Source organism: Marmota flaviventris, chromosome 5 (genome assembly GCF_047511675.1).
Source record: "Marmota flaviventris isolate mMarFla1 chromosome 5, mMarFla1.hap1, whole genome shotgun sequence".
Lineage (NCBI taxonomy): Eukaryota > Metazoa > Chordata > Mammalia > Rodentia > Sciuridae > Marmota > Marmota flaviventris.
Genome location: NC_092502.1, coordinates 22609735 through 22681823, shown reverse-complemented (window position 1 = coordinate 22681823; position 72089 = coordinate 22609735).

Here is a 72089-nt window from a genome sequence, read left to right as displayed (position 1 = left end):
ATTGTGTGGAGTGGGGTACTGGGGATTGAGACTGGGAGTGTTTTGCCTCTGAGCTGCACCCCCAGCCCTTTTGAAATTTTATTTTGAAACACGGTCAGGCTTGAACTTATGATCGTCCTATCTCCGTCTCCGAAGTAGCTGGGCTAGCAGGGGTGCTCCACCATGCATGGCTTCTCAGATTTTTTAAAAAATGATATGCTTTAAATAATTTCAAACTTATAGGAAAATGATAAGTATAATGTAGAGAATATCCAAGTACCATTTATCCAAATTCACTACCTTTTCACATCTTGCCACAGTTGCCTTGCTCTCTCTTGTCCACTCTGAGATTGTGTGTGTGTGTATGTACATAGATAGATAAAATTAATGTTTTAGACATCTGACCATAGGCTGCATGGCTCAGACCCACCCCAGTGCTCAATTCCTGAGAATACAGATGTTCTACTACATAGTTCAGGAGAGCTGTTATATTCAGGAAAGTAAATGATACAATATTTGTATCAACAGTCCATATTATCATTTTGTGAGTTGTCCCAATGATATCTCCTGTAAAAAGTTTTTGCCTACAGTGCAGAATCTAGCTCAGGAGCATGAGGAATGTTATCTTGTCCTATTTTTGTTTGTTTGTTTGTGTTTTTTTTTTTTTTTTTTTTGTGTGTGTGTGTGTTTTGGGTTTGGTTTACTCTGTAATTGTTCCTTAGCCTCTTTCTTTTTCTTTTCTTTTTTTTTACGTCATTGACATTTTGGAGAAATAAAGGTATTTATTTTGTAGCTCTATTTGGGTTTGCCCAATTTTTTCTCTTCCTGGCCAGAACACTACTTGGGTTATGGTGTGTCAGTATATCACAATATATGATAGTTTTACTTATGAAACAATAAAAGGTGCGCCCACAGATTTTTTTTTCAGGGTGGCACCATTACCTGCCAGGTGCTGTGCTAAATTCTTTACCTGCTTTAACGTTGATAATGAACAATGAGGATGATGAAATAATTTGCCAAAAGCTAAGTGGAGCCTCAAACCTACCTGGCTGGCCGTGATTGTTTTTTTATTGCTGTTCTCTAATTTTGTATGTTTTAGTTACTTCTCAATCTTAACCCTTCATAAGAAGTGTGGCCTTGAATATCCCAAAATACACCTTTTTGAGTCTTTAAAATCTCAGCTCTCAGGCCCCTGGACTTCATGTCTTTCTGAAATATCCCTGAGGCAGATATTCCTAAGTAAACGAAATACATACTCCACAGTGAGTCTTCCTGTAAAGTCACACTGGCTGAGACTCAGAAGAGAGTCATCGGGTTGATTTTTCTGAGCAAGAAGTTTCTCTAACAATGACTTAATAACAGATGACAGTACTAATAACACCTCCCTGAACACCTCCCTCCGTGTGAAACCCTGGGTCATACCTTTTTCCTTGGTGAATTTGCTAATCTTTACAATAATCTCATGAGGTATGTGTCATCCCTGGAAGTTTCAATGATAGCGAACATCCTGGAGCCCTCCTGACAGCTGGGCAGGGCTCTGCTTACACATATCTATCAATGTGAGCTCTCCGCTTTGCCAAGCTGACCAGGCCACTTGTGGATTCTCTAATTGCTCACTCTGTGAGGAAGAAGTCACTTAAAATCACTATGAAATTCACCATGGAATTTACTAACTTCCTTTTAACTAAAAGAGTTTGCAATGCTGAAACAATAACAATGCAGACAGCTGCCATTTGTTGAGCGTTTCTGAGAGGCCAGTATTTGTTCTCAGCGTGGTACGGATGTCAGGATGGTCCATCTCACCTCTTACCTGGTGGTTTTAGGACCTAATCTCTCTAGAGAGATGGCAGAAGGCGGGAGAGTGAAGCAGGTCAGTGGGTCACCATAGAAAATGTTCACTTGGAAATAGAGAAAGCAGCTGGCCAAATTCCTTTCCAAAGTGTGTCAGTTTCATATAATATATATGGTTTGGAACAAGAAAAATGTATATTGAAATCTAGTAAACATTAGTTATTATATCAAGAAACCTATTAGCATCTATTGGGCTGGGGATGTGGTTCAATCGGTAGCATGCTCACCTGGCATGCATGGGGCGCTGGGTTCGATCCACATAAAATAAAATAAAGATGTTGTGTCCACTGAAAAATTGAAAAAAATAAATATTAAAAATTTCTCTCTCTCTCTCTCTAAAAAAAAAGAAACTTATTAGCATCTATTGACATTATAGCAGCTTACTATTAAAATGCAATGGTGGAAGTTTACTCTAGAATCTGTTCTACCCATTCCTCTGTTATGGGTTGACTTGGGTGGCCCCAAAAGATATATTGAAGTCCTCATCCTCAGTACCTAATTCCCACCATATCTGGAAATAGAATCTTTGCAGATATAAACAAGTTAAGATGAAGCTTTTTGGGTGGGCCCTAATCTAGTACAACTGGTGTTTTCTCACAACCTTTGTTTTTCTCCTCCTGTTGAAATAATCTTGGTCCTGTGAAAGCAATTTCTCTGTAATGGATACTTTCTGCAGATATAATAAGTAAGTTTGCCTTTAAAAAAATATTCTCGAGAGGATTGGTCTTCTTGACTTTATTCCTTCTTGGGCTGTGTTTGCATACAGCCCTGGTTGGGTGTCAGCCCCCACCCAAGACCAGAGGTTGAGATTTCTCTGTTGTCAAATATGTTGCTTTCTTTGGATGCCACCTTCTGTTTCCGCTTCTGGAAAATCTTTCATTCTTTAATCACAATATTATTAAAACAGGATTAGGGTTTTTGGATTGTATTCTTTAGAAATAACAATGAAGATTATTGTATGGATGTGGTGGGAGCCGATAATCAAATAATTTGTTTTCATGTATTAGGCATTACCATTAAAAAAATTTTGCTGAGATGGAAGTCACATGTAAAATAAAATTAAGCATTTCAAAGTGAACAGTTCTGTGGCCTTAAGGACATTTACATTGTTGTACAACTGCCAATTTTACCTAGTTTTCCATCACTACAAGGTAAATCCTTTCCTCATTAAAATTTCCTTTCTATTCCCCAGCCCTCAGTCCATAGAAAACCACCAATCTGCATTTGGTCACTATGGATTTATCTGTTCTGGAGATTTTATATAAATGGAATCATATAACATTAACATTTCATGTCTGGCTTTCTTCACTCAGCATAATGTTTCAGAGGCTTACCCATGTCATGCCATGTATTAGTACTTCATTACTTTTTATGGTTGTATACTTTTCCATTGTATATTTTTTTATGCATTCACCTATCAATAGTTATTTATGCTGTTTTGTTTTTTGTCCACTATGAATAGTACTGCTACGAACGTGTGTGTATAATTGTTTTAGTGTTATTTTATAAACTGCAACCTTTAAAAATGGAAAGTACCATTTTTCCAGAAAACCTTTATCTATGCAGAAGGTTATTTTGTGGAGGTTGCTCAGTCTTGGGTTATGTTCCCATTTCTGGGCCATTTTTGGAATGAGTATATTGCCATTGTCATTATCTTCTTGATGATGGAAGCTATCATTTGAGGGTCTATTATATGATAGATACTATTTATTATCACTTTTTAACAAATGGGAAAATTAAGGCTTATAAAACTTAAAGCATTTTCCCAAGTTATACACCAATAAAAGCTAGGACTAAAGTGAAGTTTGTGATTCTCAATCCTGAGTTATGTGATAATTACATGCTTAAGTTCCCCTTAGTTCATGAAATTTCTCCCCACTAATTTCACTAGCTAGCTATTGCCTATCTATAAACTATCAGCAAGTCCTGAAATCAGTTTAACTGGTCACAGACCTTATGAAAACCTGCAATGAGATTGGAGAGAAAATGTCATGCAGTGAGAGCATTCATGTGATGTTTCAGTTACCTCTGTGTGTGCATGTGCACATGTGTGTGCATTTGCATTGAGTCATAAGGTCAGATGTATGTCTTATTGTGGGCTGAAGTCAAAGCTTGAAAAACCCTTCTCTGAGCTACTCATGTTTGTTTTTAAGTTTGAACTTTCATGTATTTCAGCAGTTCTAGCTGGTTTCTTCATGCTTGTATGTAAAAATTCTCTTATCCTGAGTTCACAAATCCTAAATTCCCCCAAGTGCAATATTTTCTTTTGCCTTTTCACAAGTGACACTAACTGACCCTACAAGCTTTTTACAAAAATTTGGCTGGTGAGTGCTGGATGTCTTTGAAGTTCTGTTCACCACCCACAAGAACATGGTTTCCCTTAGCTATTAAACTGAAAGTGCTTCAGTGTGGGTGCTTTGGTAGGTGATAGCCCACATTGGTCTCATTCAACACAAACAGACAAGTTGTGCTTCTTTTTTTTTTCACTTACTGACACCCAAATCAGACAGGGAGGCCTGGGGAGGAGAGGAGGAGGAAGACATCTTCCTTGTTAAACATTCTGAGTCCAACCAGAGCTCTGGTCCCCAAGTGGCTCCTGGAAGGGGCCCTGTGGACTGCAGATGATTCCATGTGGTGAATGTTGGGTTTTCTTCACGTCAGTCGCTATCCACAGCAGTTCTCTGGGGATCCTTTCAAAAGTCAGTTTGAAAATTTGTTCCTTAAAACAGATTTTGATTTAATAACGAGAGCATGTTAAAATTGCCAAGTTGTTGGTGGAAAAGCCCCAAAGTGGCCTTTTAACAACCTAGAGTGAATTATAAGCTGAATCTACAAAATAGAATTAGAGCATTCAATTTTTATTTATTTCACACGTAAGAATCGTCCTATTGAAACATTAAAAAAAGGCAGAATACTCAAGGGATATATGTATCTTCATTTTAATTGACAGATATATGTATTTTATATATATCTAAAATATACAATATGATGATTTGATATGCATATACAATGTGGAAGGATTGCTACCCCCATCAAATTAACACCTCCAACAACAACCATGTTCTACATTAGATCCCCAGAATGTGTTCATCTTTAATTTAAAATTGGTATCCCTTGACCAACATCTCTTTTCCTGCATCCCCAACATGGCTAACCACCATCCTTTTCTCTGCTTGTATGTTTGTCTTTTTATAGACTGCACATATCAGGGAGATCATACGGTATTCGTATTTTTGTGTTTGGTTCATTTCACTTAGCATAGTGACCCCTAGGTTCTTCTGTGTTGTTACAAATGGCAGAATTTCTTTCTTTCTAACTGAATAATATTGGTGTGTCTGTCTCTGTTTAGTCTAATGCTTCATATTTTCTTTATTCATTCATCTGTTGATGGACACTTAGGTTATTTCCATATCTTGGCTATTGTGAAAAATATTTCAGTAAACACAGGGTGCAGATATCTCTTTGAGATAATTGATATCATTTCCTCTGGATATACACCCAGAAGTGATTGGTGGATCACATGATATGTCTTTTCAAATTTTTTTGAGGAACCTCCATACTGTGTTCCATAATGGCTGCACCGGTTTATATTTCAACCAACAGTGTACAATAGTTCCCTTTTCTAGGTGGTATTTTATTGGGGTTTTGATTCACATTTCCCTGATGGTCAGTGATGTGGAGCATCTTTCAAATAACACTTGGCTCTTTGTCTTATTTGGAAAAACATCTATTCAGACTCCTTGCCCATTTATTTTATCTAGATTGTACTTATTTGTAGAGTACAGTATGATAATTTGATACCTATATACAATATACAATGACCAAATCAGGGTAATTGACATTTCCATCTTCTTAAAACATTTATTATTTCTTTGGGGAAACTTCATACTCCTTCTAGTTCTTCATCTAGTTCATAACTGTATGATAGTTAACTCTAGTTGTACTGTGCTATAGCTGGCTAGTACTCATTCTTCCTATCTAACTCTACTTCCCCTTATCTCCACATCCTAGCCCACAGTTACCACTATTCTACTTTCTACTTCTATGAAGTCAGTTTTTCTTAGCTTCCATATATAAGTGAGACCATGAGGTATTTGTTTTTCTATGCCTCGCTTATTGCATTTAGCATAATGTTCCATCCATGTTGTTGTTAATGGCAGGACCTCATTCCTTTTTGTGGCTGAATAAAATTTCATTGTGTATATATAATACAATCGATCTATTCTTCCATTGATGGACACTGATACTCAGAATATATAAGGAACTCAAAAAAGACTCTATGAACATGAACATCTTTCCATGGTGGATTCCATACCTTGATTTTTGTGAACAGGGCTGCAAGACATGTGAGAGGCAGTCATCTCTTTGATATGCTGACTTCGCTTCCTTTGGATATATGCCTGGTAGTGTGATAGCTAGATGGTATGGGAGTTCTATTCTTAGTCTTTTGAGGAGTCACCATACTGTTTTCCATAATGGCCCTACCAATTTATATTCCCACGAGCAGTGTAGAAGCATTCCTCTTTCTCTTCATGCTTGCCAGAATTAGTTATTTTTCATCTTTTTGATGATAGTAATTCTAACTGGGGTGAGGTGATATCTCATTGTGGTTTTGATTTGCATTTCTCTTATACTTAGTGATGTTGATCTTTCTCATGCACTTGTTGGACATTTGTATATCTCTTTTGAGAAATGTGTATTCAGATTATTTGCCCATTTGTTAAATTGGATTTGTTTTTGCTGTTGAGTTTTTTGAGTTCCTTATATATTCTGAGTATCAACACCTTGTTTGATGAATGGTTTATAATTTTTTTTTTTCCATTTTGCAGGTTGTATCTTCACCCCATTGATTGAGCTCTTTGCTGTGTAGAGGTTCTTGGTTTGATCCTATTATTCTACCTTTTGGTTTTGTCACTTAAGCTTTTGGGGGTCTCATTCAAAACAATTATTATATATACCAATGTCTTACAGTGTTTCCCCTGTGTTTTCTTGCAGTAGTTTCAGGTCTTACTACAGGCCTTTGAGCCACTTTAAGTCATGTTTTGTATATAGGGAGAGAAAAAGAGTCTAGTTTATATCTTCTGCATAAGAATATTCATTTTTTCCAGTGTCATTTTTTAAAGAAGCCGTCCTTTTATCCAATGTATATTTTTTGCATCTTTGTCAAAGATAAATTGGATGAGGGTACACGGAGTTATTCCTGGGTTCTCTATTCTGTTTTGATAGCATATGTGACAGTTTTTATGCCTGTGTTGTGTGATGTGAATGTTGTAGTGTTGTAGTATATTTTAAGGTCAGACACTGTGAGGACTCCAGCTTTGGTCTGTTTATTCAAGATTGCTTTGGTTAATTGGGGTCTTTCATTGTTCCATATGAATTTTAGGATTTTTTGGTCTATTTTGGGGATAAATGTCATTGGTATTTTGATGGGGACTACACTGAATTTTCAAATTGCTTTCGGTATTGTGGGCACTTTCAAAATATTCTCTCATTCTATGAACATGGATGTCTTTCCAAATTTTTTCATCCTTTTCAATTGGTTTCACTAGTGTTTTCTAGTTTTCATTACAGGAATCATTGACTTTCTTGGTTAAATTTATTCTTAGGTATTTTTTTTGTTGCTACTATGAATGGGATTGCTTTCTTGATTAATTTTTAAATAAATTTGTTCCTGGTATATAAGAATGCAATTGATTTTTGCATATTGATTTTATATTTTGCAACCTTATTGAATTTGTTTTTTCAGTTCTAGCAGCTTTTTGGCAGAATCATTAGTTTTTTCGGTATATATGATCATGTCATCTACAAATGGATAATTTGACTTGCTCTTTTTACTATCTGGATGCCCTTTCTTTCCTTCTCTTGCCTAATTGCCCTTGAAAGACTTCCAGTACTGTAAGAATCAGTGGTGAAAGTGGACATCCTTTTCTTGTTCTGGGTTTTAGAGGACATGATTTCAGCTTTCCCTCCTTCACCATGGTGGTGGCTGTGGGTCGTACATAAAAAGTTTTCAGTGTGCTGAGGTATGTCCCTTCTATACCTAATTGGTTGAGTCTCTTTGCTTTCTTTTTTTTTTCTTTGTCTTTGCTTTCTTTTATCATGAAGGGATGCTGATTCTCATCAAATACTTTTTCTGCATCCGTTGAGATGATTGCATTTTGTGACTGTTAAACGTGTTACCCTTGTTGTTTATGTATGTTGAGCCATCTTTGAATTCCTTGGATAAATATCAATGGAACATTGTGTATAATCTTTTTGATATACTCCTGGATTTGGTTTGCTAATTCTTTGTTGAAAATTTTTGCATCCATCTTTGTTGGGAATATTGATCAGTGTGTGTGTGTGTGTGTGTGTGTGTGTGTGTGTCCTTATCTGATTTTGACTTAGAATAATGTTGGCCTCATAGAATGAATTTTGAAGAATTCTTCCCTTTCAATTTTATAAAGTAGACTTCTCTACTTCATCGTAGTGTTTTTCCTTTAAAAACGTGGTAAAATTCAGCAGTGAATACTTTTGGTTCAGGGCTTTTCATTTTTAGGAGAATTTTAATTACTGATTCAATATTGTCATTCCTCTATTGATATGTTTAGGTTTCCTATGTCTTCATGGTTCAATTTTGATAGATTATATTTGTCCAGAAATTTATCATTTTTTTTTTTAGATTTTCAAGTTCGTTGGTATATAGTTGTTCATACTATTTTCTCCCACTGATTTTGAAGTTGTTTTGTTCTTGCTTTTCTAGTTCCTTGAGCTGAATCATTGAATTGTTTACTTGAGATCTTTTATTTTTTGAATGTAGGCACTTATTGTTATAAACTTCCCTTTTAGTATTGTTTCTGCTGTCTTCCATAGGTCTTGGTATTTTCATTTCATTTCTTTCAAGAAATTTTCAAATTACTCTTTTGATTTCTTTGTTGACCATTGGTTGTTTAAGAACCTGTTATTTAATGTTCATGTATTTGCACAATTTTTAAAGTTCATCTTGTTTGATTCCTACTTTGATTTCACTGTGGTCAGAGAAGATACCTAATAAGATTTTGATTTTTAAAAAAAATTTGTTGAGATTTATTTTGTGGTGTAATGTGTGGTGGGAGTATCCTGGAGAATGTTCCTTGTGCTGATGAGAATGTGTGTTCTATAGCTGCTATATGAATTGTTTTATAAATGTCTGTTAGGACTATTTGTATAGGTTAACACCAATGTTTATTTGTAAAAAAAAAAAAAAAAACAAAGAATTTTTTTTGGTCTGTGTTATCTGTCCATTGATGAAAGTGGGGTTTTAAAGACCCCAGCTATTGTTGAATTGAAGTCTGTCTTTCCCACTAGATCTAATATTGTTTGCTTCATATAATTGAGTGCTCCGGATTTGTATGCATATATAATTATAATTGATATTTTCTTAGAAATTTGCATGGCTCATTTCTTTCTTTCCTCTAAGTCTTTGCTCAAATGAAACCACCTCGATTTTCCCCTTAAAACTGAAAATTCTTTCCATTTCTCCCCATTGGTCCCATTATTTTCTGTAGCACTCATCACCATTAACAATACCACACCATTCATTACTATGTTTATTGTTTACTGTCTGTTTTCCCTGAGTAGCATGTAAACTCCTTGAGAAGAGATGATTTTGTCTGTTTTGTTTGCTGATGTTTCTGTGGCCCCTTAAACCTTGCCTGCACGTAGAAGATGGTCAATAATGATTGCAGAGAGAATCAATGAATCAAAATTATCTAGGCTTCTCATCATTCTTCTCTGATGCTTTACTCATATTTTTTAAGGCTCTTTGCTTGTAGGGGGTAAAAATAGACTCAAAGTGGGGATTTTTCTGGGATCTTAAATAAAATAGTGGATAAAGATAGTTTGGACTCTTTCAGGTGTCTTCATATCAGACCAGAAATACATACACCTTTTGTGCTCACTTTGCATTTTCATGAAAAAAAATGTGGTCTTGCTTGTGTATGATGGAGAGAAAGGGAACTCTCTTACCAAGAATTTTGTATAACTGTGATTCGCCATTGTCCTTGACATTCACGTGTCTGTGGCACTGGTCAAATATAGGATGGGGATGATATTAGAAATATTTAACAGCTTTTACTATAGGCACTACTTGCTCATATCAGCCACCAGCTGTAAACACCTGGTAATGTTCTGTTGGTGTGAATCGCTGATTATCAGCCCTGAACATAAGTATTGAATAGGAACTTTTTCCTTGCCATTTGACAATTTGAGTGAGGGTCAGCTGACAGAGGCAGCAAATCTGAGCAGTCCATGTTGGCCCTTAAAAGAATAAGAAAATCCCCAATTCTGCATGAGCTTTTGGGGTAATTGAAAGGTATTATCCCATGAAAACTCGGTATTTCCATGATTTCAACTCTCAAGATTTAAATTTCAATCTTAATAAGATCATTATTACTTAATGAAGGGATACATCCTGAGAAATGTGTTATTAGGCAATTTTGTCAGGTGAACATCGCCGAGTGCACTTACACAAACTGAAATGCTATAAAATCTCTAGGGGATGTACTCTTATGGGACCATATTATTAGGCAATCTATTCATGCCCAAAAGCCATTATGTGGCCTTTCTAATTTTCTAAATTATAAGAGATGAGCAATGGAACAAGGAAAGACAAAACAGAGGAGGTCAGTGGTTTCTTGGAACTGGAGGCAGTGGGTGGCAACTAATTGCCAAGGGGCATGAAGAATTTTTGGAATGGGGCAAATGTCTTAAGTCTTGGTGGTGGAAACACTGGAGTATACATTTGTCATAATTTATTGAAATGAAGCTTTGAAATGTACACATTTTATCGTAGATTGATTTTTGCTTCAGTAATATTCACTTTGAAAAGTGAACAGTAAAAGGCTAAGAGTCACTAATAAAGAACAGATCTTTGTCTCATGTAACAACTGTTAAGTATTTCCACTGTTAGGTGTGGCATGCTCTGAGAAGAGGCAGAAAGTGACTAAAAGAAATAAAATAAAATAAAATTTAAAAGTAACTTGTCAAAGTCAATACATTGTCCAGTTGACTCTCAAAACACAAGGGCAAGAAGCCCAGCAGAAAACAGTTAAAACTACTTCGTTTCTTCATGTTCTCTGTTAGGCTCATTCTATCCAAACTGTTAGAACTGGCCTCCTTATATTGATGAACCTGCCCATCACCTGCATGTTTGTTAGATTCTCTTCTGGGTTTAATTCTCAGCACCACTTACAAATAAATTAAATAAAGGTCCATCAATGACTAAATATATATATATATATATATATATATATATATATATATATATATATATATTTTTTTTTTTTCTTTTAAAATGTGATTCTGATTCAGTAGATGTGGGTGAGGGCTGGTATTCTGTATTTCTAACAAGTTCTCAGGCCATGCCATGGCTGCTGTTCTGTGGGCCACACTTTGAGAAGCAAAGAGAGGCTCTTTTTAAAGTCTGTGTTGGGAATTGTTTGTTTGTTTGTTCTCTTTCTTTCTTCTCTGTTTCCTGGAAGCCAGGCTTGGTGGGTAGCTCCCACCACTAGCCATATCCATTGCCTTAAATTTTGGTATAATTCTCTATTGTCTTTTCCCTTCCATTTTATATATGACTTATGTTTTTGGTTCTTCCTTCTTTTCTATTGGTCCTTGGGCTGTCATGAGCTGGGAGTGTGTCACCGAAGAAAGGTGGCACATATAATTCATTGTGATAATGGAATCTTTCATTGTAGTGCAATTAGCAGTGGGCATGTCTGGTTTCACTCTGGGATAACAACAGTGAAGAACTGTTCAAACCAGGGAGAAATATTAATAGTGAAAAATATAATTAATACAGGATTGCTGTTGAACAAAATCCTGTTGTGTGGTTCTTGGGCTGTGTCAGACAATGACAACTGAAGCCCTTATTTCCAGTGTTGATTTGCTGACTGTCTCCCGTGTTGATTTCTGTCTGCTAGTGAGGTGGGAGTGGGAGTAGTAACGAAGACTATTGCATTCCTGAAAGTTCCATTTTTTTACACAGTGCCAAAAAAGGTCCTGTGTGAATGGTAGCTAAACATAGTAGCTAGGACTCTTGAGTTGATTATCGAAGCTCCCATTAGCACAAGAGGTGAAACTTTTCTTACCAGAAATTACTGTAAATGGATATAGGAGTCATGGGGGAAATTGACGAATCAAGGCTTGTGCATGTTGTGGAAAGGAAAAGCCACAAAACAGTATGACTTTGCCCATTAGTCCCTAAACACAAGTGAGAAGTGATTGTGGCAATCCATCTTGGAGTAAGAACGAGAGCTCTTTAGGGTGTCGAATTATGTGGAAGCTGTAATGAGAATGCTAATGTTCATTGAATCTGGTAAACTGTGTCTTGATGGGTGGGATTATTTTTCGGGAAGTTATATTAGACTCACTTGGACCTTCTGTGGTTGAACTACATTGGCGGGATCATTGGCCAGTGATCCTTTGAAAATGCTCTTACTTTTTTAAATGGCTGAGTTTGAATCTTGACTTGTCTGGATGGCCTGCGATTTAAAAATGAATGCAATAGTGCCACCCAATGGTGTCAACAGTGTTCTGATGGGGATGAAAACCGAGTGCCCTGATGGGAATCAACTGCATGAAACGCTGTGCTCTATTAGAATGTGGCTCCCAGGCTCTGTGGTTTGTGCCTGTTTCTTGGTGGAGAGCAGGATTCTCATTTTTGTCATTACTGGTACAAGTAACCTTCGTTGAATTCTCTAGTCTTGTCAGGTCAAAGTCATGCCTGTCGTTTAAGTAGAGAAATGATACCTACTGTTTCCCTAACTTTGAGAATGAGGTGGCTTTATTTTTGGAAAGCAGGGACCTGAGTTCTGAATATGGAACAATGATTTGTTACTGTCTCATGAAAACACCACATTTTGAGCATCCACATCTTCTCACCACCATTTTAAAAAATTCCATCTCACACCAGCAACCTTGCATTAATCAGGAGGCTTTATGAACTGGAGAGTTCTTTAAATACTTATAAAATTGGGGCCCAGATGTTGCAGGCCTCCTATGTAAACCTGGTGCTTAGACCAATTCCCTAAGATCTTTGGGGGAATCCCCAGCTCCAGAACACACAAACAGGAATGGGTTTTTTACTGAAGATTTCATGAGAAAATAGGGCATATGATGTGCATCATGGACCACACAGTAGAAAATCAATAAAACTCTCATCCCTGTTCTGTCTGCTGACAGCCACCCTCTATTACTCCAAACAGCCTTGAAGTTTCCTTTATTGTCCAAGCCTCAGCTTGTGTCTGTAACTCATATGCTCCATCCAGCTAAACCAAGCTCTGGCCTTGTCCCTAGAATGATTCAGCACCTGTTGGAGTTCTCCTCCATCATCAAAGCTTTGGATTTAATTATTTACCCAATTAAAAGCTTATTGAGGGGAGTTGTTTCTCCTGCTAAGTAAAGATTTTCTCTTGTTTTATACGTGTATATATATATATATATATATATATACACACACACACACATACATATATACATATACGTATATATATGAAAGATTTTCTCTTATCTTTTTCATATGTACATTGTATATACACACATACATATATGTTACATAAATATATTTTTATCTATCTCTATATATCTACATATTTTCTCTCTGTGTGTGTATATGTGTGTGTGTGTGTACATGACTTTTTTCAGTGACCTAAAAATGGGAAAAATGGGTTTGTGTTCACCTCACTTGTCTTTAACCTCTTTGCAGCCCCCTTCCTATAACCCTGCTGAGTTCATCAGCTAGTCTTATTCTTCCTGGAAGCAGTTTCTTAGATTCTCTCTCTCTCTAGGATTTCTTTGCTCTATTACTGTTACACTTGAAAAGTGTTAATGAATGACAATGATTTGTTGTGTCATGGCTGCAGGGCTGTTTGCATGTAAATGAAGACCAGGCATTTGCATAGTCTGAACCCAAGGTAGTGACTCATTGGGGAGAATGTCTCTAGTCAGGCCAGCTGGACCAGCATTGTATAAGGACACTACTGATCCAGGGTGAGGTGCATGAGATGGGTGGATGAGTGAGAACTAAGAAAACCACATTTGACATTACAATATAATTCTGTCTTAGATGATTTGCACAAACTGCTTCACAGTCATAGGGTACAAATGAAGTCACACATTTTTAACTACTTTGTTAACTGTTGTATTCCCAGTACTTTGAATAGTGACTGTCACGCAGTAAATGCTCAAATAATTGTTTGTGAAGTAAATGGATAAATGGATAGACAGATGATTTCTTTTTCCAATTTTGCTTGCCTACTTTTTCACACTCCAAACATCTTTCTCTAGAGACTTCCATGACCTGCAAATTATAGGAAATTTTCTTAGTCCCAAAGGGCAGGGCTGGGCAACCTATCTTCTTTTGACACAAGGAATAACTGGGGGATAAATCCCAGTACCATCTCAGCAGTCTTTCTTGCTGCCAGAGAGTGTCGCTGGTGAAACTGAATTTTGCATAGTCCCAATAGACTGTTTATCTGGGCATCTTTCCCTGAGAAGAACTATTTCTTTCCCTGCAAGGGCCATGGTGGCTTCAGGGAGGACATTCCACTTCAATGCTAGGCAGGCACGTGGGTGTGAGGAACTCTGGCTGCTGAGATTGCAGATCTGTGCCTCTCCCTGTGTCCCAGGGCATAAGTCTATCCTAGGAAGACCTGTACCAGCTCCCTACACTCACAGAGCCAGTAAGCTTGACCCTCTTTCTCTAGAGATCACGCGTCCAAGGAAGGTGATTTCAAGTTTTCCATGGATCATTGTCAACCCCTGCCTATTGTATGACACAACTGGAAACTTCTCTGACTAAACAGAAGCAGTAGAGATGGAGGTTTGAGTAATGCCAATGTTATCATGTCAGGTACCATAAAAATTCACTTCTTATGGTAATCCTACGAAATAGATATTCTGACTATCTCCATTACAGAGATGAAAAAAATAAATCTGAGCACAGACAGGTTAAATTACTTACTTAAGTTTTATATTTTAGGAAAATAAAAGGTTTATATTTTAGTGGAGGTGGGTATAAGGATTAACATTCAGTCTGTATGCCTTCAGAATATGTGTGCTTAAACATTCTATAGTTAATTATTCTTCTAGTCATGTTACCAGATGATTACTAGTGTTGGTTCTATTTAACAGATGAGGACACTAAGGCGTTCTCAGATGATTCTGAAGTACTCTACAGAACTGCACTCTGCTATGAGTAAACATAGAAGAGAAACTCAGTTGCTTCAGGTCCTGGTACTAAGGAACCCAGAGGTTCTGGTCTCCAGGACACCTGTGCTTTCATAGTCTCCAATGTGCACTCATTGATTTTAGAGTAATGCCCTGATGCAAATCTCCCATTTGAAAGCATAGCTCTGTACTATGCTTCAGAAGCACTGCTTAGGTAGAAACAATCCCACTAAACCCCTACAAAAAAAAAAAAAAAAAAAAAAAAAAAAGCAAAGCAATACAGAAAGAGCCATCCAGCCCTACTGATGTCTGCCACGAATATATCAGACCTTAAAATCCCCTTAGAGAAAAGACTGTAAAAATATTCCAGGTCCTGCCTGATCCTTACATCAAAATCTAATTCTCCCTCCTGTGCCTGTAATTTGAAGTTAGTTTAAAACTCAGCCAAGTCTTTGGGGCCAGAGCCAGATGATTTCTTTCTTCTAAAGAGAAGGAACATTAGGAGAAAAGTCTTGAAAAGTACATTCAAAGCTTTGCCTTTGAAGGGCCAGTGAGATAGCTCGAGCCAGCAAAAGTGTGTGGTACTTCTCAGCCTTTAAAAATAATGTTCCTCTTTGAAAAGCATTAAAAAAAAATCTACCATCAGTTCTGACCTAGTGGTGCTATATGCCTCTGGGGAATCATGTCCCTTTTAAGAGTAGCTTCATTTTCTCTGTGTGTACCTTCCAGAGAAAATTGGGCTGAACTTTACTGTCAGGAATTTGTCTTAGAAAAGCAGCAGGTTTCCTTTTATTTTCTAGATGCAGTGTATTAACCTATCAGAAATTAATTTAATGCTAGTGATTAAGCTCGGATGTTTGTCAGAGGCCTCATAAGGGTGTAAAGAATCGTATTAAAGAGTCTTGCTCAGGGCTTGGCATGTTGTAAACATTCAATAAATGGACTGATATTATTACTATCATTGCTGCCAAGACTACTACTATTATTAGTGGTGGTGGTTGCTGGCTGGGCTTCCAATCCTAGCTACAGATCTTTACTATGGGAAAGAAATGAGTTTGGTGACAGCTAATGCATGAAAAGTGCTTAGTATATTCTCTGGCACACAGTGAGCATTTAGTAAATTTAAGCATGTATTATGGTCTGCTAGGTTGCAGCAGTAGAGACCAAAGTTTAATGATTCAAAGAAAAATGAATTTCTCACTTATGTTATAGTACCAGGTCAGAGTTTCAAGGGTTAGAGAGATAATTTTGGCTATGAGCATGTATCAAAGTTTTATTATAATCATGCATTTGAAGGAAATGGACCCGAGAAAACCACTTCCCAAATTCACTTTTGGCAGGGACATTTTATAGGATAGGAAGAGTATGGTTAAGTAATCATTGTTAGACACAGAATTCTGGTTAAAGGTCACTAGTCCCTTGACTGACAGTTGGCAACTGAATGTGCGGGTAATTGGGCATGTAGGTAATTGGTTTCCCAGAGCAAACCTTAATCCTATTAAAGTTCACAGAAAATTGCTTAAGCATTTTATCAGGAATGCTAACTATTTCTCAGAAGGAGGGGTGAAGCAAAAACATTCTCTCCCCTAGGTCAGGTTTGGAATGATTTTTATTTGTAGAACTAGGCCACTCTGTCTTACTCAGTTGTTCAGGGACCCTTCCTGGTTGGTGGCAGTGAATATGGTCTTCATGTTGTCTGGTTATTGTCAGCAGTGAGTGAGAGAGGGAAAAAGAAGTCCACCCAGCAACAGAGATTTTCTTCTTCTTCAACAGATGAGCCAAAGGTTGGACATGTATCTTCTGTTCACATAACATGGGAAGCTCAGCTGTGTGGCCAATTAGCTGGAGTGAGGGCTGAGAAGTGCAGTTCCTGACTTCCGAGCCATTCCCTGCATCCAAGTTCTAGCTGTAGAGATTTTTACTATATGAGAATAAATGACAATGATCTATGTTGTGGAGAGGACATGCCTAGCCTTTCTGTTCCTACTGCCTCCTGGAGCAGGAGTTGGCAAACTCTGGCGTGTAGGCCATATCTCATCCACTGCTTGTTTTTTTAAATAAAGTTTTATTGGCATACAGCTATGCTCATTCATATATGTATCACCGGTGGATAATTTCAAAATGCAAAGACAGAGTTGAATAGTTAAATAGAGGTCATGTGGTCCACAAAGCACAAAATATTTAATATTTAGCCCTCTAGAGAATTGGTTGTTTGATCCTGTGCTAGAAAGGGTTATGAATTTCCCACAGAGGTGGTAAGGCTGGATCAAAGATTATTTGCATGTGCCATTTTAGCAGATACTGACCTTCATATTTATGCTAGCGATATATGAGACTGTCTGTTACCCAGCAAAGAATGATATCAAACTTGTGGCCAGTTTGATAGATGAAAAATGCCATTTTATTATAATTGTAGTTACATTATTAAGACTGAACATTTCTTATAAATAAAATTATATATATATATATATATATGTATATGTGTGTATATATATATATATATATATATATATATATATATATATATATATAAAGTTTAGTGAAAAGCAAGGGAGATTTTGGAAAACATTTAAATAAATAACTGATTGACAATCAAAGATGGTATTTAAAGCATAGAATTCATTTTAAATAATGGTAAAGAAAACTGTTGTTCTAGATGGAAGCTTTTTACAATGTTAGTAATTCAATGTCTGCTCATATGTTTCTGACTAAAATTTCAATGGAAGTGTTAATATTCTGAAGCTCCTCTATTAGTATCCTAAGTACACAATTTTTAAAAAAAGTGAATTTAATGAAAAGAATTTTATAAAGTTAACGATAGCTACAGTTCATAGTTCACTACTGGAAAAAAGAAAAGAAAAATATAACAGAACTTGAAAATGACCTAAATTTTCAGATATTTACATGAAAGTTGATAGGAGCTTACACTGATTAAAGTGAATGATGAATTAGATCAAGACATGGCTTTTTAATAAATAGTATTAAACTCTGTGGGGATTTGTTTAAGGCCTTAGAGGAATCTTTAGAATCTTTAGAGAAAAACTAATAAATACTTGATGTAAACACAATGTCAAATCTTTTAGATAAAAATTTGCAGTACATTTTTTTATAATTTTGCCTGAGTAAAGTATTACTAAGTATACATTAAACCTGAGGTCTCAAAGCACTTTTGGCACATTTGCATTTATAACTTTTTTTTTGAAATTAAAAAGATTCCTGTCTCCCCTAACCCCTTGGTTGAACCCTTGCTTTGAGCATGCAGTGACTGTATCTCTAGGATCTGTGGGGATAATAAACTTGTGCCTCTTCTGTGTGCTGTGTCATGGCTGCTCCTGACTGATTATCTTGTGAAAAAAACAAACATCTGCAGGTTTATAGTTTTTTTTTTTTTGAAAACCATTTAATGCCAAGACAAAAAATTTTATAAGATTCCTGGTCCTGTTTTCCAAAAAAATCATGCAATTTAACATTGAGTAATTCAAATCCTTTGCAAAAATAATGGAATCACATTTCAATAATTGGAATGAGGAGAACAATTTATATGTGAATGTCAGGGAGACCTCACTTTGAGTAAATGATTTAACTCATGATAACAGTCTGGGGAGGTGAGGGTAGGGAGAGAAGTTGGGTTAGATCCATCACCATTCACATGCTGTGGGCACTGATTGGCACATCTCATGGGCGAAGACAGCAGAGGAATTCAGCAGTCAGCCAGGCATTTATAGGCTGAGAGGGAACATGGCGGATGAGGATGAGGTGGTGGGAAGGTCCCCACGGAGTGAAGCAGTGCCACCCTGCTGGAGGCTGGCAAGGGGGACGGAGGTGAGGGCTGTCAGGGTGATCAGTCTACATATAGGCTGGTCTCTCATGAATTTCACAGTGAAATTTATTGTTTTTAGATTCAAATTCAAAACTTAATATTATTTAAAACTCCACTTAATTTGGAAAAGAGAAAATTAAACATGACTAATGGAATGAAAAACAGGTAACAGAATAGTGAAGTAAACTAATAGAAGGAGAAAAGGAAAGATTTAGGAATCATGGGGCAGAAACATCATAAAACGAATGCAAACCTAAAACACTCAGGTAAGAAGACATGGTACGGGAATTCATGTTTTCCTGAACTAGCCAGGAGCCTGTAAATCTGTAAATTCCAGGGTTACTGAGCATCACAGCTCTTAAATATTTTTATAGATGAAGGCTCATGTTATTCCCCTTCTCATGGGATTTTTGTTAGTGCATTTTAATTATATAGAATAATGGGTTTCATTGTGGTGTGCTTGTACATGCAAATAACATATTTTGATTATATCCAGCCCTAATTACCCTTTCTTATCCTCCCCTCCTTAACCTCCCCCTTGATCCGTTTCCTTTTCTCTAACAGCCTCCTTTCTACTTTCTTTCTTTTTTCCCTTTAGATTGAACATATATGGGAGAATGTGATACTTGTCTTTCTCAGTCAGGTTTATTTTGTTAAACATTATGATTTCCAGTTCCATTCATATATCTGCGAGTGAAATGATTTTTATTTTATGGCTGAATAAAACTCCATTGTGTACATATACCACATTTTCTTCATCCATTCATCCATTGATGGGCACCTAGGCTGATTCTATGACTTGGCTATTGTGAATTGTGCTGTGACTAACATGTGTGTGTAGTTGTCTCTATAGTATGCTGACTTTAATTCCTTCAGCTGTGTATCTAAGAGTGGTATAGCTTCATCATTTGGTAGTGCTATTTTTAGTTGTTTTTTTTTTCCTAGGAACATCCATATTGACTTCCATAGTGACTATACTAATTTACATTGTCACCAATAGTACAGAAGGGTTTCTTTTCCCCCTCTATCCTCTCCAGTATTTATTTATTTTTTAGATTCTTTGATGGTGGCTATTCTGATTGGGGTGAGATGGAATTGTACTGTACTTTTAATTTGCATTTCCCTCATGGCTAAAGGTGTTGAAAAACTTTTTATACAACTATTGGCCATACATACTTATTTTGAGATGTGTCTGTTCAGTTCATTTGCCCACTTATTGTTAGGGTGGGTTTTTTTTTGAGTTTATATATATTCTGTATATTAATTGTATTAATCTCCTGTCAGAAGAAGTTGCTGGAAAATATTCTCTTCTATTTTGTAGATTTTTTACTATATAGATTATTTTCTAGAAGCTCTCCAGAAGCTTTTTGATTTGATTCAGCTCTACTTGAGGACTCTTGCTATTATATCCTGAGCTTTGGGAGCCCAGGTTGTTACCTGGGTCTGTTTTGAAGTGTTTTCCATATATTTTCTTCTAGCACTGAAATTTACATTTTAAAGGTGCATGTGTGTTCTTTTCTATGGATTGTTTGCTTGCATCCTTTGTCCATTTATTAGCAAATATTAAGTTGTTGACATTTCATAATAATCTCTAGGAGTTCTTCATATGTTAGTTTGTGATAAGAATTACACGAATCTATTTCATTTTTCCCATATGTATTCTTTTAACTTTACTTCTGAAGGTCTTTTATTTTTTAATTTTGTGTAGTCTTGTTTAAACTTTTCTCTTTTTTTCCCTATGCCTGCTGATTTACATGTCATACTTAGGTCTTTCCCATCCCAAGATTATACAAAAATTTCTTTATTTTTTCCTAAAAATTTTGTGGTTTTCATTTTTTATGTTTAAATATTTGTTCCATCTGTAATTTATTTTGTTCTATGGTTAGAGGAATGGATTTGATTTTTTTTCCTCCAAATGGCTACCCATTGTATGAATACCATTTTAAAAATAGTACCTCTTTATCATATATTAAATTTCTGTATGTTTTAGGTCTATTCCTGGAATATCCCATTGACATGTCTATTTATGGGCCAGTATTATGCAGCTTTAATTAATGTAGCTTTATACTATATTTTCATATCTGTCAGAGCTAATTTGCCCTTATGCCTTTTTTTAAAGTAAAAATTTTCTGGCTACTTTTACTCATTAATTTTTCCATAAGAAAATATTTTAAAATGCAGCTGATCTTTTTTTTATTTGAATTGCATTAAATTTACATATTAATTGGGCAGAACTGACATCATGATGCCAGATTCTTCAGCATGGGCATAGTATAATTTTTGCTTTGGAGAACTTGTGCCATTTTAAAATTTCCTTTTTGGTTATTGACTGCTTTTTTCTGACTGTGATGTATTTCTGAGACTGGATCACTTGGTTCATTTCTTAAGCTGGCTTAAGTTACTGTTTTTGTTGCTGAGACTTGACATTTTCCCCAAATTCAGAAGATCTAGAAATCGCTTGCTTGCTTTCCCAATGATATCTATGGAGCAAACACACCCTACAGTAGGAAATGGTAAGTTTGTGGATTTTGTCATTACCTGGCTGTCTTGAATTTTGAGGGGACTGCTTCAGAGAACAGGAGTGAGGGAACCATGAGAAGAGCAAGCTCTGGGGGACAGATCTGGTTCATACTCTTACATCTGGAAAATTCTTTTTCAGATTGAGTTTTCTAGAAGCCCAGAGTTGTAGGCAGTAGAGTGAAGTAAAGAAGGAAAGGAGAAAGGGAATACAGGTGTGCCAGAGCAGCTTAACTCTGTGGACAACTGTGATTCCCTTGTATTTGGACCTTTGGAAAGAAGTGTAGGATGTGCCTCAGTTGTGCTGCCTGAGGGCTAAAGCCCCTGGGAGTTTAACAGTTCCATTTGTCCTTGATTGAAGCGTGTCCCTGGTGCCATCAACTGCCAGGTACCTCCATCTCCTCGCCTATGATTAACAACAACCCCTGGGAGAGAATTGAACATGCTTAGGTTACAAATGGTCAGCCTGTGCAGGGACAGGGAAAGGGAGGTTCTGTTACAACTGTCATTAAAAACCCCATAATTTTCAGCATCCTTAGCCACCAGCTACCAGCCCTTGTTGGGGCAGAACCGGGAGTTAATATTTTCTACTCTTTTTAATCCATTTTTTTTAGGAAGTTTTGCCTTCACCCTCCTGTAAGCAGGAATGTTTCTATTCCATGCCTTGAAATGCTTCCTTCTCATACTCATTCCCACCACACTGAGTAGCCCAGAGTTGATATCTGTCTTAAAGATAGCCTTGTCTATGGACTTATGGCCAATAACCTGTAATTTGTTATTGGAAATTGTTATAGCTCAGATGAGCACACCAACTCAGACTCCTCTTTGGGGCATATGGATGTGAAAAGATCTCCTTTTCAGTTGGTAGCAGGAGTTAGAATTAATTACTAATATATGAAGAACACAGGATGAGGGTATTCAGGCAGAATCATGAAGGAGTTTGTTGATAGAGGAATATGGAGAATAAAAGAGAGATGAGAGAAAGCTGAAACATTAAGGGGCCCAACTCCAGAGGTGACTTGTTTTTTTATCTTTCCTAAATTTTTCAAATTGTCCTGCTTTCCCATGAAGCATTTAGTTATTCTTGCAAGCACCACCTCCACCCTCTACTTGAGCTAATGAGTGAGTTACTGTATTTGTCTTGAGAATTGCATCCCCTAAGAGTGACTCGTGTCCCTCTCCATTTCTGCTGTTCCTCGTGGTCTCCCTATGGCTGTTGCTGGCTGCTATGAAGTCTCTAAGAAAATAAGAACCAGAGAATATGCTTGTCATGAAATGGGAGAGGCCTGTCCTTCCTGCAACAGGGGGTGTTAACAGCACATGGCTCGTTCTCTCAGGAAACTTTGAGTTTTCACTCTCTCAAGATAAGAGGAAACCCGATTAAATCCTTTAGAATCTTAAGGCCTGTGCTTTATAAATGGGTCTGACAGTAAGGAGGTCAAAGGGAGAAAGCTTTAGCAAATGTCCCTTAATGAAACTTGATGGGATCCTCTCCCTTGGAGTTTTACTGACGTAAGCTACTTTGAAGAACACAGCATCACTGAACACCCACAGAAGCGGCTCAGCTCATCAAATAAAAATGGGCAGAAACCAGCTAAGAGGCCTCACCCAATCCATTCACACTAAATGCAATATGATCCATGACCAAGCTATGTTAAATACATATGTCAATGGTGCATCTCCAGAGAATCACTGAAAACCTCCCATGTTCAGGCTCTGTGCTAAGTAAGGGCTGGCAATGTAGAAGGGGACAAGACAGAAGTGTTTCTGCACAAAAAGAACAGAGTCCATGGGGGAAGATGGACACTGAAGACGAGTTTCTAAGCATCATGTGTGTCACCGAATGGATGGGCAAGAGAGCAGGTGTTGGGAGGCTTCCTCAAGAGACCACTGGAACCATTTGACAGAGGGTGGCTGTAAGCCAGCATTCACATGTCTGCCTAATACCTACTCTTCTCTAATTCCCATCTATCTCCCACCACCTCCGTTCAGTGCTAGACTGTAGTATTGATTTCTAAAAACACATTTTTTTTTTGCATGGGAAATTAGGGAGGGGATAATATACTGGATTTTCTTTGCATTTTGTCTCATTGTCAAGTAACATTAAAACTTGGAATTCCAGATTTAGAAAGTGGAAGGGGAAAAAGGATATCTTCATTAGGATGAAAGGACATGTACCAAGTTATTCTTTTTTAGAAGGCTTAGGTGAAAAGTAAGGACCATGAAGGAAGGAACTCTGACCTGGAATCAAGTGTGGCCTGGGTGGGAAACTTCTCTCTGGTCCTCAGTTTCCTCCCTTGTGAAGTGACCAAGTTTGATTAAATGGTCCTGGGCATTTGTGTTCCAGGGTACTCTGAATATATTTTATCAACTCTGTGATATATAAGTACTGTTCAGAGGTCCCCCTTAGGGTTAGTCTTTCAGGGGCAGAGGGCATGAATTGAAAGTGAGACAGGCTCTCATTCATTCAAAAAGAGTTTTTGAGGCCTACTGTGTGCCAGTAATGAAACTTGATGGGATCCTCTCCCTTGGAGAGGAACAAGAGAGGTTTAGCCACTCATTTTGATTTAACAATGGAAGGGCTTGAATGAAGGGAGGTTTTGGAAAACAAAACAAATCTCTTCTCACTTCATTATCTATGGGTACTTATTGATACATGAATGAAAGTCTATTTTTAAAATTAGATTAACCATGTGCTCTCTAGCAGGAAACAAAATCTATGGGAAATTAACATTCAGGGCTGGAATATTTTAATGGCAAAACTCAGTCCTGTCAGTGCTGTCCTGGAGAATGACATGGGGTGGGTCACTATAGCAGGGGCTTGGAACAGTGCAAGGATATGGATACCTGAGGATGAGTGGGAAGAAGGGTCTGCTCAGAGCTGGAGAGGCCTTCCTCATCTTGAGCCTCCCAGTTTTGCCAATGGCTTTCCTTAAAGTTACAAGTCAGGGCACAAAGCTATTTCTATAAATGGGGGATGGAGGTGGGGATGGGTTAAAAAACAGAAATGATTTATAAAGAAACAGATCTGGGCAAAGGCCCAGTGCTACTGAAAGGGTCCTTTTCATGATGCATGGGCAACTCTCTTTGCTCTCTAAGTCATCAGAGAGGCGATTGGAATGACTATTAAACATGGACCCTTCAAGTGATGCAAAAGTCCCATGATTTACAACCTAAAAAAGTTTATCTTACTCTGGGAAAAAAAGAAGACTTTGGAACCAAAACTTCACATTTAGAAGCCAATGAAAACATCTTAAAATAACGCCCCCTCCTCCCTCCTACTTCATAAAGAGAAATGGAGAGATTTAGCAAGAGGTGGGGGGCTGTGGGTAGGACTCTCGCAATCACCAGTGATTGAACTTCAAGGTCCAAGGACTTTGTTGTGGGCACTGGAACCCTAATGATTTATAATTAACTGCAACAAGAAAAATCAAATGCTATGCACTTTCCTAACGGAGCTACAAAAATAACCACATTCACAGTGTTTGCAAAATTGGAAACAAATGTCCCAAGGAACATAAGAGTTCCATGCTGTCCTATCCAGGCTTTGGAGGAAGAAAAATATTGGCTCCTCATCACGACCACAAGAGATGAGCCAATATCATTTGTCATGGGAAATTCATCCAGGCAAAATCAGATTGCACCATTAGCCCTCAATGACTCTGAGAAGTAACCATACTGAAATGCCTCCAATTAACAAGAGCCAAGGGCAGGGCTTCACATCCTCTCTCCTCCTAGCTGTTGGGTTTTGTTTCTTTATCCCTCCTTCGTACATGGAAGAGTGGAAAGGAGGGGACTAAATGCCTAATTGTACCCTGGTTCCTGAAACAGCTTAGACCCATGTGGTTCTTTTTAAAAAGTGGGCATGGAGAAAATTACTGGGGGGCTCTGAGGTGGTACAGAGGGCATGATGACATTTGTCAATGAATGATGGTATGGGGTAGTGATTTGGCAACTGGATTAATAATAACCTTAGTTAATTTTTTTTTTGATATATAAATTCCACCCCATGAATAAACTCAGTTCTTGAGCTGATAGGGAACATGAAAGGTTGGATTATAGAAGTTTACCCAGGGAAAAAATAACCTCTCAGGCTCTCTTGATGCTATTGAACCTCAAAGTCATGCAGCAAAGGGCAGAGTTAATATTTGAAAAAGTAACACGACCTAAGTCTGGGTATTACAGTAAGCACTTCACAGACATCTCCTTTAATTTGCACAACCCTATGACATGTTTTTTAATTCCCATTTTACAGATGAGAAAATAAAGCATCTGACAAGCTCAGTAAATGACTTGCCAGATTTCAGTTAGTGATAGCAGAGCTGGAACAAGGACCTACATCTGAGGGTGTGTAGAAAAATTTCAGATGATTTTGCCATAATTTCCGTAATTCTACTTGTCAAAACGGTGGAGAATGAAACCTTTCCTACTGTCCCATCTCATAATCTTACCTATGATTCTGTGAATTAAATATTTCATCTGTGCTCTTGGCATCTAAGATGGTAATATTAGCTGAGTGGGAAGGAATATAGATGAATGAACTTTCAAACCAGGTAACTTAAAGGTAACAGTAATAAAATGTGAACTTGAAAAGTGTGTAGGGGTTCACTATATGGACCTTGCCAGTCTTTGTAAACTTTGCGCAAGTAATATGTAAATCTCCTACACATTTTCATGCTTTTATACTTATAACAGACCTAGATATGGCCTTTTGGGAAAATGCTGGTATAAGCCCTTCTGCTGAAGTCACCTATGGGACTGAGAATATCTACTGTTTCTGCCTAGAACATGGGATTAATTGAAGAAATTCTCCTCATTTTTCACTTGAGGGAAATTAATTCTTCCTAAGGGAAATATTTTTAATGTCCTAAAGCTATCTGAACTTCAGGAACTTTAGACTTGCCTTGTAGCTGTCTTCTGCCCCTAAGGAATATAATCCTTCTAAGCCATTAAATTATGAATACCAATCATAGGGCATTTTTATGGTATTCAGGATATGAAGCTGCAGTACATTAGACTGCTGCGTGTATGTGTGTTTGCTCACATTTAAACACTAGTCAAATATCTCACACCTCTTCAGATTTATACAGGGATATTTATTTCAAAGCTCCTGAACTTTCTAGAAGTAGTCATCTTCAGTGATCTTATCAAGATGTTCTTTTTAATCCTCCTTCATTCTCCTTCCTTCCCCTGGCCAGCCCCCCCCCCCCCCCATCTTCTCTCATTTGGCTTGAGCTTGTCCTTCACAGGGAAATAAAATGTCAAATACATTTGAAAAAATTCCAATGGTAAAATCTGTAAATGGGAATACAATTTGAAGGCAATGCCAAATTTAAGCAGCCAGGATTTATTTTATTTCTCTGCTAATTTGGCTGCGTGTTTTAAATCTTAAACATGTGCAGAGTTGTGAGGGATCTTGAGTGTAGAGAGAGGCTTAATTCCGGCAACTCCTGATAGTTGAGTGTTTTGTTTTCTGATGGTCACAAGAGACACCATCAATAACTCATGTTTGTTTTTGAGTGCTTTCGGCACTCAAATGGCTGTGTGGAAGGAAGAGTCAGAGAAAGTTAGAGCTGGCCAGAGCTCAAATGTCATCCACAGTAGGGGGTTCTGATTTGTTTTTTTTTTGAGCCAGGAAAAAATAATATTCAGATGCCTGGGGTGCAAAACAGCATCAGGCCTCAGTGTAGGAGTGAGTATGGGCATAGGAGTCCTTGCTCTGTTGGGATAAAGTGACTATCCACTATTGAGAAGTTCCTGATGTCTGATTACCCTCTCATTTTATTGAGGATACTCTGAGTCCCAGAAAGCTGAATGAAGTTGCTCAAGGCTACACCCTAGAAAAAGGCAGAGAAGGCACTGGAACTAAGCACTCTGTTCCTTTTTTACTTCAATCCACCATCTTATGTTTCATGGAGTGCAGAGAAATTACGTGTGTTTGCTAGTGAGAAATCCAAAGAACTCTAGGTATATGTAACTCTACGTGTAAAGTTAGTATACAAGTAAGGATAAGGTTGAAACTTTAAAGTGATCACTAACAATATGTAGCTAGGTGGCAAATGAGGAGTATGAGAAATAAACTGTAAACAATCGGTATAATAGCAGTGTAGAAACCAAGAATTCCATATCCACTGATTCTTTCATAAGCATCTTTAAAATCCCATTACCCTTTGAGGAAATCCAAACTGGACATTACATTATGAGTTTAGTTTGTGCAAAAAAAGAAAAAAAGAAAAAAAGAGAGAGAAAATGTCCTAATTGTTAAACTGTATAAGAACTATTATTTGTATTTATTTTATTTTTTGAGTCCTGGGGATCAAACCGAGGGCATCGTTCTTGCTAGGAAAATGCTCCATCGCTGAGCCACATCTCCAGTCCTGCAGCCCTATTTGTAATCACGATTGATGGACTTAAAAAGTTGTTCCATTGACTGCCAGTCTCAACCACATTAATGTGAAGATTTTTTTTTTTTACCATAACCTTGCTATGTGCTTGTATTTATTTGTACCAATAATTTTTTTTTTAGTTTTTTATATAATTTTTCTCAAAGCTAAGAAAGCATTACTATGAGTGTAAGAATATATGCTTTCTTACTGAATTTCAGTATATAATATGCTGCATTTATGCAACAAAATAATATTATCCTTTATAATTCCAATTTAGAGCTACTGTTAATTTATATGTGGTAAGTGGAATTAAAATTTCCCCCCATATTTTAGCTAATATACAAATTAGATTTGCACTTCTGTTTTAGTGAATACAGTAGTGCCCCCTACCCACAGGGGATAAGTTCCAAGAATCCCAGTGGGTTCCAGAAACTGTGTGTAGTAACAAACACTGTTTGTATTATTTTTCTCCCTTTACACATGTAACTATACTAAAGTTTATCTTATAAATCAGCTACAGTAAGAGAGAAAGAAAAAGAACAAAAAATGTAATAAGTAAAATAATTATAATAATGTAGTATAATAAAATTTTATGAATATAATGTTTTCTCTCAAAATATTGTACATACTAACAGATGGATAGCATATATAGTGTGGATACACAGGACAAAGAGATGATTCACTTCCAGGTGGGACAGAGTAGGATTGTGCAAGATTTTATCATGCTGCTTAGAATGGCAGGCACACAACTTAAAACTTAGGAATTGTTTTTTTCTAGAACTGTTCGTTTAACATTTCCCAGCTGCTGTTGACTAAAGGTAGCTGAATGTGTGGAAAATGAAACTGTGGATAAGAACTACTGTATGGTAGTATTTGTCATCATGGGGCAAAATGTAAAATAATCTCATCTTATATTACTACTATGTTGTTGGAATTTTGCATTTCTTTTGTCATGAGGAAACATTACATGGCTATAGGGATGGTTTTGGAGTCATCCTGGGGAGGCCACCCAGGAGATACCTGATGTTTGGGCAGGCTCAAATCTAGCAGGATTTGATCAGTTGAGGTGATCAAAGTATTGAAGAAATCAAGTTGTTGGCCAGAGTAGCATAACAAAGACTTTTACTCTCTTTCCTGTGTAATTGTTTTTGCTGAGATGGTAGTGGGATCCCAGATCCTAATTTCCTAGAGGCAGAAAGGAATCAAGGGGTATTATATTAGGCTGGGCAATACCCCGCTCACATGATTAAGCCAGGGTTTCTCCTACCTCAAACCTAAGCCACCCTTTTCTACAACACTATAGAAAAAGCATTGTTTAACAGAGAAGATTTTGTTCTTTCTGTTCTAAGTAGCTTTTTCTTGTGGACAGTTTTTCAGAGAAACTAATCTTCACAGTTCTTCAGCACTTGGGTGGTCTAATTACCAAGCCTTTGTTGAAAGATCTGCAGCCTGCTGGCAATAGCTTTGGGGTTCCAGCCATCACTCAGACCTCCCCAGGCCTCAGAGGACATGTGGATTTCAGTGCCCTTTTCCACTTGTCCTGCTTCCCTTGCAAAATGAGGGCGGAGGTCTACCTCAAGAAAATGAATGGATAGGGCACGGCCTTTGGGCATTTGTTAAGTTCTGGGAAGCTGCCCTCTCCATCCTAATAGCCACCATCTCCCTTTCTCCCCTTGTCTCAGACCTGTATTTCCATCATGAAAGATTCACCACCCCTTTGATTCTAAAAGGTATTTTTTTCTTCTTTAAAATATGGAGAAGTCACACTTTAATTGAATTACCATCTTCATATGAATTAAAACATTTCTTTGATTCTAAGACGCATTTCCTTCCCCACATTTTAACACTTATGAAATGCTCAATTAGAAGATAATGTATGTGCTTAATAACATGTTTCATTATTATTTTTTGGAAAGCTGTTTTGAAACTGATGATTCATTTAAAAAGGGATAACGTCTTAAGAGTCAGGAAAATACCATAGCTGCTTTAATTTCTACATTTGACCCAATGAATTTGTGTAGCCACAAGATCATGGTGGTAGTGTTGGGAGAGGCAGAAGTTTGAGGAAAGTGGGCTCAGATTGTTGATGGGACTAGGACTGTGCTAGAGAAGAATTTTGCCTACTTCTTTTCATTTGAGATTAGGTTTTGGACCTCTATTCATTGCCTTTAACTGGGCATTCCCCCATACTATGTAAAATTATCAAGAGGTACAAGGTATAAACTTTGTGCTTCATTGTTTCCTGGATATCAAGAGATTTTTGTGACTTTGTTTAGATAGCAGGTTGGTAGAAGTCTTTTAGTATTTTTTGGTATAGCAGTTTTACTGTGTTATAATTTTCATGCCTTATGGTTTACCCACTGAAGGCATTTAGTATATTCTCGGAGCTCAGCAGCTATCACTACAATCAATTTTAGAACACTTCCATCATATTCTGTCCAAAGAAATCTCCCACTGCTTAGCGGCCACCCCTGGTTCTTCCAGTCTTCTCCAACTCTACCTGTCATGCTCCTGTTTAAATTTGGAAACCCAACATGTAACATGGTGTTCTTCTAGGAGTGGAAAATTTCAGGACGATTTCAACCTTTAACATGGTTTCTTAGAAATTAATTTGAGTCACATTTTCTTCACCTGTAAAATTGGTATAATGATACATCACAGGCTATCATTATTAATGTGGTAGTTGTGAGGATTAAATTAGCAGGGGCCTGTCACAAAGTAGGTTTAGAATGTTCTTTCTTTTAACCCATTCATCACTTCATATGGTTATCTTTTTTCATTAGTGTTTTACAGTTATACATAATATTGGGTCTCTTTTAAATATTCATAAATGTATATAACAGTTTTCTTCTTTGCATTTGCAATACTTCCTCTTTCCCACTCTTCCTCCCCTCCTCTACTCTATTGGTTTTACTTCTATTTACTTATTTTTTAAATTGGTGCACTATGGTCATATATAAAATAAAATGGGATAAATTGTGATGTATTTATATGTGCGTGTAGCATGATTTGGTCCACTTTATTTCCCAATTCTTCTCCTTTCCCTTCCCTCCTCTCTTTCCCTTGATTCCTTGTTTGTACTCATTTTCCTTATGTTTTTACACGATTCCTTTTTCAATAGAATGTTGTTTTCTTTATCTCTCTTCAAAATGGAGCCCTGAATAGTTGAATTGCTGAGAGATAAATGTTTCCTAGTTGCGCTCTCCTCTTTTTGTGAAGACTAAGTTCTTTGTAGGTGCAAATTTGATCTTCCTTTGTAGAGAGTCCCTTCAGGAGATGGGAAAACCCCAGGACTGTTGCCAGTGACACCTCAACTCTGTAGTGGAACAGGTGATACAAAACAGGGGTTGCTCTTAGTTTTCTTGAAAAAAAAAGAAAAAAGAAAAAAGGTAGGTCAGTTTAGGGACTCAGTCTAAACTTTCAATTTCAACCAACTGGATGGTTTTCAGAGACACAGAGTCCAGGGAACCAAAGTGGTCTGCAAGAGTGATGAATGTGGTCCCCAAACTATGGTTCTCAGAGCACCCATTTTGGACCTCCATGCAGTGTAGGAACAAAGATGAGATCACTGGTCTCCAAAATCAGAACCCCATTATCATTGGACCCTGGAAAATCCCACTGAGGTGTGTGAGCACCATTCCTTAGCGGTCTAAGAGAGTCTTGATTTATGAGTCTTGATTTTATGAGTCTTGATTTATTTTTGTCTTGATGTGACAGATGGTTAAATTGAATGGGTGGTAATTTTTTTTCATAGTCTGAGGTCCCAAAGTCTTCCAAGAAGAACATTCATGATGTTCTTCTTATGAACCCTTTTGTTTCTGCTTCTACCAGAATCAGTATCCCCCTGAGAGCTTTTGGCTCTATGTCTTCGTTGACTTCTGCCAACACCAGCTTTAGGTTGCTCCATTGAAGAAAAATTTTTAGTCAAGAAATAAACTGGACACTATAACTATTTGGCAAAAGAAAACAAACAAATATTCCCAGACATGAATTCCAAGACCTTGATAACTTTGGCCTGTGATCACAGTTGCTTAGCACTTTTTAATCATTTTTATAGATTTTTGCCCGTTTAAAACTTAACTTTTCAGTCATCTCTTTAATTACTATTATATTTCAAATTCATTTTTTGTCAGCCCATTACTACTATTCTTTGGTATTTATTGAAGTGAAATATTGGAACAAGAGGATTTTATTGAAATCTCCAAAATATTTAATAATTCATGGTGTGTTAAACCCACAGGTTTCCAACGTGTATGATATAAGCCTATATTTACAACTATTAACCTATGGGAAATGTTTGGATAAATATACATCAATTTATGTTAGTGTTAGAGAGGACAGGTAGAGAGCCATAGACCTGGCTCTCTCACTACATTTTCTACCCACCCTGTTCTCTTCTCCCTTTCTGGGGGAGCCATATCCCATGGAGCCTCACAGGTCACAGGGAAGACTTAGATTTTATTTGGAGTCAAATGGAAAACTACCAGAAGCTTCAGAACCAAAATGTGACATTCTATATGTGTCCTTGTGACTTATCCTTTGGGAATAATCTGTAGCAGGGATAATAGTGGAAGTAGGTGTGAGAGGTGACGATGGCTCAGGCCAAGGTGGCAGTCATGGAAGTGGGGAGCAGTGGTTGGATTATTGATGTATTTTGAAGTCAGAGTCTTCAAGATTTTTTTTTTTTTGTATATAGGATGTGGGGTATGAGATAGAGCAACCAGGAAAAAAATCAATATTTTTGCCTAAAGAACAGGAAGGATAGAATTGTGTTAATTGAGGTTGGGAGTCTATAAGAAGATGAGGCTTAGGAGGCAAGATCAGAAGCTCAGTTTTGGACATGCTAAGTTTTGATATGCTTACTAGTAGTCATCCAAGATTTTGCTCTATGAGAATCCATTGTTTTTCAAATTGGGAAAAAACAATAAACAGACATATTAAAAGGCATGCTATTGTGTGATTGGATTGTCCCAAAGAATCCTCTATTGTTGTCCTGGATTATTCCATTTCTGTGATCAAATTGTTTTCAGGCAATCCATCTGGAACTAGTGCATGCTGGGGGCAGCTCTGGGGAACTACAAAGCACACTTGCTCCTAGGACCACCCTGCTCAGAAGAAAGTCAAAATCAAGATTCAGTATTGTATGGCCATCTTGATTTTCAGGGTCATCTATTCAAGGACCGCTGACTTTTTCTTGATCTTTTGTGATTTCAGATAATTTCTTGAAGTTTCAAGGCTTCAGAGTACATGGACCCTCAGATCTTATCATCTCCTGACGATCCCTGTCTAATCACAGTAATCCTATACCAACTGTGCTTCCATAAACCAATTCACAATCTATGTCTTGAATATCTGTTTTGTGCAAAGTACTGTGCTAATATTTTTGGGATATTAAAGAAGTTGAGATGTGGCACTGACATCCTAGAAGGTTGCAGTATTGTGGGAGACACATGTAACTAGGAGGTGATCATAAACATTTAATAGCGTAGAAGGAAATCCAGGGCTATGATGTTTTTAGCAGGTATCTCCTTGGTCTTACCAGTTCTAACATTTTATATATATATATATATATATATATATATATATATATATATATATATATTTTGCAGAAGCTTAGAATTTGTTGCTTGTTTCTTGATTATAAAGTGGCAGATAGTCATTGCACAAAACATGAGAAAACCAGGTAAACATGAAGAAAAAAAAATTAGAACTATGCATTTTCTTATCACCAGAGACAGAATGTTACTATTAATGTTTGAATTTCTTTCTTCTCATTATGTAAAAGAAGTCATATCGTTGGCATTTTCCCAAGTCAGTAGTAATCTCTGGAAGAATGCTTTTAAAGCTGAATGGAGTGGGCTGGGATATAGCTCAGTTGGCAAAGTGCTTGCCTTGCGTGCACAAGGCCCTGGGTTCAATCCCCAGCACCAGACACACACATACAAAAAAAAAAAAAAAGAAAGAAAGAAAAAAAAAGCTGAATGGAATTGATGTTCCAACATTGATTTAGAGGCTTCCATTGGCAAATCTTTTTGTGGTTTCAAAACTAAGTTCTTTCTTGCCTGTGCTACATGGGCCTGGAGCTGAGGTTTTCTTAGGATACCTGGCAGGTGGGGAGTAGAGTCTCATGAGCATGAAAGTATGTCCACATTTAGTGCATTTGGGTGAGAATGGTGCCACTTGGTGTATGAATAATAGTACTTAATCCATGGCCCTGCCCAAGCTTGTCACAGAGACCACAGCTGTACATTCAAAGCAGACCCATGTTTGAAAAACTACATCATATTGGTAGACCTCACATTGGTAGACTGAGGAACTCTGATACCATGTGATTTTAAAATAGTGCATCTTTTCCATGATAAACATTGGTAGTTGTAATTGTGAAGAAGGTCCTAAAAAGGAAATACCATGGGACTCTTATAAGCAAAGAAAGATCAAAGGAAGGTGGAAGAAAGTGGTTTGACAGTCCCTCAAAAAATGTGCAGAATATTCCTCTGTGAGATTCCTGCAGAAGAGAGAGCTTAGGAGCTGAGATAGGAAAAAATTAGACAATGTTATATTGTCTTATAATAGGAAAACTAATAATGCGTTCCAAGGCTGGTGTGGGAAACTTGCCCTTCTCTTCTGGCTATTCCTGCCACAGATGCGTATTCCCTTGCCAATGAGAACATTCTTGAGGTATTTTTCTTTCCTCCATGTGATGTTGGTTTCAATCTTATGCTCATCATTATTTATGTATTAATTTCTGGTGTTGTAATAAGTATTAGGAACACCAATAAAACCACAACATGCAGTTAAATCCCTCTGTTTTTTTACTCTATTTGTTTTCTTTGGGATGGGGGAGGCTTTTTTTTCCCCTGTAAGAAAGACAAAATACAACCCCCCCCCCCAAAAAAAAAAAAAAAAAACACAAACACAAGAAGCCAGCAATGTTCCCAGGAGTAGATGGGTGGTTTAGAGAGAACGTGTCTAACTTCCATTAGTCTTTTCAATTATTGTGTGTTCTTCCATTTGCTTAAGGCATCTTGATCACCTTTATTGACAGGAGTAATAAAAGAAAGAAATCAGGGGTTGGTGGACAGGATCTTTTTATTTTGGCAAAAAATGCCAAATATGATTTACTTTTTCAAGTTTACCCAAACCAGGAAATTAAAAGAACTAGGGAAACAAGTAAAACAGTCATGTATAAAAGATCTATTGGGATGATATGAAGTTTTCAGAGATTCCCCACTTTATGAAGTTCACTTTCAGACTTTTCTGAGAAAGATTTTCTCAGAAATTTTGGAGGTAGAAGTTATGAATGCTGTAGATCTCCCCAGGTATTCAACCTATAGAAGGTTGAAGAGTAGGGTGCGCATCTGATATGGGTGCTGGCATTCAGCCATTCTATCTTCTGGTAGTAATATCTTAATTTGACTTTGAGAAACCACCTCTTCCCACTGTTGTCTTATCTGTCTTGGGTGTGACTTTGTCTATAGACTCTAGAGGTGGGCACATGGCCCAGGTCTGTGCAACTAGTCTATTCCCTCTCACTAGTCTCAAAGGAATTGAAGTAGTATGGATAACCAAAGATAGTCCACAGAGATAGTTCCTGGGCCCTTTCTGGAGTGTTGCATGTAGGGAACTTTTTCAGTGGGCCTGCTGAAAGAGAGGATATAAACTGAACATTAAGGTCATTTTTCTGCTTTGTGGAAGGAGCCTATTTGAACGAAGCCAACACAAAGGAATGTGGGCCCAGAAATGGAGACAGAACAATTTATCCATCATGACATTGTCCAAGACCCTGAGTCCTGCCAGGCCTAAAAGCAGCTGTATCCTAGGTTTAAATACTTTTTCTGTTTTTGCCAGTTTGTTTTGGACTTCTCATTTGCCACCAAAAGTGTTTTGGATAATTTGAAAAGTGTTATGTGAAGAATGGTCTGTCATCAAACATGTGGGAATGCTGCACGTATTAGTTTAGGTTTTCCCAGATGTAGACCCTGCAGTGGGATGTGTACAAGTAGTTTATTTGGGATGTGAGGATTGGGGAAGTATGACAAGGAAGTGAAGGCATCCAATAAAGGGGATCTTGTTGAGAGACTGAAAAACAAACAAACAAACAAAAAAACCCACATGCCCAGAGTTATTCCAACCAAGCAGCAAGGGAGCTGGGGTATTTATACCTGAATCCTATTGGTTACTGGTTGAGGACTGCACTCAATGTGTGCTAACTACATGGTACTTCAGGCCTGCTTTGCAAACAGGGAAAATAGTCTTCAAGAAGAGAGAGAGAAGGTCAAAGGGAGAGAGGACAGGCATGACCCTGGGTGTGCTAGCCAAGTACCTGCAAGTTTAGACCAAGAAGTGCCATATTGGCATTTGGATTATCAGAAGGATTCCAGGAAGTCAGAAGAGAGGAAGTTTATTTCAGAACTTCATAGAGTCATTAATGTAAATCTCAAATACCCCAAAGTGAGTTATTGTCTGCAGTTTTTGTTCCCAAATCTATTTCATGATGGAAACTTTTCTTCATGGATTATCTTTGGAACTTGGATTCTACAGCACATGCTTTGAAAAACCCTATCTTCAAATGTCCTAGATTTAAGGAATAAACTTGCTGTAAAAACTTGAAGGATTCAATAGCATCCATCTCTAAAATCTGAAACAATCATTGGTTAAAACTGTCAGATTTGGCCAACAAGCATATTATATTTAAAAAATTTTAACCAATGAGTACTATAGATGAGTCTTCAGTATTACCAGTGTTTGAACAGCGAGGCAACAAAAATCCAGAGGATTTCAGTCATTTGTTTAAAACTGTTAATGAGTTTGTGTGAAGTCAGGCCTGGAATCTAAAATCAGATTCTGTTCCCCCTACTAAAACCACTGACTCTCTGTGGATCAAGCATTTTAAATTAAATTCAAGAATATGCTAGAAACATATTCTGCCTCATAATCTTCCAAATGCATTGCAATCTTCTCCAACCACTTTTCTTTGTTGATAAGTACTTGTTTTTATAGGTAGCAGAAACTTTTTTTTTCCCAGCTTATTTTTGCAAATAAAGGTTTTGGGCACCGTGTACCCTCCCCCTGAGGCTGGCTGGTAAGCAGTCTTTATTCCCTAGTCTTGGGATTTGTTGTGGCTTTGTCAAGAAGTTAATGTATCCTCCCACTTGCATTTCTAGATCATGGTCATAAATATACTAAAGCTCATGAGTACCCATGACTCAGATTACTTAGATCAAGAAATGATTTCATGGACCAGCTGTTGAATGATTGCTTGGGCTACTGAGCATGATTAGAAGCAATAGCTTTGCTGTGTAACCATGGCTATTAGGCAGTTATAGGCATCTCAAGGTCTTGGTAAGTGTGTATACAATAGGAATATGTCCACACAGAGGAGTAGTGGATATGCTGTCCAAGTAAGTGGGTTTTTGTATCCAGGGACATGGCCTTGGTTCTCAGCTTGAGATAATGGGTAGACATTTCTGCAGATGAAAAAGAACAGGGAGTTAGTGTTCTTATCCTTTGTTCCTGGGGTCATAAATGGCAGTGAATGGAATTTTATTTTTGTTGTTTGGTGTTTTTTGGCCGAGTGTTCCTGACCACCAGCCTTTTTATGCTGTCAACTACCTTGTTTGTTCTTATCTATTGATTCTCACAAACTTGAGTTGCAAATCACTGGAGGCCTGTATTATAAAGGTAGTAACAAGAGACCTTCTGGTAATTTGTAATATTATTAAAAATAAGGCTTCTCATATCCATTCCTGTTTAACTTCTAAGACAAAGGGCTAAAAATGTTCATTAGGTAACTGAGTTATAAAGATGGTTCCATTTTTCATGAAACAGTATTACAGACTTAGAAGTTAGTTTTTGTTAAAATTGCTGGGTGGAAAGGTCTATGATGTAACTTTATTATTATTTACTTATGTACTATGTATAAATACCAATTATCTAACCAACCATCTCCCTCTCTCATTTGGGATTTAAAAATTTAGTACTAGATTTCAGATGACATTTTCTACCCAATGTGAAGAAATTAAATGTGCCTCTTCATTAAGTCACTCTGGCTCATCATGGGTCAGATTATGTACACTAAAACACAACTCCATAAAATAAAATCTCAACACAATATGATAAGCTCATATATGGTGAGTTTTATGTTAGTATTTTTAATGGAATGGCTATTATATTAGGAATATCTTTTGAGTTTGGGTAATCACTCATGTGGTCTCAGAAGATGTTCATCTTGTGGTAAAGGCAAAAGTGAAGGAAAGACACGGTCTTTACTGTCTAAGAGTCAATAATCAGTCTGATTAGACATATATTTGTGATACATAGAAGATAATGAAACCCAGATATCGTTAGGTACTGACTTGTGTAATGTAGACTTTGGGACAAAGACATTCACACAAAGGAAGCAAGCTGTGGCTGAGAAGGTTAAAAAGGACTTCTTAGAGGAGGAGATAGGGACTTTGTTCAGTATTTAATACCTCTGGGACTCTGAAATCATTGCCAAGTTCACTACTTGCTTGATTCTTGTGGGTCAACATCCTGTCCAATTTATGTGTTCTCATAGTTAGATGCAAGAGGGCTGACTCCCTTACAAACGCCTTTTTTCTTGAGGCAGGGGTACCTGGGATTGAACTCAGGGACACTCAACCACTGAGCCACATCCCCAGCCCTATTTTGTATTTTATTTAGAGTCAGGGTCTCACTGAGTTGCTTAGCACTTCACTTTTGCTGAGGCTGACTTTGAACTTGTGATCCTCCTGAGCTGCTGGGATTACAGGAAAGGACCATTGTGCCCAGCAAATGTCTTCTTTTCTATACCGAATGAAGAACTTTCAAGATAATTGATTTTTCATGTCATCTTTGGGTTAGACACTGCTAAGGGCAGTGTGTGAAGATATTCTTCAAATACATTTTTTTTTTGGTTCTGTCCACTCTCTTGGAACTAAATGAATTTTTCTCAAAAGAGTAATGGCACTGTGTAATGGTCCTGTTGGGCCAGGACCCAGCTCTTTCTCAGAAGAGCTGTCTTAGTAGGAAGATCAAGGAGGCTAGGAGTTTGGAGATCAGGAGCTGGGTCCTGGCCCAACATTTCCTGATATTGGTCAAATAACCACTCTTCTTTTAGTATCAGTTATCTCATTTAAGAAATGAAAAAATAAAACATTATGTCTATCTCCTATGTTGTAAGGATCAAATGAGATAATTCAAGTAAAAATATTTTTATAACTTATAGTAGCTGATACAAATGTGAGATACTATTAACACAACCTTAAACAATTCATCATTTTTATCTGGAGACAGGAATTCTATCTATCTCATTGGGTCATTTTGAAATATAAACGGAATGCGACATGTAAAGCCTTCTAGAATGGCACATATTTAAATACTCAATAAATCCAGGATAAATAACAAGGGTAAATGACTTATTAGATAAAAGACCCCTTGATTAAAACTCCCCCTTCTTAGAGTTTTGCTTAGGGTATTTTCACTAGCCAATATTTGTCTTTATTTTCAGTGTTAAAAATGTCATCTTTTAGTGAGACTGATCAGTCACAAATTAGTAGTTTCCTTTTTCAGTCCATGCTGTCAGATCAGGAAGGTGAACTAGCCATGTGGTTCCAACCAGATGGGGGCCAGTTGAGAGTGGGAATCAATTATATCAGAAATTCTCAAAGTGTGGTCCCAGGGTCTCCTCTATTATTCATGCTGTAATATGACAGCATCCATACTTCGGTTTCTGGCATAAATTAATAATTTGATATTGAATTAGTAATTATTCTATTGAATACAAACCAGACATCACCTCATTGGTATCTCAGTGAAAGCAATGAATTTTCCCCCAGGCACTTTGGGAAAGTTTTCTGAGGATGAAGTGAATGGATTTGGACCATCAGTGGTGACAGCCTTGATAAAGTGATCTCTGGATCAAAGAGTTTTTGCAGTTCCTTGGATTGGTCTTCCTTTGGCTGTACTTTCTGCCAACCGGAAATATATGCTGTGGGTGTACATTAGAGAAATCTACTCAGGCTCAAATAGCGAGGGTGGGAGCCAGTTCTCCAGAGACCTATATATCTTATACTTGTATACTTGTATCTCAGATATTATGTATGTATTTTTTTGTTGTTGTTTTTGGGGAGGGAGGAAAAAAATTCCCAAAGAAGAAAACGAGTTATTTCTGGAAAGGCAAAGAGTTCTGGAAGATGTATCAATTTTCTCCAACTGAAGATAACTTTTACCAGAAAAATTCATTATGATGGACAGCATCCAAGTCTTCAGCTTTCATATCCCCAAGGGTTGTCCTTTCAGCCTTACAAACTGAAACCCGCGCAGGACGCTGCTAGAAATGTCTCAAGTCTGGTCAGATGTGGTCTGCTTTAGTGGGGTCAGTAATGGACATGTTTGCAAATAAGTGCATAGTTATCAGCCTTCTGGCTTCCAGTGGGTGGCAGAAACTGTTCACTATACATTTACTCCTTGGTGTCCATAGGAGATTGGTCACAGGACTCCCTACACGAGCCAAAATTCATGGATGCTCAAGTCCTTTATGCAAGATGGTATAGTATTTGCATGTAACATACACAAACACTCCTTTATACTTTAAATCATCTCTAGATTACTTATAATACTGACTGTAAATGCCATGTAAATAGTTGGTATTGTTTATGAAATAATAAAAATGTCTGTACATATTCACTACAGATACATTTTTTGGTTTCCAAATATTTTTGATCAGAGAGTGGTTAAATCTTTTTTGTGGAAACTGAGGACATGCAAAGTGACTGCATTCTATCATTTTATTGCCAATCACATAGTAAAACTACGTTTCCCAGCATTCTCTGCACAAAGGTGGGCTCCTGACTGAGTTCTGGCCACTAGCCTGAGGGCCACTTTCATTGGGGGGGGGTGGCTCTGAGGTCTCTGACTTCCTCTTCCACTTTCTCTGCACTGCTGGTCTCAAGAGATGAAGCCCAGGGAACTTTGTAAGATATGAACTATGGACATTAGAGCCCTACATAGCAGGAACCTGGCTGGGTTCTGAATCATTAGCTGGAGGAAAGCTTCCTGAATTTCATAAGACACAGATTTTTGTTTTTGTTTTAAGCCTCTGGGATTTTGGTGTGTCATGTGGTTAGCCTGGCTGTCTAATGTGCAGAGAAAGGTGACCAGTGTTATATAGTGCATCATTTCTAAAGGGAAAGGAATTTGACAGAGCATTCTACCAGTGACACAATCACAGGCTCGTAGCCATCACCAGGTAAACAGCCATGCTCTGGAGCAAGACTGTGAACACATGAGTTGTTCAGGAAAAGCAGTTGATGTAAACCACAGAACCCATTTGGATGAACTCAGGAGAGGATTAGACTTGCACTACACATAAGTGAATAAGCTTTTATAGATGTGCTTTTAGGAGTATGTCTCCACCTTTACAATTTTTGGAGGGTACTTAAAAAATTCTCATTAATAGACTCTTAACCAGAGAACTAGAAAAATCTCTTAAGAGATTCCTGTAAAAACATATCAGTTACCCAAGAGAAGTGCCAGATTAACCGATTTATACCCATTAGTAACAGCTACCTTTTCAGATTCTGAGCCGAGCATATGATACCAAAGATGTGTTTTGGATGGGGGCAGAGTAGGTGAGGAGATGTGGAAATACTTGGAATGAGGGGTTCTCACCTTGGGGATTGTGGGACTACAATTCAGAGACTCCTGAGAAACTGAGAGAGTGGCTAAAAGAGGAAATAAGGACTTGGGAGATTGAAAGCTGGGGTGTGGGAAGGTGAAGGAGTCAGGTAGGCAAATTTTGCTCATGATGAAGTTTGGCTCATTAAATGAGTTTCAGGATTCTCATGAAATATCTTTTGGGCTTTATTTCAGAGTAGGGTGAAACCTTCACTTCCTTGAAACCTCCTAGCAGGGAAGAGTTCCTTTTCCTTTCTATATGGACAGGATAAATAATGTATATTTTTGATGCAGTTTTTCAAACCCTTCTTGAGTATGCTTAACATTAAGCAATTTATTCTATATCTCTAAAGGAATTCAGAGATTTTTAACATTCTGTTTGGGTCAAGGTCTAGAACTGACATATGTTGATGTTAGTTGGCTAATTTCAGCTCAGTCAAAAATAGATTAGAAAAATAATGACTATAAATTTCTTTCTTAATGAAATAATATCTTTGTTGTAGTCAAATATTCCTCTATACCATTCTATTCTTTACCGGACTCTTCAAATCTTCCCTGGTAGTGCTTCAAAATTCAACTTCAGAAAACCATGGCCTTAGCAGAAGATAAATGAAAAAAGGTTTAGTAGGAAAATTAACTATTTGTTCCTGGAATATACCACTGATTTCATGCACATATGTTGGTTGTTAGTGAGACACCATTATTTTTGGTGGTTTTGAGTTCTATGGCAGTGTGTTTGCATGTGTCTCACTTACCTAATCATAGGAATTTCTATTTTTATAGGGTTCCCCATCACCTTTTATTAGCTGTCTACAGATTGTGAGCTCTTTGAAGTCAGAGACATCTTCCACTCTAACATTGTCTTGACACACTACTCATATGTGACAGGCAGTGAGTAGATAATTATTTAGCGAGTCAGTTGGTTATGAATCTTCACCTTTTATTTACTTTGTTTCATCATGAGAGACTTAGGCAACCACCTTCACTAAATGCCATTTATCCACCATTTCTTCACCTCTGAAAGACAAATTCAGGGAAGCTAAGAATTGAGATTGATCATAACACATACTCCTGACTTGATGTTTCCCTGGGTACTCCAACTGATTTCCATCAGCTGCAGTCTGATGTTTTCGAGGGCTTTGGCACAAATCAATGTTTATTTTTGTGGCTGATGTACATATTCATTATGTGTTTTCTATGGGGGGGTGAGACTCCACCAAATTTTTAGGGTGTGATGAATCATTCAGTTGTATGGAACTCACTGAAATGTTCTCTGGATTTTTTTAAACCCTGCATCCTCAGGTTCTGTCACACCCCATTCTCCCTTTTCTATGGGCCTTCCCTCATTCCTTGTTTCTCAAGGCAGGCTAGCAGAAAGCATCAGGAAGGCTGTTGTCAGTTCTAAGGGAAAAGAAATCCAATGAGAAGGGGTGCAAACAATCTGCACCTTTTTATTATGTCAAGTAATAAATTTGTAAGTAGCATAGTTTAAGAGTTGGTCCATTTGAAAGTTCAACTGAGTGAGGTACACAGGTTATTTTCATATTTCTCCTTTGCATTCTTCACAGTACATTTGCTCTTAGACTCAAATCTTTTCATGATTGCTATGATATCACAGCAGCTCCAGGCATCACCTCCCCATCAGCCATAAGAGTAGAAAAATACTTTCTTCTTGCACCTTTGATTTTAAGAATGAGAGATTCTTTCCCAGAGATCCCTTTGCAGGTTTCCCCTTAATCTTATTGGTTGAAATTGGGTCACATGCCTATACTTAAACCAATCATGGAGGAGAATTCAAATTATCATGACAAGCTTAGAATCATTAAGATGGACCCTTGGGAATGTGGAAGGACCCTGCCTTCTTTGAAGCATAAAATTTGAGTTGTGTTGTCAAGGAAGAAGGAGGAAAAAGTCTTTCTCAAGAAGTAAAGGGGATATGATTGCAGGCCCTGTCAGAAAACTTGGGCTTTAAGAATGGAAATGGTTATCATTCATGTTGAGGTCATGTTGAGGGCTGTCTGAGCAGCTCCCAGTGTGACCCCTACCAGACCACTGGACCCACATCTACTGGACGTAGTCCCACTGTTGTTTGGGGGATGAATTGTCTCAGTGAGGGGGGTTAGTTTCATATTAACCTAGGATGTTCTAGTGGGAAGTTATAGGATTTTTTTTTAACCAAAGTCTTGTTAAAATTTCAAAAAAGAAGCAGACATCCTAACATTAAGGAATCTTGCCGGTCCCCCTGCAAATCCAACTCTCCAAAGGTTCCACTGATAGAACTCTTGTGTTTATTCTTCTAGCCTTTTTTATAATGGAAGATTTAAAAAATACATAGTCAAGACATGCTTACAAAAAGAGGCAATGTCTTGTAAGTAAAGTTATAGCCTGCGCCCTTCTAAGTGACTTTCCCTGGCTTTCCTAATCCCAGTTGGTACAAACCACCTAGGGCCAGCCTAGATTATGGTGATGCCTGGAATCAGACTGGAGGTGTCTCTCTTGGACATGGCAGGACATGGCATAGTGACTATTCAACTTCAAAGCACCAGACAGTGATGAATTTTCCCCAGGACATTGCACCCACTTTTTAAAGAAGTAAAATATATTAGTGTTGTTATAAATCAATGAACATGGCTCATAATAGCAATAATGTCCTTGAAATCTGTTAATCTTGCCATCGAAGAATGGTATGCTAAAGCACTCACTGTCCTTGGCTTCACCTTGGGCTATTAACTAACAAATCAGTTATTAGCTGGTGGTAATGACCAATTTTCAAGAGATGATTGCTTAAATATCGCCCACCTTGAAAAGAGAATTATTACTCAACCGACAACTGGACCCTTATTTTCGACTCAGTAGAGCTAATGATCTGATCTTACTCCACCGTGTCTCCCTCCAGTAGCACCTCCCACCTGACCCCCTTGCATCGCCGGCTCTGCTCTGGCCCACGAGGTGTGGGGGGAATCACATGGTTACCTAACTGCTTCCCTTTCGGCCTCAGCGACTTGAGTCCAGGAAAAGTTCCATATTTAATATTTATTCACCTAGCAGTGGTGGATGAAGACAGGTGGTAATGAAATCAGTCTTGCTGAGAGTGACCACAATGATAATAGATTCTTTACGATGTCCAGGAATTCTGGACTCTTTGTCTCTGCTTAAATGCATGTTGGCGCCAACTCTGTCGTCGTATGCTTTAGTATTCTTGTCATCCTCCTGACCTCTCTTTAGACCAGAGCAGGCAGGCTGTGCTCAAGCCATCAATCTGTCTTTCTCCTCATATAAATGCTTTAAACACCTATAGCCACAAATGACTCACCAGCAGAGACTTTTTTTTTTTTTCAGAAAAGAGAAAAACAAGAAGATAAAATAAGGAGCCCCTTTAGGATGCGAGGAATGGTAGGCCCTTATGCACGGGCTGATTTTGCTTGTGTTGCCCGTTGCCTGTAACTGGTTTGTCTGACAGCTCTGGTTACCTAGTTGGGCTTGTTAGCCTTTTCAGAATTCCTCCTCTCCAACATCACTTGATTGGCCTGGAATGAAACCGGGAGAGAGACAACCAGTTCCCTCTCCAATGATGACAAAGGGGGAAAGGGGAGATGTAAAATGAAGCTGCCTTGGCAAAGAATCATGCCCTGTCAAACGAGTAAGCTCAGAGAGCTGATTGCACTGCAGATAGCCGTATCCTGGGTCAGGCGGAGCTTTTTTAAGCAATCTGGCAGTCCTTTTTAGTAATAAGAGGTAAATCATTCTGACATTCCTTGCTATTCAAAGCATTAATCATGTTGCATTCCTTTGTTATTCTGGGGTCTGGATCAAGTGCAATTCTATAGGAATTCCATTGTAATCTAGTATTAATTAATCTCTGTGTTACACAGATCGGTGCCAAATACCTTCCTCTGCAATTTGTTTGCATGTACGTCAGTTATTAGCTTTCTTAGTACCTAACTAGCTGGGAACTGTTACCTCTCCGCCTTTTCCAGCACACATTTGGAAGTGGATGTTTTCCTCTGGGATAAACGAGGCACAGCTCACATGTTGAGGAGAAACAGGGGGCAGGGATGATGAGAGGGCTGCTTAGTCTTCTCCAGGAGCCAGAAAAACTGGGGTTCAGACTCCAGCTCGGCTACTTACTATCTATGCCACTTTGGGGCAAGTTATCTGTCATGCATAAAATGGACATTGTAATGGTTTCTACTACCTGGGATTTTGTAAAGATTGAACACCAACAACTGTCTCTCTAGGATGACAAAGATTGCCCAAGGTGCAGATGAATTTGATAGGCTGGGCAGTCCTCAGCCCACCCACACACAGAAGTCTTTGTTCCAGGACATAGGGTGTCGGGGTATATCATTGTTAGTGTCATTTCCAACTTGAAGATTCTGAGTGTTTGCAGAAGAAATCATGTGTTGTTGGCTTCAGCAACACCTGCCTTCCCCTTGGCTCTTCTCAGAATATGCCTAAGTAATAATAGTGGGTCAGAGGCTGAGATTCTTGGCTTTTCAATGGTAAATAATGAATGTTGCCCCAGCTGCTGGCGTACTCTGAAACTTTCTGTTTTGAGATGCAGACAGAAAAAAAAAAACACAAAAAAACATCCAATATGCATTTATCTGGTTCATCATCTTTAAATAGCTCCTTTCAGTTTTCAAAGAGGTAACTCTCTCCTCTCTCCTGGCTGGCTCTCTGCATCCTGCTACAAAACAGGACTACTGGCCCTAGATTTTGACCTGGTATAAAAAGCAGTATATTTTTATGACCTGGTAACAGTCACATTTCTACACCATAAAATATTAAAGAAGGCATGACAGCGCCTTTAAGATCTTTGAGGCAGGTGCTATCAAAATGTGCCCCTTTATTATTTATTTATTTGACTGTTTCTGTACAGTGAGGCTTAAATGCTTTTCAGGCCAAATAATTAAATTCCATTATGGAAAGTGGAGATTGTTGGCAAAATGTACTCACTCTTGCTATTAGACCCTTGGGTCCCAGGGGACTCCATGGAGAGAATAAAAAAAATCTTGGCTTATGTTTATATGTAAGATAAGCAGTATGACATATATTAGACCCCCATAGGAGTCATGCTATACAGGGGACCAAATGGGAGGGGGATGTTATCCAGCAATCTCCTAGTGCAGGGGTCTATATGCTATAGCCCATGGGCCATAGCTAGCCCACTAGGTCTGTTTTAGTGTATCCTGTGAGCCGAGTATGGTTTTTATATATTAAATGGTTAAAACAAAATCAAAAGAAAGAATAATATTTTGTGGCATGAGAAAACTACGTGAAGTTAAGATTCATTGTCTATTAAAAAAAAAAAAGTTTCCTGGGAATACAGCCACACCCAGCCATTTACATAGGGTTTGCGGCTGCATTTGCCTTGCTGCTAGTTGAGTGTTTGTGACAGAGACCATATGGCTGCAAAGCCAAAAATATTTTCTGTCTGGCCTTTTATAGGAAAAGTTTGCTGATGCTGTTCTAGAGGGCTTTGAACTTGGGTTTTAGAACGCACTTAGCATAGGGACTAGAAGACTTCAAGGTCCTTGGTGCTGTGGATGCCTTTGATATCAACTCTTTTATATTTTATTTTTTTTTTGAGCAAATGATTTTTTGTTGTTATTTGTATTCTTTTTTATTTTTTTTAATTTTTTATTGTTGGTTGTTCAAAACATTACATAGTTCTTGATATATCATATTTCACACTTTGATTCAAGTGGGTTATGAACTCCCATTTTTACCCCATATACAGATTGCAGAATCACATCAGTTACACATCCATTGATTTACATATTGCCATACTAGTGTCTGTTGTATTCTGCTGCCTTTCCTATCCTCTACTATCCCCCCTCCCCTCCCCTCCCCTCCCCTCTTCTTTCTCTACCCCCTCTACTGTCATTCATTTCTCCCCCTCGTATTATTTTTCCCTTTCCCCTCACTTCCTCTTGTATGTACTTTTGTATAACCCTGAGGGTCTCCTTCCATTTCCATGCAGTTTCCCTTCTCTCTCCCTTTCCCTCCCACCTCTCATCCCTGTTTAATGTTAATCTTCTTCTCATGCTCTTTGTCCCTACTCTGTTCTTAGTTACTCTCCTTATATCAAAGAAGACATTTGGCATTTGATTTTTAGGGATTGGCTAGCTTCACTTAGCATAATCTGCTCTAATGCCATCCATTTCCCTGCAAATTCTATGATTTTGTCATTTTTTAATGCAGAGTAATACTCCATTGTGTATAAATGCCACATTTTTTTTATCCATTCGTCTATTGAAGGGCATCTAGGTTGATTCCACAGTCTTGCTATTGTGAATTGTGCTGCTATGAACATCGATGTAGCAGTGTCCCTGTAGCATGCTCTTTTTAGGTCTTTAGGGAATAGACCGAGAAGGGGACTAGCTGGGTCAAATGGTGGTTCCATTCCCAGCTTTCCAAGAAATCTCCATACTGCTTTCCAAATTGGCTGCACCAATTTGCAGTCCCACCAGCAATGTACAAGTGTACCCTTTTCCCCACATCCTCGCCAGCACTTGTTGTTGTTTGACTTCATAATGGCTGCCAATCTTACTGGAGTGAGATGATATCTTCGGGTGGTTTTGATTTGCATTTCTCTGACTGCTAGAGATGGTGAGCATTTTTTCATGTACTTGTTGATTGATTGTATGTCCTCCTCTGAGAAGTGTCTGTTCAGGTCCTTGGCCCATTTGTTGATTGGGTTGTTTGTTATCTTATTGTCTAATTTTTTGAGTTCTTTGTATACTCTGGATATTAGGGCTCTATCTGAAGTGTGAGGAGTAAAGATTTGTTCCCAGGATGTAGGCTCCCTATTTACCTCTCTTATTGTTTCTTTTGCTGAGAAAAAACTTTTTAGTTTGAATAAGTCCCATTTGTTGATTCTAGTTATTAACTTTTGTGCTATGGGTGTCCTATTGAGGAATTTGGAGCCCGACCCCACAGTATGTCGATCATAGCCAACTTTTTCTTCTATCAGACGGCGTGTCTCTGATTTGATATCAAGCTCCTTGATCCATTTTGAATTCACTTTTGTGCATGGTGAGAGAAAGGGATTCAGTTTCATTTTGTTGCATATGGATTTCCAGTTTTCCCAGCACCATTTGTTGAAGATGCTATCCTTCCTCCATTGCATGCTTTTAGCCCCTTTATCAAATATAAGATAGTTGTATTTTTGTGGATTGGTTTCTGTGTCCTCTATTCTGTACCATTGGTCCACCCACCTGTTTTGGTACCAGTACCATGCTGTTTTTGTTACTATTGCTCTGTAGTATAGTTTGAAGTCTGGTATCGCTATACCGCCTGATTCACACTTCCTGCTTAGCATTGTTTTTGCTATTCTGGGTCTTTTATTTTTCCATATGAATTTCATGATTGCTTTCTCTATTTCTACAAGAAATGCTGTTGGGATTTTGATTGGCACTGCACTAAACCTATAGAGAACTTTTGGTAATATCGCCATTTTGATGATGTTAGTTCTGCCTATCCATGAACAGGGTATATTTTTCCATCTTCTAAGATCTTCTTCTATTTCTCTCTTTAGGGTTCTGTAGTTTTCATTGCATAAGTCTTTCACCTCTTTTGTTTGGTTGATTCCCAAGTATTTTATAAATGTATTCTTTTTTAAATTGATTTTATTTTTTAAATACATGATAGCGGAATGCATGACAAATCTATAAGAATTACACATATAGAACACAATTTTTCATATGTCTGTTTGTATATAAAGTATGTTCACACCAATTCATCAACTCTTAATGTTGATGACCCTGCTTATTTTCTGAAATGGACACAGAGGCAAGTACACTCTAGAATAGTTTTTGGACCCCAACATCTGCTCTCCCAAATGCAATCCCTGGCTTATACTCTGGATGCAGTCCTTTCCTCCTCCAGTGTTCCCTGTCTCCTCCACCTCATCATCTTCATTTCTAACACCCAACTCTAAGGCATGGCCCTCTCTTGTTTTTGGGAAAAGTCTTTTAGCTGGCCTGTTCTCATACTCCTCCAGTACATAATTCATCTTCTACATGACAACCATAGTGAAGCTTCAAAAAACAGATTTTTGCATTTCCTACTCAAGTCTCTGTTCACGTGACAGTCCCTAGGAAAGGCTTTCTTCCACCCTCCATCTATAGTGGCTTCCACCCCACTCCATCACTGTTTGTTTTGTTTCTCTTTTTCTTTCTGTCCTGCAATTGCCACTTTCTTATGTTTTCCAGATTGGTTTACTGGGTTATGCCTGTTTCCCCCACTAGGAAGAAAGCCTCTTAAAAGTAGGTCCCTTGACGGTCTTAGTCATATTTCCAGCATCTCACATGAGCACTCAGGAGAAGTTTATTGAGTCAATAAATAAGTGGATCAGTCTTCTGGGCCCAAAGCTTTGCAGTATGGTGTCACTTTCTGTCTGCCTGCTTCCCCAGGAGTATGGTGGCTTTCTTATTTCCATGTCCTTACTCTCAAGGAGACCTGTGGCTGGTAGGTCATGCAGGCATTAACAGCTTTTTGGCATTCAGCTTTCCTCCTCTTCACCCTTCCTCCGGGATCCTGTCTGGGAAAGCTAAACTGGTGGATTGGCACAGAACCACTGCCAGTTGGGAAAGGCTCTTATGTGTAGCAGATGTCATGCTCCACCCAGATCCCTGGTCCTTTTCACTCTCCCTTTCCTGGTTGCATTTGCTTCTCTGACCTGCCTCTGTCACTCTCATTGAAGGACACCCTTTGGCAACTGGAGTGGCTTTGCCAGCCTCTCAGTTGGGTGGAAATGCCTGGAGTCTACCCATCAGAGGCTGTTTTGAGTGAACCACTCCCTGGCTTGTGCAACACTTGAGAGGACAGCTTCCTTCTATTCAAGTGACACAGACTTGGAGGCACACAGTTCACACTCCAGTTCTCCCCAAGGTAGCAGCTGAAGCTACTAGCCATGGAACTTTGCCAGAAATCTAGCCCTTCTCCTTTTTCCAGCATTTTCCTCACCAGTTTCTCCTGGGGGCATTTCCTTAACAAACCACTCACCTAAGAATCTTCTCCCTGCGTCTGCTTGTGAGTAATCCAACCTAACACCCTGTCTCCACTCCTTAGAGAGGTACATACCCATTCAACTTGAAGGAAGAAATCAACAGGAATAGCAGTCGCTGTGGAAACGCCAGGGGTTAATATAGTTTTTTGACGGGTAGGTGACATGGTGGATATGACAGGATGACTTTAAAGGGCACTGCATGTTGAACCATGAAGGTGATTTATTATTTTGATAATGTTAGCTTTGTTCTCAGTAAAGGAATTCTATAAATAGAAGAAGCTAGGAATGTCCTCATGTGGGTACTAAGTGTGAAAAAAAGTGTAAGTCTATATTTGGTTCTATAGTTTGTCTGAGCAAGGGTCACAGAGGAGAAAGGGTGACTTCACAGTTCTGTTTTAAGGTCCATTGTGGCAGATGTGCTGAGATCCCCACAGCCATCGTCCACATGCCACCAGTGCTTTTTATCCTGTACGTCCTGGCAGCTTATTTAAGGTTACTATGTCCCAAAGTGACATGGTTTTTGCTCTCCACCAGATGGTTCCATTAGTCAAGATCCTGAAAAAGCCAACTGGAACATTCTTTGAGCCCCATCTATTCAAGTCAGCCAACCCATCAAAGCTGGGTGGGGATTCTGAAAGCAGCAGATTTACCCAGCCCTCAGGCATCAGGGTTATGACTTTTTGATGGGCTCCTGGTGGTACAGAGGAGACTGCCAATGCGATTTATATGCTGGACAATGCCAACACCAGGAGAACCCAGGGAGAAGAGCTTTCCTTCACGGGACTGTTCAGAATGAGGGATGTGTTAAGGAGATGTCATGGAAGAATCCTTTCTACTGCTGCCCTGCCACAACACTCTCAAAGTCACACAGTCACGTTGCTTTCAGTTCTCTAGTATCTTGGTGCTACCTGGATGCCCTTACTTAAGTGATACATGGAATTAGTTCCACATTCCTACCCTCACAATTAGCATATTAATGTGGCAGATTGATGAGGCTGGCAGGATAGATGCCTCAGCTCACAGGCTGCATTCTTGAGGGCTCCCATGAGCAGCCTCTTTTTTTTTGGAGTGACCCTCAGCAGGTTGGCACCGTGTCTCAGATTGAAAATGGAAAAGGCACCATTGAGTTTAACTTCCTCATTGTACCTGGAGGAGCGCTGGGGTTAAATTAATGACATGATCTGATTCGTGGGAAGCCTTTTGGGTCCATAAACTGGAGACACAAAACAGATTTTTATTACAATCTTATATTTTAAGGAAGAAAGATAGCGGTGGTAAGAAAAATGGCAAAATCTGTGTTTTTTAGTTAGCAGACCTGGGTTGAAGTCTTGACTTTCCTAGTAGGTATAATTTGGGTCAAATGCTCAAACTCCCTGAGCTTTAGTTTTAAAAACTGAAACAGAAATAACCTCTTAGCAGGGGAATTAAATTTTAAAACAATCTAGTTGGTCCATAGCAAGGACTATATGAATATTCTCACTTCCTTTCTTCTCCCTAAGAGAAGAGACGTTAAATCTGGCTAAAGGTTAAATCCGATTAATGGCAAATCTAGTCTCCAATTCTTCTGGTTTGGTATTCCCTGTATCCCACCTTCTTCACTGATTCTTTGATTCCTGCTTAATCTTAATAATATTCTTCCTGTGGGTGGATTGGCAAATAGCATTGTCTTAACTGTAAACTTGAAAATTAGGACAAGAAGATGAATAATTATTGCTGATTAGCTGGGTATGGTACACATGCCTGCAATCCCAGCTATTCAGCAGGCTGGGACAAGAGGACCACAAGTTCAAGGCCTGCTTGGGTAATGTAGTCAGATCCTCTCTCAAAATAAAAAATAAAGCCTGGGGCTGTAGCCCAGCAGAACAGAGCCCTTTGATTTAATTCCTACTACCAGAAACAAAAATAATTGGGTAACAGGGGTGTCTTAGAGGTGAATGAAACAGATACCGGCTGTGCTCATCAAATTACTCAGGGTTGGAGTTAAGGAGGAGCTGTGCTTTAAGCAAATCTTGACTGGCCTATACGCCCAATATAACTTGTAAAGGATACAGCTAAATTTTGATTGAATAAAAGAAAGCCCTACTAGACACAGCTTGTAAGCTTGTAATCAGAATATGGAACTCACAAGAGATAATAAAAGTTGAAATTGTAGATTTGAAAAATATTTAAGAAAAATCTTGGATGATAGATGGAAAATGAGTTATAAGGGGAAAGAAGAATGTTTGGGGGATAGTCCCAATCTTTAAGGTTGAATGTTCAAGGAGACACCTCTTTCCACACCAAAGCTTTAGCAATAGAATGAAGTTGTGCTAGTTCCCACTAGTGAACACTTTCCCAGCACCAGTTCCTGAGTGCTTTAAATGCATCATCTCAATCTTCACAAACTGGGAAGGTAGATTTTAATATCATCCTCGTTTTTAGAGATGAGGAATTGAGATGCAGGTTGATTAAAAAGATGCAGGGTCAGCCTCAGCATCCTGATTCAGGCAGTCTGACTTTGAGAGTCCAGGACATTATATCACTTCCCAGCTCACAGTGGAGTGGGGTACAATTGGTAGGCTCAGCTCTGTGGCTCACAGCCCACTTGGGCAGTTAGTGAATACCCCTGTGCTTCAGTTTGCTCATCTATTAAAATAGCTTCTGTGTGCTTAGGATCAAATGAGATACTATTAGTAAAAATGTGTGGTTGATCTGCCCAATAGGTGGGACGATCAACTCTCAGAGTTTTCTAGGGACTTTCCCATATTTAGTATCTTGCAGCCTCAGACACCCTGGCAGTTCCAGGCAAGTCGGGACAGTTGGTCACCTCCATGCAAATCCCACTCCAACCTTTAGAAAGTTTGGCAAAATGCTAATAGATTTTGGAGAACAGGAAGCAGCTCCCGGAGGCAAATGAATTTCAGCTGGTGTTGGAAGCCCCCTGTCAACTCTCTGGGGCTGAAAGGTTTCAGGAAAATCTCCCTGATAAGGACTGTGAGAAAAGTGGGGGAGTCTGAGCAGCTGCTGGGAAACAGGATGCTTTCCAGGGCGTGAGGCTGATGTGTTTGTGAGCCTCCACGTCCAGCCTCTTGAGGAGTGCTCAGAGCCCGAGGCTCAGTTACCAAGTTCAAAGGCAGGAAGAGGGAGGGTTCCAGTGGTGAACTTAGCCACCTCTGGCATCCTGAGATCTGTCTTTCTCCCTTTATAGAACAGATGATGGCAGATTTGAATCTGTCTCTGCCATCAGCGAACTGAAGGATTTTGTGCAATCTATTTCATCTCTTTAATCCTTAGTCACGGCATTTGTAAAGAGGAAATAGTGATATTCCTAACCTCCTGTGATACGCTGAGGACTGAATAAGAAATTGTGCTTGACATGAAGGAAACATTCGATAATTGTTATAGTTATGCCATTGCTACTACTATGACTGTTCTTACTACTATTATTAATTATTGAATTAGGATAAAGTTGCCAGAAATAAAGTTCCAGATAAATAATCATATTACTCAGGACATAATTAGATTAAAAATTCATTGTTTATCTAAAATTCAAATTTACCCTTGCATTCTGCATTTTACCCTGAAACCCTTCGTTGGGGCCATCAACCTTTTCTGAATATTCCAGATTTGAGGGGACTCCCAGACACAGGACTTTCAGTCTAAAATCAGGATAGTCAGAAGCAAATGGGCACGATTGGTCACCTGTTAAAGCAGCAGTCTGACAACATTTTAGAGGGTCATATTTGAAACTCCAGTTCTGGTTACAGACACTTCCCCTTAAACAACACATTCTCACACAAATGTAATGCTTTGCTTACATTTTAAGGAATTTTTTGGATCCCTTGTATAAGGGTTGTATAAGTCTATACCTGAATTTCTGGTTGAGAATACAGGCCCTGAAAAAATCATCCAGGACATTCAGTTGTGAGTTTTTATGTTTAGGAGAAGCCTTCTAATTGGTTGTTACAGGAACAGCTGAACACTTAGAGGAAAAATGGTTAAATCAAGACATCATAAAAAACACATTTCTACATTTTATTGTAACTTAAGACACATAAAGTATGTGTTCATATACTCATCATTTGATGTCTGGCCAAGGATTTTTTTTTCTGGCCAAGTGTCTGTGATTGGAATACCTGGTCTTTCTTGAACCACACATTCCATGATATATTTTCTGTGAATTCTAATTTTTAGTTTTTTCACATTGTAGCCTCAATTTAGAACAAACTTGGGAAGTAATCTCAGCATAGGATCTGTCTTGAGGTTTACTACTCTCCCCTTTTATGGTGACCTTTTATTCCAAACATTAAACCTGACAGTAATTTCTGTGGTGTGCACCTTTATCAATTCTGTACAAAGCATTCAACTTAGTTTTGGTGGAAAGGAGAGCTGTATTTTTTAATATCTATTTTTTCCATTAGTTTATAGTAAATTAAATGACATAATCATAATAACAGTACAACTATCACAAACAAGGTTGGTGATACCCAATGTTTGGGCATTGTTTTCATGTTATATAAGGCCATAGGTAGGATGAATTTCGCCAGTGGGTCTATCTGTAGAGGTCATTGAATGTGACTTTAATGTTACTTCTAGTGTCACTTGGTGGAGGGCACTCACCATCTTCTCTCTAAAATCCTCAATGAAATCCTCATTCTTCACCATTAGCTTTCTGAGGATTCTTTGGGATCAGCCTAAGGAGGGGTTGAACTCTACATCTGCATCCGTTCTGGAGAGTAGAAATGGTCCCCTGGACTTGGGAACCAGGAAAGAAGGGGTGATAGAGTGAAATTATAGAACTCTTAGAGAGATGTACGGTTTCCCATACCAAAGAATTGGGATTTTGAAACAATCCTAGTTAGATTTTCAAGGGCCTGAGAAGTCCTAGGTGACATTATAGAGAAATAAATGCACTCAAGAAGCCTACATATTAACTTAAAATAAATTTTCTTTTCTTTCTTCTCTTTCTTTCTTTCTTTCTTTCTTTCTTTCTTTCTTTCTTTCTTTCTTTCTTTCTTTCTTTCTTTCTTTCTTTCTTTCTTTCTTTCTTTCTTTCTTTCTTTCTTTCTTTCTTTCTTTCTTTCTTTCTTTCTTTCTTTCTTTCTTTCTTTCTTTCTTTCTTTCTTTCTCTCTTTCTTTCATACTGATGATTGAACCCAGGGGTGCTTAACTACTGAGCCACATCCCCAACCCTTTTTATTTTTTATTTAGAGATGGGGTCTCACTAAGTTGCTTAGGGCCTTGATAAGTTGCTGAGGCTCGTCTCAAACTTGGAATCCTCCTGCCTCTCAGCCTCCTGAGCCATTAAGATTACAGGTGAGCACCACTGTACCCAGCTCTCTTCTTTTTAGAGATATTTGTGTGCTATGGGAAGGCCAAAGAGAGATGATTTCATGTGTGGTTTTCTGCAGGGACATGGATGTTCTCCACAGATATTTGGCTATTGGGCCATCTTTGCCTTCTTTGAAGTTTTTATGCCTGGGACTCAGCCCAGCCGATGGGATGGAACAGAGCTGTGGGAAATGTGGCCTAGGGATCCCTCTCAGTGAAGCTCATATGTTGTTGTACCTTATAGTCTACAACTGAACCATAATTCCAGGTCCATCCACTCACAACCAAGTTTCTGTCACTGTTGAGGCAGGCCTAACGCTCCCTCTTGGGAGCTCTTAAAAGTCTGGCAAAAATGCAGATTGTCTTGATGTGGTAATGGAGGTGACCTTCTTCCAGCTACAATACTTCAGAAGAAACAAAATTTTCAGATTAGTGAGAAGAAAGCAGGGTCTCGAGTGAAGGGATCACTGGGCACATTCAGCCGGGGGGCAGGGGTGTTATTTGAAGGTTCAGAGTACATGCGGTTACTTGAGGCAGACAGTAGCTAACTGTGAGACTCTGGGCCTCAAAAGGGCCCCAGGAAGTACTAGGTGCCTAGTCAGGAGAGTATATTCCAACATATAAAAAACAGACTAACACCATGCTGAATAGCACTTGGGTCTTCTCTGTTTTGTTTCATGGGCTCTGGCCCAACTCCTTGCCTCCACAGTCTGGCCTCTCTTGGGTAATCTTTTTTTTTTTTAATCATTGATTCCTTCCTGTTGTTGGGAACAGCTGACAACGGGCCTTTTGAAATTCTTTTCTGATATATCTTATATGTATTGGTTTCCATTTTCCTTGAGCACAAGGAAGCACTGGCTCTCCCCTCTGGGCAGTGAAGGGCAAATCTATATTTACATTGGACAGAGCAAAGTCTGGAATGGCCGTGTGCTGGCGCCGTGTTCTGTGTTTTCTTTAATGTACGTTCTATAGATGAAATCACAGGGCAGATGTTGGTTTAGCTGGGTTCATTATTCAGAATCTGAATTCCCAGGGTGCCTGGGCTGTTCTCCATTAATAATAAGAATTATTTATTTAACAGTGAACCCCAGTCAAATTCTTACTATGAATAGGAAATGAACTGGAAACTTTCTATGCATCATCTCATTGAATCTTCCCAACAAAACTGTTAGGTGGGTACTATTATGAGGAAATGGAGGCTTCTGAAGGTTAAAAAAAAAAAAAACAACCTGATAAGGGGCTGAGCCACGATTTGAACTTGGCTTGTTTGACATTGAAGCTGGTGCTCTTGATGGTCACATAGAAACTGTGCCCTGTGCATTCAGGGAAGGCTAGAGAGATTGCCGGGAGTATCTTGCCACCCCTCTCTGCAGACTCGCTTGAGCTGAATTCTCAGTCCACTAAGAAGTTATCCGCTGGGCCTCATCCAGTATGTGAAGAATGTGGTGATTGCTGCTGCATCTCAGGATCACAGTGTCCAGGTCACAGCAGTAGAGAGAAACTTCCAAACATCCAGAGACTAAAGACAGTATAAAACCTAGACCTTTGTAGGCCAAGGCCACAGCAGGCATAGCACCAGTGAAAATGACCATGTGAGAAAACCCACCCAGAAATATGAAATGCACACAGCAACACTGAGAGAGAAAGGATTATTTTGGGGGGAAGGGTGTGCCTGTGACTTACTGCAGCACTCTGAACTTAGAGCAGTTTTCAATCTCATGTCTTCAAGAAAAGGATGCTTTTTTCTTAAAAACAATCCCAAACCCCACTTCCCTGTTGGGCGAGAAATTCAGTCTTTCTTAGTCTTTGGGGGCCATCTCTTTCTCCATCCCCGGAAGGACTAAGGGATCTGTAATAAAGTCAAAGGAGTCGGGAAAGCCTAGGGCAGAGGCCATTAGTGTGCCCTGGTTTTGATACCCATTAACCCAGTCCATGGGGTACAGTTTCTGCCCTGATGCTTTTGTGTCACAACTAGAACAAGAAAATCCCCATCCAAGCTAACAGCTATGCAGCCATTCCTTGTTGAACTCTTTCCATCTCTGCTCAACACTACTAGCACCCCTTGGGCCCCTGCTCTCTTGGGCTCCAAAGGTCTATGTCTTCTCTCTCAACCTTTGAGAATTTCCTTCTTAATCTTGACATCGTTGATGTGTAGAATAAAATTTCATTCATAAAAAAAAAATCTTGACATCGTTTATTTCTCTTCTTAACTTCTATAAGAGGAATTTTCTCTAGTCTTGACCCTATCTCTTCAGGACTCTTGACCTATAGTCCTCTGCAGGTTTAGGATGAGAATGGCAAATTTAAATGCCTTCAAAAGGCTGGTGGGAATGGAGGTGAGTCCGGTCTTGACTGGCTGAGCACAGTAGACCGCACTTGGTCTGTCTGAAGGGGGCGCTGTTGAGTATAGATTTACCATCACTCCTATAGCCCTATGTTGCTGGACCTTTGGATTTTTCCAGAAAATTCAGAAATCTAGATTTTTCTGAGTAGTTTCCTTGGGGTCAAATATTGTCTGTAACATTTAAAATCACTCTGTGTAGGCCAAAGTAAAATATCCACAGGCCGATAGGTCGCCATCATAAAGAGCAGGCTTTTGAAGACAAAATCAGGGAAGAAAATGTTTTATAGTGACAAGCCTTCCCTCAGGCAAGGAGGCACAGAGCTTGGTTGCTACCTGAATGGACACAGGGAAAAGGAAAGAGGAAAATACTGGAAGAAAAAAACACATAAATGAAGTTCTCAAAAAAAAAAAAAAAAAAAAAAAGTCCTGCTAAAACATACTACTCTAACTCACAATGCCTGCTTTCCTGGAAAAGAAGCTTCTGTGTTTCAGAATTTGCTTTTCTCCAATTAGTTGCTTGGGAATAAAAATTGAATTTCCGTAGAGTTGATTTGGTTTATTCCCAGTTTTGGTGCAAATTTTGCTCATTCTGATTTTCAGGGAGCACTCAACTCTGGAGAGATGTTTCACAGTCATGTGCCAAAGATCCAGGGATGAGGAGTACATAATGGTCTACACAGCCAATTTCTACCTCCACTGCTATTAATAACATGAATTCAAAATCATTGATCACTTTATCAGTCTGGATTGATTTGGCTGAAAGTGACACACATTTAATTCAAACTGGTTTAAACAGAGAAGGGAATTCTGTGGAAGAGTGAAAAACGTGTTTTCTACCATGGTGAGCTTCAGGAGAGTGCTGAACAGATGTCACGAGGACTTGGTGTCTTTCCATTTCTCAGTTCTGTGTCTCGCCATGCTGCCTTCATTCCTGGGGTCCTTGGGATGGCCTGGAAGCTGTCGACTTAAGCTGTCCTTACTGCTAGAGGACACAGAGGAAAGCATGATGCCTTCTCCCGTCAGCCCCAGAAAAAGCCTTTCTGCTTCTGAGTAGGTGATAATCCCATCTCCAATCAGTTGCTTAGCGGGAGGATTCAGTTTTTTGATTGGTAGAGGCTGAGTTAACATTAGTGCCGCTTCCTCACCCTCGTATTGCAGTGGAGATGATTCTCCTCAAATGGAGAAATGGACTGAGAGTTGCTGGCTCCAGAGCAAACATGGGATGCTGATACTCAAAGAAGGACGTATAGATGTGAGGTGGGAAAATAACTGCTGTCTATGCCCAGCACATAAGAGAGTGTGTGTGGGGTTTCACCATCATAGTCCAAATACATTGGATCCTGTTCAGAATTCCTAACCCATGTACTGATTGATGACGGAATGTTGTCACCTTCATGTGACAGAGATAGGGCTTTTGGGAGTCAAACGAGAGGGAGAAAGTGGAATATTGCACGTGGAGGACTCTGGATATATCTGAGAGGAAGTGAAGATGACAGCAATAACTCACCAGGTGCCTGTGTCTTGTCTAAACAATAAAACCGAAGGCTCTATGAAGGTAAAAATTGTCTTGTTCTGCTTGGTTTTTCTCATAGGCCCTGGCTTCACAAATTAAGCACGTAAGAAATATTTAATGGTTTGAATTAATGAAGAGCTCATGACACAAAGGGAAATGACAGCTACACGTTCCAGAACACTGTGTCCCAGTCCCAGTCAGACTTCATTTGAAATCTTGATAATGTCAGCACATGACTTAAGTATCCCAAGCATCATCTGTAAAACATGACTGATCACCTGTGCTAGGTTTCTGTGGCATAAATATGACACAGAAGGCTCTTGACATGATCATTACTCAAATACTATTGTTGTGTTTTGTTTTTTTGGTCCTGGGCATAGAACACAGGGGTGCTTTACCATTGAGCTACATCCCCCATTCTTTTTGCTTTTTATTTTGACTCAAGGTCTTGCTAAATTTCTGAGAGCCTTGCTAAGTTGCTGAGGCTGGTTTTGAGCTTGCCATCCTCCTGCTTCAGCCTCCCAAGTTGCTGGGATCACAGGCATACAACACCATCCCTGGTTCATATACCTTTGGTTTTATGTTATTTTTTTTTTTTGTTTGTTTGTTTTTTCTGTGAGGCTGGGGATCGAACCTAGATCCTCATATATACTAAGCAAATGCTCTAGTACTAAACTACAACTCCAGCATTTGTACTATCATTTGTAATGATAAGCATCTTTTCTGTTACTGTATTTTATTCTTCCAATAGGTCTATAAGGAAAATAACTACTTTTATCTTCATTTTACTAATGAGAAAGCAGACTCAAAGTTTAAGCCACTCAGTCAGGGTCATATGAAAGTAAGGAGTTAGAATTTGAGCTCAGTTTTTCCTGACTTCAAATTCCATGGGCCTAATTGCTATTCTAGTCTGTCGTCCTATCCTGTAATATATTGAGAAGACATAAGTTCACCCAAGCCTTGAATTCCTGTTTGTGTGTGGGTGGGTGAGGCAAACCACTGGGAATGTGGGAAGAAACCAAAGAACCCCTTGCCTTGTGCAATGTATTTTTTTCCCACACAGAGAAGTTCGGCAGACTGCAGACTCACCAAAGTGAGTATGCAACATTAGTCCTTTTTTTTTAAATTAGAGTCCCTGATAAATGCTCAGGCCTCAGCCATCTAGACGGAAAACTGCACCTGGTTCTTCTCAAAGCTGTGACTGCCGAGGCCAATGATGGTAGTGCTACGAAACCTCTTCCTTCTTAGTCACCAGCAGCCAGAAGAGATCTCATTCAGCAGTTACAGATGACATACATGGTTCCAGGTGCTGTTCTAAGTACTTTACAAATATCATCTCATCTAATGTTCTCAAGAATCCCTGAGATAGACCACCAGAGTTCTTTTCCATCCTGAATGCCTCGCATACTCTGGGATACCTTGTTATTCTCACAAACAATCCCACAAGGTAGATTATTATTATTATTATCCCTATTTTGCAGAAAAAATCTGAAGTATGGCAAGATGAAGAAACTTGCCTCAGTATCATACAGATGATAACTGGTAGCTCTGGAATTTGAATTCAAGCAATTTGGCCTCAGAAAGTACACCTAAAACAAACAATGACCCCAGCTGCCACTGCTCATTCCCATACTGCTTAGCAACAGGCCACTCTTGTCCTGTCTGTAAAGATTTAAGAAAATATGGTAGCTCTGTCTAATGTGAAATTGACCCTCACCCTAAACTCACTGACAGAAGAATTTTCTAGACATATTGACTTAGATAACTAGAAAACTAGGAAGCACTGAAGGGTGTTGACTTTGGACTTAACATATATAAGCTCCTTACACTTCTTCCACATGTTTGTACTTGATGTTCCTTGGTGTCTAGGGCACCTCTATTGCAGTGCCCACCTGAAAACTCCTCCCCAGGAGGGGTACAAGATCTTGTTTCACCAAAAATTATCTGAATTTGGGTTGGGATTGTGGCTCAGTGGTAAAGTGCTCACGTACCATGCATGAGGCACTGGGTTCAATCCTCAGCACCACATAAATGTAAAATAAAGATATTGTGCCTATCTAAAACTAAAAAGTAAATATATAAATATTTTAAAAAATGATCTGAATTTACAAGACACATTTAAGTGTCATTGGGTCTTTCTCTGAGAATAAAGTGTTTGTCATAGAGCTTGGAACAGTTTTTATTAAAAAAAGTGTGTGTGGGGGGGGCGGAGAAACCTAAAAAAATAGCTAAACTCCTCCCTATGATGGAGAAGATGGCTGCTTCCACTCTCGTCCTTATAAGCATTAAACAATTTTTTATGGTGACATTTTTAGCCCATTCTGAAACGTATTGATTTGTTTCCTCTGAGTCATTGTCATATGTCACAAAAACACATTAAATATCAATGTGATGATATAAATATATATGTGGGTGTGGGAGGGCAGGCCAGAGGGAGGGTGAAAGGAATTTTCTTTCAAACTCTAAGCAGGGAAATAGCTTTCTCATAGGTTCCCACATCATCAGTCAACTCATCACATCCTGAGTCTACTGCGATTTCAATCTTGAAAGTGAACAATCACTTCTGGTTTTAAAGCTTGAGGGCAAACAAGTTTCAGAAGGCTCTGGAGAAGGTTCCTCCTTTGGGGTCAGAGGCTTTTTCTTATTGCAGAGATTGTAGGCCGAGGGGAAGTCCGGCTGCTATTTCCACTTTGGGCAGTAGAGGGCAGACGTCTCCGCTCCTGCCGACCCAGGTTCACCCCTGCAACATTATGTTTATGCAAACAGCCTTTGACATAATAGCTTTGAAACAGCTGAAAATTGAATTGTGCCTCGAGGCCAAACATCGAGACCACCACCTTGGTTATATTCATCTGCCACAGTAAATTGGGTTCACCATTGGCCCTGGGAGCTGCATTTTCCTAGATTTTCGCCCCACAATAACTTTGCGTAGGAGAAAGACAAATGACAATTCGCCTCCCCGAATGGTTGGCAGGGTTGCGGTTCAAACCCGCGTCCGAGGGGCTGGAGACGGTGCGTGGGTTTCTCCAGCCAGCTGAAGAAAAGAAAAAAAAGGAAAACCGGAGACCTAAACCAAACCCATCTAATTCTGGAACCTCTCTGTGGGTTTCCATAGCTTTTTTAGCTTCTCCGCTTAATCTAATTAGGACTTCGCCTCCCGAAATAAATACCTAATAAAGAATGAACCTATCAAAAGACTAAATTTACTATACACCCGTTTGTGCGAACCCTCCGCGTGTTTTCTCGAAGCAGTGATGCCGATGAAATTGAACGTTGTTTGACTGGATAATGGTCTCCCTCTGTAAGACGGATTATAGAAAATAAACGTCGAGGGGGGGAAAGCCAGCCGCTGTATTGAATTCCATCGATGATAATGCCATCACCTGAAATAGCTGCCTGAAAAGAGTGGAAATGGGGGAGAAACAGCAGCATCCAGAGCCAATTTGCAACCGGGGAACAGTTCGTTTTCTTACAAGTAATTTTGTTTTTGTTTTGGGTTCACTGCCCTGGTTTGAGGGGTTGACAGAAAGTAGATTTTTAAGAGAAATCTGTCTGTGGGCATCGTGGAAGCTTTTCAAGGGAGGGTATTTAGGGATGGATGAGCTGATCATATGTTTATTATTAAGTATCTCATGCAGGCCTACTATGTGCTAGGTGCGAATTAGGAGCTAGAATATGATGACCAGCAAAATAGGTGTGTGGTTATTTTCGGGAAACCTAGAGTCTAGTGGAGGAGGTATAATTCATTCATTAGCAAACATTTATTAAATGCCTGTTTTGGATCAGGCACACAATTGTAAAATAATTATAAAATTACAACCTGGATGAATAACAGGAAGGTGAGGTAGTTAGGAGGCTAGACCAGGATGCATGGCATGCCTTTGAAGAATAGTTTAAGAAAAATCATCCAGCATCAAAAGGCCCCTCAGATCAGGATGGATCTTGGCAGACCCGACCTGATCTGCGGGAGAAATGCTCCAAGACTCTGATGTTTGAAGCTGCAGGTAGTACTGAATCCTACATGTGCTGTTTCTTTTATTTCCTATCTAAATATATCATGATAAATTTAACTTAGAAATTGGACACAGTAAGAAATTTACAACAATAATTCATAATAAAGTAGACCAATCATAACAATATACTATAATAAATATGATGTGAATATGATCTCTCTTTCTCTCTTGAAATACCTTATATTTTCACCTAAAGGAAATACTTTAAGGCATGTCCAAGTTGTGAGCATCAATCTCTTATACTTTGGGACCATTTCAAAGTAAAATAAGGGTTGCTTGAACATAAACACTGATACTATGGCAGTTGATGTGGTGACCAAGATGGCTACTGAGTGACTAATGGGAAGGTAGCATACACAGCATGTATACATTGGATGAGGAGGCCATTCATGTCCCAGGCGGGACAGAGCAAGGTTTTATTACACCACTCTAAGCAGTTGACTATTAAAAGCTTATGAATATTTCTGCAATTGTCCACTTAATATTTTGGGGCCATGATTAAATACAGGTAACTGAAATCATGAAAAGTAAGACATAGGATAATGGAGGATCACTGCATTACAATGCTTGTGAGTTCATTTAATGGGTTCAAGTCTAGGCACCAAACTTGCTGAGACTTGGTTTCTTTTCCAGTATAGTTTTTAATTATTCCTATCCAATTTGCCTAACAGGATAATTCTTTGGGTAAAATGAGAGAATATGCATGAAAGTACTTTGTAGCTGATGAGAACAATAGGAATTATTATTATGGGCTAGTGCTTTTCCAGGACCTATCCATAAGAATCTTATAGTCTTCTTGCATAGACAGGAGGAATATAGGTTGATCGGCAGTGAGGAACTCAGTTTATGGATAAGTGATAAAGTACATGGCAGAGATGATATACTATATATAATAATGTCAGAGAAAAGGTAGGCCTTAAAGAATGGGTGGGACTTAGAGAAGAGCAAAAGTCAATGTCTGACCTACATTTTGGGCTCATGGGATATTGGTGTCTGCACTGGCAGTTGGAACCTTTTGGGGGTGGGGTAGTGAATGTTCCACTGGGTGCAGCTCAAGTTCACCATGGAACCACAGGTCTTTTGTTAGATTGGTATCTAACAATCTATTTTTAAAGTCCTGGATGGGTGATAAGTAATCAATGCTAAGACATTGATGGAAGATCAGGGGAACATTCACTTTTTATCCTACTTTCCTGAAAAGATAGTGCTAAAAACAAGAGATTATTTTTTTAAATTATTTTTAAAATTTTAATTTGTTATATATGACAGCAGAACACATTACAATTCATATTACACATATAGAGCACAATTTTTCATATCTCTGGCTGTACACAAGAGCTTCTTAAGCTTGTGTAACATGTAGTTCCCTTTTGAAAGGCAAAAATAAATAAATAAATAAATAAATAAATAAATAACCACCACCACCACCAACAACAAAAAACCCACACACAATTTCAGTCCCAGATAAGACAAGTTCCTTCTACTTAACAAACTTTCCATTGAAAATCATCACTGCTAATGATAAATTTTGGCCTTACAGCTGCTAGAATTTTTTTCTTTTTAGAATTATTATTGAACTGAAAACACCCAATTAAAACTCTCAGGCCTTTGAGAAAATGTACAGGACATTTCCTTAGGATAAAGGGGCCTCAGTGGGAGGAGCGTTACCTTAAAGGGAAACCTAATCAGTATAATTTCATAGGCTCTTTTAGATCCAGTAGGTAGATATTTTGGTTTGGTTCTAGAATGTCACCCCAAAGCTGGTGTGTTGAAATCATGGTCCCTTATGCAACAAAGTTTAGAGGTGGAGCTTTTAGGAAATGATTGGATCATGAGGGTTCTTTTTAGAGTAATCCATTGATAGCTGAATGGATTACTTGGAGGTGGTACTGAGTTGGAGGAAGTAGGTCCCTGGTTATACCCTGGAAGGCTTCATCCTCTTCCTGGCTCCTCCCTCTCTCTCTGCTTTCTGGCTACCATGAGCTGAGTAGCTTTCCTTTGCCATGTCCTTCCACCATGATTCACCTCAGGACCTGAACAATGGAGCCAGCTGACCATGGGCTGTTACCTTTGAAACCATGAGCCAAAATAAACATTTCCTCCTCTCAGTTGTTTTTGTCAGGTATTTTGGTCACAGGAATGCAAAGGTGAGATCACGGGATATTTTAGCCTTTAATTTCCCTTTAAATCAAGCCCTACAAGGGACTTCCTACCTCCTCAGTTCCCCATTCACTTTCTCTGTTCTCTAAGTTTCTTCAAATAGCCAAGAGGCATTTCTTTGATGATTAATGATGCTGGTGCCCCTCATTAGCCCTATCTCCTGTGATGGCGCTTATCAGAGAAGGAGCTCAACTTCTGTTCAAAGGCACCCTGATTGTCCTCAGTGCAAATTCCATAAGCCAGTTTTATACTTGACTGAAAGAGAACTAGGTCCCTCTAGAAGGCTCCTGTTATGTCTCAGAAGGCTATCTTCATCATCAGCCTCATCATTTAACATCTTCCCCAGCATGGCAAGAAGAAGCAGCCATTTTGAGAAAATTATTAGATTCTGAGCAAGAGAGAATCCTTAACCTTGAGTAATTCTGGTTGTGCCAGATCATTTTGCTTGCACTTTGAAGGAAGAGAAAAGACAAATTGTGGTAGAAAAGGGAAAAGAAAGTTTTCACATTATGATCTCTAAAACATATCAGACAGTGGGGCTTATATATTGGGTGCCTACTGTACACCAGCTGATGTACAGTGTACCCTGTCTCCCATTGATGGTGGGGATCTCCATTCACAGACTTAGTTATATCATTCAACTATGAGCCCTGCATCCTGATGGCTAGTAGGAAACATTTCCTTTAACTTTCCCTGATACTCCCTCTTGCCCCAACCCAGGGACTTGTCACAATTCTAGGCTTTTTCTTGATGTCAAGTAGAGGTGGCCCCTTTGGTCCATGTAGGTGAGCCCTCACTATTTCCATAGGTCCTTCAGGTGTTGGCTCTTGAGATTCAGGACCCTGCATGTCCCTGTGTCCTGGGCTGAGAATCCCTGAGTCAGCCAAGTAGTTATAGCTTGGTGCTCTGCTTTTGGTGCCAGCTGAATGTTACGCGCTTACAGAAACTTTCTTTCTTCCTATTCCCTTATTATCCTCAAAAACAAAACTCTCCCTTCCCCTTCCAGTCTCCCAGCGTTGGGAGCATTGAAAGGGTGGAAAGAACCAATGGCAAGCAGCTTCTGCATTCTACCCTGGGGAACTCCCCAAGACAAAGTGGTACTCATGGTCTGAATATGTGCTTGAAAAAGAAGAGAAGGGAAAAAATAAAAGAACATGAATTAATGTCTTAAAATTTTTCATGCCAGCATTATTTATAGCATACAGGGATAAACTTGCCTTTAGCCACCTTTTAGAATATGATGACAGCATTGGAATATTTGCATAATATCCTTGCGACTCTTTAAAATATTTCTTTTGAATAGGCAGTACTTGTCCATGGTTCATATTCAGATACAAAATGATATATAGTGATAAGTCTCTCTCTTCCCCATCCTCAATCTCCAACTACACACTTTTCCTCCCAAGAGATGATTAGTTCCTATTTTTCGATTCTCCTGCCAGAGCTATTATGTGCATATGTGATCATCTATGAATATAGTATACCATTCTGTACCTTTTGAGCTAATACATGTTTTTGAATTTTTACCTATATAATTATATGGAGCTACTTCCATAATAGAAGTAATTTCATACTATATTCTACTATCTGTATTTAGCATAATTTATCTTTTTCCCCTCTATTGATAGATGTTCAGGTTGTTTCAGTCTTTTGCTTTTATAAATAGATATAGTAACAATCCTGGTTATTGTACACATGTGTAGGTAAATTTTCAGCATGGATTGCTAGAAGTTTAATCACTAGAAGTTTAAAGGATATGGACAGTTTAAATTTTGGTAAATATTGTCAAATGAACTTTCTAAGAGATTAAATCAATACATATCCCCATCAATAAGGTATACAAGTATCTTCTTTCCCACCTTCAATACAAGATGGTATACTTTAAAAAAAATTCTTTGTTAATCTGATCAGCAAGAGGTGGGCTTTTTGTGTAGTTTTGTTTCTCTTACTGTAAGGAAACTGAATACATTTAATATGTCTGTAAGTCATTTTAGCTGATATTCTAAGGACTCTTTGTATATTAGTTAAGATACATTTTGGTGTAGAATATGCATTGCAACCTAGTTTCCCTCAAGTCTGTTATTTATCTGTGACTCTTTTTCTAGTATTTTCTTAGACTTTTATGGAGTAGATATAGAATTTTATGAGTGGAATTTATAATTTTAGGCATTTTCAGATGCAGGAATGTCTTCTCCACTATAGGATTAAAATATTTCTTTCCAAGTTTTCATATAGAATCTTTGTGATTTTCTATTTTGCACTTTAGTCTTTTTGGTGTAGAGTGTGACTTAGGAATCAAACATCACTTAATTTTCCAGCTGATTATTCAGTTTTCCCCAATACAATTTTACGGTTCTTTAAAAGTTCTTTGGAACGTATGCTGTTTCTGAATTCTGCTTCAAGACCCTGAGTGGGAATAGTTGGCAGGTAGCTTGGGTATCCCAGATACATAAGCAATGAATGAGTACCATTGATTAGCCAGGAAATGAGTCCCAGGGGCAGGGGTAGGGGAGGAGTCTATTTTCATTTCTTAACCCCTTTCATGGACATTTATAGCCTTGAGAAGAATGGGTTGTCTTTAGAGTTAACACTCTTGGGGCCAAACCTTGGCAGCAAATGAAAACCTAGTTAGAATTGATAGCAAATAAGGTATAATGAACCCATGTTAAATATATACTTTGCTATCTTGTGGGAAGGCCATTTGGTTTATAATGACTTATTTTTCCTACTATAAATTATTGCCTGATATTTCTTAGGAATTTTTTTTTCACCAAAATATCTGAGCGAGGTGATTTTATCTCTAGAGGCACTCACTCTGAACTGTTCCTTTTTTTGTTTTTCCCCAAAGAGTGATTTACTATATTGGCTACATTTTTTTCCATAGTCAACTCTGTTATACTAAAATTCTTTGTCCTATGTCACAGTCACAAATCATTTATCTTGGTTATTTTAGGAGAAAGATACTTTCCAATAAGATGTAGTCATTCTTTCTCATATCCCCTCCTCTACTCCTGCCACCGTCGTTGTCTCTCTCTGGGCCTGTGTCTACTTGAGGCTCTCAGATCATCAATCAGTTTTTGACTGGCCAGTTCATTGAAGTAAAGCTTTGTCCAGTATTTGGGGTGATCAGGCAATTGGTATTGTGCAAACACAGTAAACGCATCTCTCAACAGACGACAATCCAATTCTCCAGGAAGAATGCATTGCTCTTAAGTCTTTAAATGGAAAATATGTGGGACAAGAGAACCATCTGAAATAAATATTTATTAGAAATTTTCACTTGGGAAAGGAGTATATTCCCTAGGTTAGTGATTCTCCAAATAAATGGGATAACAAAGCACCTGGGAGCTTGCTAACCATGCAGATGCCTGGATTCTAACAGCAGGGTATATGATAACTGCAGGCTGGGGGGATTCCTGGGAATTTTTAGGTTAACCAGCTCCTCTGGAGATTCCGTTGAATGCTGTCCACTGATAATACTTAGTCCTTCTTAAACAAAGCATGTGTCCATGGTGGTGGATTTCAGCAAAGTACGCTGGAGCCCGGGATTGACTTGGGACCTACTCCCTCATGTCCTCTGAATGTGTTTCTACTCTCTTCTTGGACAGCATTCTCCTGCCACTTTCAGTTGCATAGCCCCTTGGGGCTACTGCCTACCAGTATGTCTTCAGGCCTCTGCTCCTTACCATGGCCCTTCTCTTGGCTCTTCTTCAGCCTGAAGTAGACTGTCTTGTTGTGTGAGTCACTTTTGTGACCAAAATAACAGACATCAACAAGGTAAAGGAGGAAAAATTCATTTTGGCTCATGGTTTTAGTCTATGATTGGTTGGCTTCAAGGCAGAAATATCATGGTGGAAGGAAGTGGTGGAGGAAGCTTCTCAGCTTATGAAAACCAGAAAGCAGGGAGGTGAAAGAGGCCAGGGACAAGATATAGTCCACAAGAGTACACCTCAGTGACCTATTTCCTCTAACCATGCTCCACCTGCCTATAGTTTCCACCTACTCCTTGTAGTCTATTCAAATGGTTAATCCATCAACTGGATTAATCCACTGATAAGTTTAGACCTCTTATGATCCAATCAGTTTCCAATAGCTTCACCTCTGGACATTGCTACACTGGGGATGAAGTTTTCAACATTTTGGGGGACAAGCTTTGGGGGAAGATTTCAGATGTAAAGCCTAACACTTGTCTACCATCACCTGAATATCCTGATAAGAAACTAATGGCTCATTCTACAGGATATCATTCTGCTGAACCCAACCAGTATTCTTGGAGTTCCAGCATGTGATAATTTAGTTCACATTTAATAAATTTCTGTTCGGTAGGTGTGGGGGATAAGAAGATAAAGCCCCAGATTTTGTCTTCAAAGAATTCATATTCTAAAGAGAGAGGTTGGCAGACTTTTAAAATAAAGGCTCAAAGAAGAGCTATATGGTCTCTGTCAGAACTCTGCCATATGAAATTGAAACAACTGTAGGTAATACATGAATAAATGAGAATGGTGTGTTCCAATAAAATTTTATTTATAAAAATAGTGGATTCCCAGGCTATAGGGCATGGACAGCAATTAATTGCATATATTATGATGTAGCTGGAATAAAGGTGAGGATCAGGGGTAACAATTGTGCTTCATCTCAAGGGCCAGCTCTGATCAGTTTGAAGTAATTGCCTAGAGTACTGGGTTCATTCATTCATTCACTCAATAAATATTTCCATCACTAGTGCCTCTATCTTCCAGGTTTAGTGGGAACATGGGTAGTGAGTTGAAGCATTAGGACTACATATTTGCCATCCATGATTTATGACTTTAGGATACACAAGTGAATAAGGATTACTCTACATGTAGAATCTCACATATACAAGGAGCTCACAGTGTTTCCCTGACCTAGCAAAACTGGCACCATTAGGCCCCTTTCACAGATGTTAAAGGGATGTTAAAGAATGAGCTAAGGATCATGCAGCTAGTGAGTTACAGAACAGTGGTTTCAGCCCATGTCTCCTGTTCATAAATCCAAGACCTTTTCACTATACTCCAGCTGCTCTTAATAATGATTCATAGTGCAGAGGTCATGATTTGAACTGTACTGTAAACCAGAGGTCGACAACCTTAAAAAAGTGGCTTGCCAAAATCCCAGTCCCTTTTCTTTTGACATGCAGAGACAAGGTCAGAATTGGAGCAGATCACAAAAGCTTGTTCCCAAGTGGTGTGAGAAACAGGATGGTTGAGCTTTGCCATGTATATATGTGTGCACGCATATGCACATGTGTGTTTGCGGGTAAATGAGTTGCCCTACTGAAGCTGGGACCCGTGAAGTCCCTTCTGAGTTGCGTTGCAATCAAAGAACTTAGCTGACAAACCAAAACTGTCAATTCAAAACAACTTAAGTTCTTTTTAAAAATTGCTCATTTTTAAAAACACTAAATTCAACTTTATTTTTCAAAATTGTATATATTTAATTTATGCAAACTTGATGAGTTTTGGGATAAGTTTATAGCCACGAAACCATTATCACTATCAAGGCCATGAGCATTTCCACCACCTTCTAACACCTCCTCTAGTCCCCTTTTCTCCTCCTTTGCTTCCTCCTTTCTGTGGTAAGAACACTTAATATATAATCTACTTTCTTAGCAAATTTTAGGTATATATTATGGGTAGGTACAGACACTATAATGTAAAGTAAACCCCCAGAGCTTGCTTATCTTGCACAGCTGAAACCTTGCATCCTTTTACCATTACTCCCAACCTTCCCCTCAAACACCTGGTGACCAGCGTTCTACTGTTTCTGTCCATTTGATTCCACAGATAAGTGGGACTACACAGTGTTTGCTTGGTGTGCCTGGCTTATTTCACTCAGCATAATGTTCTTCAGGTTCACTCACGTTGTCTTCAGAAGCAGGATTCTCTTCTAATTTGTGGCTGAGTAAGAGTCCATTGGAGGCCTGCACCATGTTTTCTTCATCATTTCATCTGTTGATGGACATTTAGTTGTTTTGAGGTTGGCTACTGTGGATAATGCAGTGATGTGGAAGGGCAGATACTCTGAGACCCTGATGCACTTTCCTTTGTATATCTGAGAAGTGGGAATATAGGGTCACGTGATACATCTATTTTTAATTCTTTGAGGGACTATCAAATTGTTGTGCCAGTTGATGTTCCCACCAAGAGTCCACCAGGGTTCCATTTTCTCCTCATCCTCACCAACATTAGTAACCTTTTCTTTCAATGGCCACCCTAACATGTGTGAGGTGATGCTTCATTGCAATTTTGATTTGCATTTCCCTGATGATTACTGAGGTTGAGCACCTTTTCATAT